General features: G+C 37.6%; 4 protein-coding genes across 5 annotated transcripts; 2 read left to right on the top strand and 2 right to left on the bottom strand.

Annotated features, from left to right (window-relative positions):
* Positions 1–9,051: 9,051 nt before the first annotated feature.
* Positions 9,052–10,540, top strand: LOC115949889 (inner centromere protein-like). Its single transcript, XM_031067154.1, has 2 exons — positions 9,052–9,591; positions 9,746–10,540. The coding sequence occupies exons 1-2, from the start codon at positions 9,052–9,054 to the stop codon at positions 10,538–10,540; spliced, it is 1,335 nt and encodes a 444-aa protein (XP_030923014.1).
* A 14,459-nt stretch (positions 10,541–24,999) lies between these two features.
* On the top strand, positions 25,000–26,088 carry LOC115949888. Its single transcript, XM_031067153.1, has one exon. It carries the CDS (start codon positions 25,000–25,002, stop codon positions 26,086–26,088), a length of 1,089 nt encoding a protein of 362 aa, XP_030923013.1.
* A 6,350-nt stretch (positions 26,089–32,438) lies between these two features.
* On the bottom strand, positions 32,439–38,419 carry LOC115993666 (protein SIEVE ELEMENT OCCLUSION B-like). Of its 2 annotated transcripts, XM_031117610.1 has the most exons (8): positions 38,117–38,419; positions 36,982–37,023; positions 36,231–36,323; positions 35,629–36,074; positions 35,244–35,338; positions 34,986–35,116; positions 33,673–34,131; positions 32,439–33,293 (listed from the first exon to the last, which is right to left on the bottom strand). In XM_031117610.1, the coding sequence occupies exons 1-8, from the start codon at positions 38,318–38,320 to the stop codon at positions 32,697–32,699; spliced, it is 2,067 nt and encodes a 688-aa protein (XP_030973470.1). In that variant the 5' UTR covers positions 38,321–38,419; the 3' UTR covers positions 32,439–32,696. The 2 variants fall into 2 exon arrangements, with proteins under 2 accessions (XP_030973470.1, XP_030973471.1); XM_031117611.1 differs by lacking the exon at positions 36,982–37,023.
* A 1,623-nt stretch (positions 38,420–40,042) lies between these two features.
* LOC115993668 (protein SIEVE ELEMENT OCCLUSION B-like) lies at positions 40,043–47,056 on the bottom strand. Its single transcript, XM_031117613.1, has 7 exons — positions 46,634–47,056; positions 46,009–46,101; positions 45,427–45,872; positions 45,222–45,316; positions 44,980–45,110; positions 41,090–41,548; positions 40,043–40,930 (listed from the first exon to the last, which is right to left on the bottom strand). Exons 1-7 carry the CDS (start codon positions 46,835–46,837, stop codon positions 40,334–40,336), a joined length of 2,025 nt encoding a protein of 674 aa, XP_030973473.1. The 5' UTR covers positions 46,838–47,056; the 3' UTR covers positions 40,043–40,333.
* Positions 47,057–64,481: the final 17,425 nt, after the last annotated feature.

Below are 64,481 nucleotides of genomic sequence, written 5' to 3'. Positions count from 1 at the left end.
GCTAGAAGAAGCCCCTAAATCAAACTTCCTCATAAATGATTGTTAAACAAGTTACATACTCTGCTTCCATATTCGATAAGTTTATATAGAGTTGTTTCTTGCTATTTCATGTGATCTTGTTATTGTAAGGAAGAAATTAAGCTGAAATAATGTTGGATTTGTGATCATCTAGGTCACTACCCCAATCAACATCTCTATAGGCAATCATGCATAAATCTAAACCCTTATAAAAAAGTATAATGAAGTATATAGTTCATTGTTCCTTTAAAATTCCTCAATAATTTTTTAACTACATTCTAATGAGCAAGTCCGGAGTTGGACTATAATATTCTTACTAATCCAAAAACATAGAGAATGTCGAGGCAAAGTACATATCATAGCATACATCAAGCTGACAACTATATTAGCATAAGGAGTACATGCCATTATACTTTTCTATCTAGAGTCTTAGGACAGATGCTCGTGTTAAGCTCTCATTTTGGCTATAGGAATTTCTATGGACTTGCAATTACACATTTGAAAATTCTAAATAACTTTCTTCTTAAGTTTCTTTGAGCAATCCCATAAGATTTTAACCTCTAGGATATAATCTACCTTACCCATGTTCTCCATCTCAAAATTAAAGGACAACCACTCTTTGGTGGCAACAATTATTTTCTTGTCCTTAGTGCCAATAATATGTCATCAACATACAATGACATAACAATAAAACTTCCCTTAGACCATTTTATGTAGACACAATGATCTTCTTTGATCATAGTAAACTCGCACAATATAATGACTCATCAAAATCTCAATTAACACTTTCTAAATGATTAATTCAATCCACACACACACACACACATATATATATATATAGATCATTTGTGCTTGCACACTTTGCTATCTTTACCTTTGGCTTCAAACCTAGCAGGCGGATCCATATAGATCTTCTAATTTAGTTCTCCATTGGAAAATGTTGCCTTAACATCCATCTAGCACAATTCCAATTCAAGTTTGTGAGAAGGTTTCCTTGTGGTCAATACGCCTTCATTTAGGTGTAGCCATTTGCCACTAGTCAAGGCTTTGTAATTTTTTATTGAACCGTTCTCTTTGTGTTTAATTTTAAGAATCCATTTGTTCCCAATTGCCTTTCACCTGGCCATACGATATTGGTCTTTTGTGAATTCGGTTTAGGAAAAAATGACTTCTCTTTTATTATTCCTGACTACGACAGCTAAACATGTTTTTTTTCTTTATTACAACATACATGAAAGTTGATTTTTACAAAATTGGGTAACGGGGGTACCACGAGTTACTTTCAAATGCCTTCTCACCTTGAGATTCCCAAGATTTTAAACGATTTGTGTTTTACTTACTGGTTTTTCTTATGAAAAACAAGGGATTAGTTACTTCTCATTCTACTTTCTTGTCATCCATATTATGTTGCAATAGACTGCTACAAATAATATGGAGTTTCTTCTTTCTTCATTTGGGAGTCTTTCCTTGCGTTGTGACACTAATTTTAACCAACCAGCAATGGAATTACAATTCTTCTCAAAGAATATAATAGGCCAAGGAAAGTTTACACATTTCCCATGAACAATTTGTAATTTTAAAATTTATTGTGTAATGTGTTTACTCGGAACAATTTTTGTATTAATAAAGAAAAAAATGAGTAATGCTACAAATACAAACTAATTTACAATATTTTTACAAACTGCTAATGTGATTTTAGTAATTTTCAAATAACTATTAGTAAATATAAATGTGATATTAGTGGTTGATCCATATTAGAACTATTAAGAATTTGTCACATCAATAATTTGTAAAAATATTATAAAATAGTTTATAATGGTAACATTACTTTAAAAAAAAAAAAAAATTTAACTTGCATAGCTTTTACCTCATGGTTAGAGACACGCATATTCAAATTCCCCTACTCTTAATTATTGATTAAAACAAAAATAACACCAACGCATTTGGAGTCTCCTTCAAAGATAACAAGGGATAGCTAGTGAAGATCTCTCTGAACTTCAAGGGTACGCAAAGTAGATAGCTAGTGAAAATCTCTCTCTCAACTTCAAGCAAAGTATAGGACCACTTCTAATGTGGGCCTTGGTGTCACATGTTGCACGTTTTTCTTTTTTGGTCGACAGATATCTGGGCAAAATAAATATCACAGATTTTTGCGCACGTGGCATGTTCCATGCCTAGCAATATACTATTATTAATCCGACATATAATTAATCTTATGTCAATTCATCTTTTGTCTACAGCGTAAACAATTCAAAAGAGAATATAAAGATGTGTGTACTGTTTTAGAAAGAAACAAGAAAAAGGTGGATAAGAAAAGATTGGAGGTAAATCATAAATGTCCACGTGACCTTAGCAGTTGGCAATAATTAGAGGGATATTAATCACCTTGGAGGCCAAACTTTGAAGGACATGCACAATGAAAATAGGGGGAGCCAATTGGAGCACAAGCATATGATAAATTCGAGTCATAATCACCTTTGAGGCCAAAGTTTCCAGACCGGTCACGATGACAAAGTATAATGGTGAGGTCCTAGATCTAATTAAGGCTGTGTTTGGTTGCTGTAAAACGTTTTCCGAAAAATACATATTTTTTGGAAATGCTAATTTTCGAAAAAGAAAAATATTTCAATGTGTTTGGTTGCATTTCAAAAAATTTTCCGAAAAATATTTTCTGGTGTTTGGAAAAGAAGAAGGAAAACACAAATTCAGAAAAACACAAGTCACAACCTATAAAAAAAATCATCAACGATCGCGATCCGAGATCGCAATCAACGTCGTGATCTCGCCGGCGCGATCTTGCGAAGGCGAGATCGTGATCAACGTCGCGATCTCGCCGGCGCAATCTCGAGAAGGCGAGATCTTGATCGACGACGCGATCTCGTGAACATCGTCGTTCGCGAGATCGCGCCGTCGATCGCGATCTCGATCCGGCGCGATCTCGATCCGGCGCGATCTCTCTCTCTCTCTCTCGTGCGCGCGCACTCTCTCTCTCTCTCTCTCTCTCTTTTTCCGGAAATCCTTTGAAGTGAAAATGAGTGGAGAAATTCATTTCCGAGTCAAAGGTGAAATTAGTGGTCAACCGGAAATCATTTTCCGGAAAATAATGTTTTCCGTGACAGCCAAACACATGGATTTTCTGGAAATTGATTTCTAAAATTGGTTTTCACCCAATTCAAACGCAGCCTAAAGCACAAACATGATAAGTCTACCTTTCATCATGTGGCATAATGCTTGCAATTTTCGGACTATAGAGGTGGAAACGTGAAAAACGTGAGTTCTTGGCAATTAGAAGCATTAAAAGTTCACAATATTTTTATAATAAATAATATGTCGATTTATTATTGGTCAAAATAAAATGAAATAAAAATATTATACCAAAATCCACCAAAATAAAAGTTTTTTGAAAAAGATAGAATGTAGAAAAACTAAAATAAGTTGTCAACACAATCTCATTCATAGTTTTCCTTTTTTTTTTTTTTTTTTTTGTATTTTAAGTAAAACAATCTCATCCATATTATACTACTTCAATCTTCATTGTCCATTCTTAAATAACTTGTCAACAATAATTTCTAAATAATTGTTGACAGAATTTTCTGTCATCCATCCTATGCCGACTCGTTTTGTCAGAATAGGATGGATGGATGATACCTTTCTTATTCAATGGGGCTAAGTTATGGAGCAAGATTTGAGCTACAACTGGCACTTTCCTTTTCATATCCGCTCCCTTGGAATTTTAAGAATTGTTCTAGATGAGAAAATTTTCCATGGTGATAGATAGTTTAAATCTTTTAGATATAATTTCCTTTAAAAAAATAAAGGGCCCTTTTAATATAAGCATGGGCTGAAGAAGGAGATCCAAGGTTGTTTATTTAATCAATATAATTACTCTTAAGTAATCTAACTATTTATTTATTTATATTTCTTATATTTAGATTGCTTTTTAAATTTTTTTTAATGAATATATTGACTGTTTTTATTAGTATCTTTTTAATTAATACTAATCAAGGAAAAAAATTATAAATTATAAATTATATTAATTTTATATTTTGTGTGAAAGTTTTTATAATATTATTTTGTTGTTTAAATTGATAAAATATTTTGAATTGATTTTATTCATTTTGAACTCTCATCCTAAAAAATAGGAGAGAATGAAAAATGGAAGTTTTTCTCTATTTGGCTTAGTGAAAATAACAGGAGATGTAAAAGAGAATGGATATAATTTTCTATATGAAACTACCAAAATTCATTATTCAAAATGGAGAGAAAAAGGTAAAGAGAAAATTATTTTTGGATATATATTATCATTTTGCTCATATTACATGAGTAAAAACTTTTTCTTTTTTTTTTTACATTTTTCTACAATTTTCTATCCTCTTTATCAGAAAGAAAAATTAAAACAATTTCTGTCCTTTCAATTTTTTATTTTATTTTTATGTTTCCTACATTCACTTTAATCTTTTTGAACTAAGGCTATGTTTGGTTGCATGGAAATGGAATGAAGGGAAAGGAAAGGATTTCTCTTGTTTGGTTAAAATGAAAAGGAAGAAAGAAAGGAGAATGAGATGGAAAGTTGTTTTGTGGAATCACCATTTTTCAATCCCAAAATTATTCTTACACCCATAAAAAGTTTTGATTTTTGTTGAGAAATTACTTTTATATTTTTATTAATTTATAATTTAAAAGAATAAAAGTGTAAATTACATTCGCTCTCTTTCCTTTCTCTTCTCCTTTGTATCCAAAGATTTCAAATACATTTTCTTTTTCCTTCATTTCTCTTCTCTTCAAATGCTATATTTGGATGAAATAAAGAGAAGAGAAAAGTATAAAGGAATAGAAAGAAAAAAAAATTTTTTTTCTCAAGTGTGTTTGGATGTAAAGAAAAGGTAAAAAGAAAGAAATTGAATATATTTTACACTTTTATCACTTTTATCATTTTTTTTAATGAACTTTTATGATTTTAAATTATAAATTAATAAGGATATAAAAGTACTTAAAAAAAAAAAACAAATAAAACTTTTTAAGAGTATAACTGTATAAGAGTAATTTTAAGAAAGGAAAAATGATGCATCCTACAAAAATCTTTTTCCGCCCATTCTTCTTTCCTTCCTCGTTTCTTTCTAATTAAATGAAAGAAATCATTCCCTACTCTTCCTTCCTTCCCCATCAATCAAACCGCGTGAACAGTTCTTTTTTTTTTTTTTTTTCTCCTTCTGATATTAATAAGCCAAAAATGACAATAATTGAACCGCGTGAGTGACCATTTTGCGTTGTAAAAATTGTTCTCTATAACTGTAACAATAATGGAAGAAACCAGTTCCCCAAAGCATTAACAATTTCAAGCGGGCATGTGAGACAGTGACCACAAAAGAATCTAAAAGTTCCTAAAAAAAAAAAAAAAATCTAAAAGTTATTGTTGAACAGCTTTTGCATGGTCCATTCTAGCCTCAAAAATAAATCCTTCAAGATAAGGAACAAGTGGCCGAGCTCCAACTATGCTCTGCTTCCTTCAATGAAGGGTCAGGAGGAGGTTGGTAATAAAAGTCAGATCTTTATTTGCTAGTCCTAGACGATGTGACAAAAGAGTGTGAAAAACTGAAAAAGTCGATCAAAGAAAAAGAAAAAGAGTGAGCAAAAAAGGAAAAAAAAAAAAAATCGTGCTCAAAAGCTTTGCATGGTCTATTAATTCTGCAGAATTAATGAGTGGCCCAGCTTCAATCACGTATTTCTAGAAATCAAGAATCAAGGTAAGGTTTACAGCAGTCTGTCATGACTCATGAGTGTTGTTGTTTATGCCAAGTGTCCATGATGAAAGCAGTAGGAGAAAACGGTTAAGAACTTTATTATTTTTAAGTACAGCATGCGAACGAGGGTGGGGTACTTTTCTGATGAGTTGGGATCCAAATCCCATTTCCTATGTACGTAGTAGTGTAGTACGAGTATTGTATATTTTTGCTTTCGTAATTATTTCACATCAAAACAGACAGACGAATCTACCCTGATTTGGAAAAAAAAAATATTTACATATATATATAATATTTTTTATTAATATAATTATTCTTAAAATATTTTTCACAACTTCACTTAAATGTTGTACACTATGATCACAATTCAATGCCCAAAATCAAACAACATAGATCAACTCATCTCAAAACTAACTAATAACACGAATCACTCTATTTTTCTTTTATGAATCCCATCTCATTTCTGTTCTCTATCTGACTTTCTATGTATCTCTTACTCTAAGAGTAAAATGTGACTGTTTGTGAGTTCTAAATGTCTCTTTTTATTATAAATTTATATTATATATCTGTGTGTGTGAGTGAGAGAGAGAGAGAGAGAGTGTGTGTGTGTGTGTGTGTTCGATACTAATTGTGTGCATTATTATTATTATTTTGATATAATATTATTTGTGTGAATTGTGAAGTGTGTGAATGTGTGCATGGTATACATATAATATAAATTTATATAATTTAATAACCAAGAAATAAAGATTTGTTACATGTATATATTGTTATCATGTTATAATTACTTTTTGTTATAAAACTAGTGATTCAAAGAAAAAAATAATAAATTTAGTAATTGTTAAATATATTATTTATGCATGGATGAATGTGATTATGTGGGTCAATAATTAATATAAGGTCAATAATTTATAATAAAAAATAACAAATAAATAAAAACTGTAAGGACGCGATTTGCAACGAACCGTAACAGTATTGGGTTCGCACGTAAAAAGGCCCAGACAATATGATTTGTAGAGCATGGGTGTAAAGAACTAGGTTAACTGTGGTCTCTTCAAAAGATTCACTCTCACGTATATTAAAGGTCTAAAGTTGGTACAACGATCGTTTTCTTTGATGATCAATACAATTCTCTTTCTCTCCTTTTGCTCTCCTCCTTTTTGTCTGTGCTTTTCTCTCTTTTCTTTTTCTATTCCGATCCCCCTCTTGCATGTTCTTCTTTCAGTTTATATACCACCCTTTGCCTTCCATCCTCACCGCACACGTGTAGGTTGGGTTCGGAGGATTTCTTTCTGTCCCATCCAGCACCTCCCAGAACTTCCTATGGGCAGCTGTAAGGCTGCCTCTTTACTGTTCAGGTATCACCTCCACATTAATGCGGTCAGAGAGTTGGTTAAGAAGTCATTAATGCGGAGGCAGCTGTAGTTATAGATATTTTGTTTATCTTTTCCCTTTTACCCTTGGTTTGTGATCCTATCTGTATTGGTGACATGATTCTGAGGCCCGGCTGCCACAAGGCCACGCCCTGTTCGTCCTCGGACGCACAATGCCGAGGAGTATGGCGTCCTCGGTCGAATACAGCACCTCACTCTCGTGATATTGATTACCCCCCTTCAGTAATTACCTTATGACTGGATTTGGCCTCCTCGGACGGATACGCATCCTCGGATGGGCCACAAGCCCAACAATCCTGACCTTAATGGGCCTATTGATCGAATTGCCCCCCATAATAGCCCCTCAAAATCCTACTTTTTGACTCCTCGGGAGAGAAGGTGGATTTTGACGTCACAAGCCCGTACCGATGCGTGTTTTGGAGCATGCCCCTGACGCTTCAGCATCCCGATTTTGGCAGCATTAAATTTTGACAACGCCCCTATCTCCCACGTTCGACGGTGAGATCTAAATCAAACGACAGAAGGCTTCCCTTATTTTGTGAGCGGGAACTTCACCGCTCACAAACCTCACATGACTATAAATGCGTTCCCTAATTAAACCTGTACTTTACTTTCGATGATGGTTCCAGAGCTCATACATTGAACCTGCCCTTCTCTAGCTTTCGTTATTCTCCTGGTGACTACAAATAATCGTACGTTGTCCGAGGTCCTTCATTTGAACCTGTAAGTCCTTTTGAAGTTTTTACCACTTTCGTTTCAAACCCAATAGTCCTTTCTACTAAGTTTTTTAGAAAAATGGGGAAACAAAAGAATCCATTTCGATGTCTCATTGAGTCCGAGGAAGGTATTATAAACTTTCGCTCTAAGTATAAAATCCCCCCAACGGTAGGGATGAGGTATGCCACCCAAGGGGAGTGGGTTGATGCCAGACAAACTGGGGAAGTAGTTATCCCCATGATCGCCTTTATAGAGGGTGGGATGACTATCCCCATGGGTAGTATTACTAGGAGTTACCTCAACTTCTTTAGGCTATCCCCCACCCAGTGTGCTCCAAATATGTTTAGGGTCTTGGGAAGTATAGACGCTCTGAATAAGAGAATGGACCTAAAGCTAACCCATCATGACGTGAATTGGATGTACAACCTCCATCGCTTAGCTAACCAGGGATACTATCTCAAATCGAGATACCCTGAAGTAAGGCTAATTCAGTGCCTCCCTACCTCAAATAAGAACCTAAAGGAGGATTTCCTTATTCTCTCCGAGGAATGGCATGATGGTTTGCCCTGCCCGACAGTGGAGGGAACACCAGGTGGGCGCGTAGTCATAGATCTATACTATTTAGTTCGTGAACACATTTCATTCGCTTTTTCCTTTTTTATTATTTTTGACTCCTACAATTTTAACTCTAGAATCAACGGTTTTGCAGATAGACGCTACACGAAGCCCAATCTCAGGTTGGTCAATAAGGCGAGCCTAGATAGGTTATTGAAGGCTGAAATATACGTGAATGAGGCTGACGGTCAGCTCCGGGCAGCACACTTAATTCTCGGCCATACCCCTATTTCTTTTGCTTTTCAGGCACCGAAGTGCGTGATTAGGGAACGCGATCCTCGGCTCCACCGTATCAGTGTTGCCTACGAAGGGTTCATTGTTCCAGAGGGTATTCCGCTTCCCCAGTACACACCTCGCACAGAGCCTCTTTTCGTAGCCAGCGTCTCGGCAGGAACTTCTTCACCCTCACCTTCCCTCAGGAAAAAGGGAATAAAAAGGGGAAGGAAAAAGGAAAAAGGCGAAGGAAAAAGGAAAAAGGCGAGGAAACCGTTGTAATAGTATCTGAGTCCTCGGACGATTTCGGGGTTTTTGATCGACCCACAAGCCCCGAGGAAGACCCCGACGAGATGGAGATACAAAGAAAACCCCAGAAAAGCTTGCTGGAGCTGATGGAAGGTCAGCCGGGAAAGAATGTACCTACAAAAACAATACCATCTCAGGCTTCATCTCTTCCAGCTAGGTCTCCTCCTCCTACTCCTCGCCACCCTCCTCAGTCATCCCCACAACCAGTGCTTCCCAACGCTGTTGAGCAGAAAAAACGCAAAGAACAGAAGGGCAAAGAGGTGGCGGATACGAGTAAGTCTCGTCCCACTCGAGAGGAAAATGTCCAACGAGCTGCAAAACAGCAGAAAACTAAGCACCAAGCCCCGCGGAGCCATGAGAAATTTGATTCCCCACATCCTGAGCCACAAGCATGGTTGCCAGTACCTATGCACGATGGGGAGCCCCTACGAGATGATGCGTCTATAAGGGACTTTAACGGCGGCATTGGGTGTCACGTTGCCTCGGCCATAGAGGAAGCCTTATTGCTCCCGAAAGACATGGCTGAGATAAAGAATATGAGGAAGAATGAACTCATCCTCGACAACAAACGATATTTGGGAATGGTAAGAAGCTATCTTTTATCCTTTTCATTCTATGACCGTTACTCACTAATAGGCACTTTTCATTGATTATAGTGTTAACCCCCCCCCCTTTTTTTTACAAATCATCCAAAATACTTTCAAGCTAGATGAGATGCTCAATGCTTGCTCCGATTAGCTAGATGGCGAAAGGAAAAGACGGGCAATGGCTGTACAGACTTTGGCCAAATCTGAACAGGACTTGGCCGACGCAAGGAAAAAACTACAAGTCGAAGAAGAAGCTCGCAAGAGCGCTGAGTCAGCATCAGAAGGCTACCAGAAGCAGGCCAAGGAACAAGCAAGGCTTCTGCGCGAGGCGAATGCCGAGCTGAAGAAGACTCAAGAGCAAGCTCTTACTCTTAAGAAGCACCTAGAGGAAACTCACAAGCAAGCCGAGAAAGCGAGAATCAACGCCGAACAGGTAATGAACGAAGCCGAGCAGAGAGGCTACGAAATTGGTATAGCTGAAACTGAGAAGGCTTTGAGAGCCGAGGTTCCGGAGGTATGCCGCATCTATTGTGCAAGAACTTGGAGCGAGGCTCTTAACCGTGCTGGGGTTAAAGCCTCATCTGAGCTACGTAGGCCAGAGAACGTATTCTATCCCGAGGCGATACGCCCCTTAGTTCTTCAACCCCGTCAGGCTGATGCTCCTTCTCCAATTATTAACCTCAACGAGGAAGTTTTGCCTCGCAATTCTCCTCCTCGTAGCCAACCGGGGCCAACTAAAGAGGGACTGGCCCCTCCAGGAGCTTCCCCAGACAAGATCACCACCGCTTCAGAGGCAGAGACGGCTTCCTTGGGTTTTCAACAGGAATTGGACTCCACAGTTCTACCAATTGGGGGCATTACCAAAGCCAAAGATGGAATCGCAACTTCGGAGGTAGACCTACCCGCCAGCCAGATTCCACAGATCCAGTTGAAATTAAAAAAGTAGAACCTGTTTTGTAACTTCAAATGGATACTTAGTAGAGGACTTCCTTACTCATTTTCTTATCGCTCTTGCAGCTCCATGTTATCTTTGCACTCAATCACTTTGTCGTTGTAATTTTTGTATGGGTTCATTTCAACCTCCTTCTTCATTGTACGCCAACTTGCGTCCAAAGCTCTTTCTCTGACTCCTCAATGAATGTTGTAGGGCATTATTTCCCGTCAAGTTTATGATTAGAAGATTTATCACAACTCTGTTACCATTCAATAATTCAATACACAACATAGAAGGTTAATTTTTACCAAGTTTGCGGTTCGAGGACCTGGCATAACTTAGTTTCTGTTTAACAATTCAATATAAATCATAGGATATTAATTTCCACTAAGTTTGCGATCCGAGGACCTGGCATAACTTAGTTTCTGTTTAACATTTCGATATAAATTATAGGATGTTAATTTCCACTAAGTTTGCGATCCGAGGACCTGGCATAACTTAGTTTCTGTTTAACAATTCAATATAAATCATAGGATGTTAATTTCCACTAAGTTTGCGATCCGAGGACCTAGCATAACTTAGTTTTTGTTTAACATTTCAATATAAATTATAGGATGTTAATTTCCACTAAGTTTGCGATCCGAAGACCTGGCATAATTTAGTTTCTATTCAACAATTCAATATAAATCATAGGACGTTAATTTCCACTAAGTTTGCGATCCGAGGACCTGGCATAGCTTAGTTTCTGTTTAACATTTCAATATAAATTATAGGATGTTTAATTTCCACTAAGTTTGCGATCCGAGGACCTGGCATAGCTTAGTTTCTGTTTAACATTTCAATATAAATTATAGGATGTTAATTTCCACTAAGTTTACGATCCGAGGACCTGGCATAACTTAGTTTCTGTTCAACAATTCAATATAAATCATAGGACGTTAATTTCCACTAAGTTTGCGATCCGAGGACCTGGCATAGCCTAGTTTCTGTTTAACATTTCAATATAAATTATAGGATGTTTAATTTCCACTAAATTTGCGATCCGAGGACCTGGCATAGCTTAGTTTCTGTTTAACATTTCAATATAAATTATAGGATGTTAATTTCCACTAAGTTTGCGATCCGAGGACCTGGCATAGCTTAGCTTCTGTTTAACAATTCAATATAAATCATAGGATGCAGGAGTACAGGATGTATGATTTGACGTAAGTTAAAAGAAAATATTTGAATTGAAACACTTTTATTAATAATAATACCTCTTGAGATTATTTACATTCCAAGGATGGAGTACAGGTTTTTCATCTAGGTCCTCTAGATAGTAGGCTCCTATTCCTGCTATAGAAGTGATCCGATATGGCCCCTCCCAATTAGGTCCCAGTTTTCCCCAATTTGGATTCTTAGTGGCCCCTAGGACTTTACTCAACACCAGATCTCCTATGGCTAACGGCCTCATCCTCACATTGCTATCATAGCCCTGCTTGAGTTTATGCTGGTAGTAAGCTAGTCGAACCATCGCACTCTCCCTTCGTTCTTCAATCAGGTCTAAACTTTTCTCCAACATCGCATCATTATTACCCGAAGAGAATGTACTGGTTCCTAACGTTGGGAACCCAGTTTCCAAGGGGATGACGGCCTCGGCCCCATAGGTCATGGAGAAGGGAGTTTCCCCCGTCGAACGTCGGGGTGTTATCCGGTACGTCCAAAGCACATGTGGCAATTCTTCCACCCATTTTCCTTTCGCGTCATCCAGTCTCTTCTTAAGCCCATTGACTATCACTTTGTTAACAGTTTCAGCCTGCCCATTGCCTTGCGGATAAGTTGGAGTGGAATATCTGTTTCTTATTCCCAGCTCTGAACAATATTCCCTAAAGGCATTGCTATCGAATTGGAGTCCGTTATCTGAGACAAGAGTTCGGGGAATTCCAAATCGTGTAACAATGTTCCTCCAGACAAACTTCTTCACATCTACGTCCCTGATATTCGCCAAGAGTTCAGCTTCAACCCATTTAGTAAAGTAGTCTGTGCCGACTAGTAGGTACTTCTTGTTTCCTATGACTTTAGGAAAAGGGCCGACAATGTCCAGCCCCCATTGCGCAAAAAGCCAAGGGCTAGAGAGAGGGTTAAGAACTCCCCCCGGTTGGTGAATATTCGGAGCATATCTCTGACACTGATCGCATTTCTTAACGTACTCCTGCGCTTCCCTCCGCATGTTTGGCCACCAATAACCTTGTGTGAGGGCTCGGCATGATAGAGACCTTCCTCTTGTATGGCTTCCACAAATGCCCTCATGCAATTCTTCCAGGATTGACTCCGCTGTCTCAGGAGGCACACAGAGCAAATATGGCCCAGAGAAGGACCGTCTGTACAACTTTTTATCCTCAGATAACCAGTACCGAGGAGCTCTCCTTCGCATTTTCTCAGCTTCCACCTTATCTTCGAGCAATATGTCACTTTCAAGAAATTTTAATATGGGTTCCATCCAGCTTGGCGACAGACTAGCTTGATGGATTTGGCAAACCTCCTTTTCTGGTGAGGTGGGAGTACACAAGTCTTCGACGATAATCACTCGAGGGAAATTTCGTACTGAGGAGGTGGCAAAGGTTGCCAAGGAATTAGCGTGGGTATTTTCACCTCGAGGAATATGTAATACGACGAAAGACTCAAACTCCGTTCGCATACGCCTAACGCGGTCCAGATACCCTTGCATCCTCGGGTCTCGGGCCTCCAACTCTCTGGTCACCTGGCCGACTACCAACCTCGAGTCCGAGAATAATTTCACTGCCTCTCCACCCATTTTATGGACCATGCTCATCCCCATTATCAAAGCCTCGTATTCCGATTCATTGTTAGTAGCTGAGAACCCTAGTCTTAACGACTTCTCGATGATGATCCCTTCGGGGGATATCAACAAGAATCCCAATCCTGCTCCCCGTTGGTTTGCGGTCCCATCCACGTACACTTTCCATAAAGACTCTCCTTGTGCGGATATTAGGCCAACCGATTTTTCATCCATGTGATCTTGATTCCTACTAACTTCCTCGGGGCACTTAGCGAATTTAGCCACCAGCTCGGCAAGGACTTGGCCTTTTACAGAGGTGCGGGGCATGTATTTGATGTCAAAAGCACCCAGAATCGTGCCCTACTTGGCAATTCTTCCGGTGTAGTCAGCACTTCTGAGTATGGACTTAAGAGGCAGTTAGGTCAAAATAACCATAGTATGAGCTTGAAAATAGTGCGGAAGTTTACGTGTTGCATGGACCACCGCCAGTATGGCCTTTTCTAATGACAGATATCTCACCTCGGCTTCATGGAGGGATTTACTTACATAATAAACTGGCATTTGGACGCCATTGTCTTCTCGTATCAAAACGAAACTAACTGCATAAGGGGCTATCGCCAAATAGGCATACAACACCTCATCCACCTCAGGGCTAGACATGATAGGCGGTCTGGACAAGTAATCTTTCAACTGCTGGAACGCTTCAACACACTCCACGGTCCATTCGAATCCTTGCCACTTTTGTAACAGGCGGAAAAAAGGACGACACCTCTCAACCGACCTGGAGATGAACCGGTTCAACGTAGCAGTCATCCCAGTCAGTTTCTGCACTTCTTTTAGATTCCGAGATGCTTGCAAATTGTTAATGGCCCTAATCTGGTTTGGATTAACCTCAATTCCTCTATGGGTCATCATGTACCCCAAGAACTTCCCGGAACCTACACCAAAGGAGCACTTCGAAGCATTCAAGCGCAAGTTATGTTTTCTTAGTATCCCGAAGATACTAGTGAGGTCCTCCACATGTTCAGACACTACTTTACTTTTTACAACCATATCATCGATATAAACTTCAATATTTCTGCCCAGTTGTGGCTCAAACATTTTCGTCATCATGCGTTGGTAGGTAGATCCAGCATTTTTCAAACCGAAGGGCATCACCTTGTAATGGTAGTTCCTAATCGGGGTCACGAAAGCAGTCTTTTCCTGATCGTCGGCGGCCAGCGGTATTTGGTGATACCCTTGGAAGGCATCCAAGAAACTCATCCTAGGGTGACCCACGGTCGCATCCACCAACTGGTCGATCTTCGGCATAGGAAATGGATCCTTGGGGCAGGCCTTATTAAGATCCATGAAGTCCACGCACACCCGCCATTTTCCAGTCTTCTTTTTTACTACCACCATATTGGCCAACCATTGAGGGTAAAAAATTTCCTTGATAGCCCCAGCCTGTTTGAGCTTGGCAACTTCGCTTCTAACTGCCTCGGCATGCTCCTTCGATGGTCGCCGAGGAGGTTGCCTCCTAGGGACAACTGCAGGGTTCACATTGAGTTGGTGACAAATGAAATTCGGGTCCACCCCTGGGGCTTCGTACGGGTCCCATGCAAAAACGTCCACATTGGCTCGGAGGAATTCCAGCAAATTCGCTTTCTCTTGCAAAGGCAACTTGGCCCCAACCCGGAAGAATTTTTCTTGATCATCAGAAACAACTACCTTTTCCAGATCTTCACACTTTACCCCATTGGCTGGCACGTCTAAGCCTGATACTGGGGACTTTAATTGCTATAACCCATTGTCGGCCGTAACCGAGGTTTCTGCTTCTGGCCGATGCTGTATAGCCGCTACTAGGCACTGCCGAGCAGCCGCTTGACTCCCTACTATCTCCAGCACTTGGTCTCCGGATGGGTACTTCACCTTCTGATGTAGAGTGGACGAAACTGCTTTAAGGGTGTGAAGCCAAGGTCTGTCCACAATAGCCGTGTACAGAGAAAAAACATCTACGACAATAAAGTCCACCTCCACCACATCCGTGCCTGACTGTATGGGCAGCCTGATTAGCCCCATGGGAGTGACCAACCTTCCCTCAAAGCTTACTAGAGGGGAATTATAGGTTGTTAAGTCCTCTGGTTTCAAACCCAGCCCTTTGTACAAATCTGGATACATCACATCCACAGCGCTTCCCTGATCAACCATCACTCTTCGGACATCGTACCTGCTAATCCTCAATGTCATCACCAAAGCATCCTCATGGGGTTGTATGGTCCCAACCAGATCCTCATCTGAAAAACCCAAAATCAAGGGGACACGCCTCTTGGCTCTCTTCACTGCTTGAGAATGGTCATCGACCGAGGATCGGGACACCGACAACACTCTGGAGGGGCAAGATCCAGTCCTTCCCGGGGCCGCAAAGATAACGTTAATCATACCCAGGGGGAGCCTTGATGAAGCGCCCCTACGCACCTCGGAACCTGCTTGGCTCGCCCTTCCGCTGGAGTGATGCAAGAGATGCTTTAACCTCCCTTCACGGACCAACTATTCCAAGTGGTCCCATAAATTCCTGCAGTTGTCTGTCGTGTGCTCATGATCCTGATGGTAATGGCAATACAAACTCGGGTTGCGTTTTCTAGGCTCTCCCGCCATCTTGTTCGACCATTTGAAGAATGGCTCGTTCTTTATCTTCTCCAAAATCTGCTGAACAGGCTCCCAAAATACTGCATTAACAACCTGGGCGTCCGCCGAGCCCGACTGCCTAACAAAGTCCCTCCTTTGTCGGCTGTTATTATAACGATCCGACCTGAAATCCCTCCTCTCCTAAGGGATCATCTTGGCCTTTCCTTTCCCCTGAAGTTGATCTTCCTCTACCCTTCTGAACTTATCTATTCTGTCCATCAGCTGGCGCACACTAGTGACAGGTTTACCCGTCAAGGATTTCCTCAAATCGTGATCAGCTGGGAGACCAGCTTTGAAAGTGGTTATAGCCACGGGATCATTCTTTCCCTCTATTTCATTATACATTTCCCAGTACCTATCCGAGTAACTCTTGAGAGTCTCGCCCTCTCGCATAGACAAAGTCAACAAGGATCCCAAAGGCCGAGGAGTCCGGCTGCATGTAATAAAGCGAGCACCAAAAGCCCGAGTCAGTGTTTTGAAAGATCCAACAGAATTGGCCCTTAAGCCATTGAACCACCTCATCGCCGTTGGACCCAAACTCGATGGAAAAATCTTGCACATCAAAGCATCATCCCTGGAGTGAATAGCCATCTTCTGGCTGTAATAGCTTACATATTCCACCGGATCTGAATGGCCATCATACAGAGAGAAAGTAGGTTGATGGAATCGCCGAGGATGGGTAGCATCGTCTATGCTTCTCGTAAAGGGTGACTTGGAAATTTGACTCAAGGCTTTGTTCATGGCTTCGTTTCCCAAGCCCCTGCTAGTTGGACTTCTATGCCTACATCGATGGCGATGCTCCTCTTCATAGGAGAAAGTCTCGCTTTGCGGAGTTCTCGACCTCCGCCTGTAACTAGTTCCATCTGACTCCCCAGACGATGGTTCGAAGCAAGGTGGGGAACGTTCCCGCCGTGCATGGCGCAACTCTCTCTTCAAGTCTACAATCTCGTGTTACAGATTCCCATCATGCTTCGCGTGGGAGACGTGACTCTTCCCCCGTGAGTGGCTCCTGGTGGTATGAGTTGTATGTACACTCCCCTCCCGGACTTCTCTCCGTTCGGGACTCCTTCGAGGACCACCATGCTGAGAGCTCCTTGACTCCGCCTGATGCAGGTTAACATCATCCTGATGCGGTCCCGCTGCGGGGTGAGGTGGTTCCACTCCTTCCATCGGAAACGTTGTACCGGAAGTTCTATAAGCTAACACAAGTTCTTCCCACAGACGGCGCCAATTGTAAGGACGCGATTTGCAACGAACCGTAACAGTATTGGCTTCGTACGTAAAAAGGCCCAGACAATATGATTTGTAGAGCGTGGGTGTAAAGAGCTAAGTTAACTGTGGTCTCTTCAAAAGATTCACTCTCACGTATATTAAAGGTCTAAAGTTGGTACAACGATCGTTTTCTTTGATGATCAATACAATTCTCTTTCTCTCATTTTTCTCTCCTCCTTTTTGTCTGTGCTTTTCTCTCTTTTCTTTTTCTGTTCCGATCCCCCTCTTGCATGTTCTTCTTTCAGTTTATATACCACTCTTTGCCTTCCATCCTCACCGCACACGTGTAAGTTGGGTTCGGAGGATTTCTTTCTGTCCCATCCAGCACCTCCTAGAACTTCCTTATAGCTGCCTCTTTACTGTTCAGGTATCACTTTCACATTAATGCGGTCAGAGAGTTGGTTGAGAAGTCATTAATGCGGAGGCAGCTGTGGTTACAGATATTTTGTTTATCTTTTCCCTTTTACCCTTGGTCTGTGATCCTATCTATATTGGTGACATGATTCTGAGGCCCGGCTACCACAAGGCCGCGCCCTGTTCGTCCTCGGACGCACAATGCCGAGGAGTATGGCATCCTCAGTCGAATACAGCACCTCACTCTCGTGATATTGATTACCCCCCTTCAGTAATTACCTTATGACTGGATTTGGCCTCCTCGGACAGATACGCATCCTCGGATGGGCCACAGGCCCAACAATCCTGACCTTAATGGGCCTATTGATTGAATTGCCCCCCACAAAGACAATTACATAAAAATAAAAATGTTATACAAACTTAACAAAATAAAATGATCACAATCACATTGACATTATATAATCACGGTTGATTATAAACTATCATATGGCGATTTCAAAATATAAAAACTCGTACAAAGAAATTGTAAAATTTCATGTATTTGTATTTTTTTTTTTTGTCAATAACACAATATATTCAAATTCTCTTTTTATTAAAATTTGTTTCTTTTCAGTTTCTTAACGACCTCCCTTAAGAAATTTTCTGGGGCGGCCGCTGTTTTGAAAACACTTTTTGATTAATTAGCTCTACCAATTATCAGTACAAATTAATAGGAAGTGGAAGATTTGTCATAAAATAAATTAAAGAGAAGGTAGAAATATCTTAATGATTGAATTACAAATTATATCTTTTATTTTTGACAAATTTTTAATTCCATACTTTAAGTGTTTTTCTAAGACTTTATCTATTTTTAATTTAGTCCTTTTTAGTTCTGTCGAATGTCATCATTAGTTTTACTATTTTCATTATCAAATTTTTTTTATGAAAAAAAAAAAAAAAACAAAATTTTTGTAAAGTTAAGGGGTAAAAACAATATTTTAACATAATACTCTGTATTTATATATTATTCCTAAAAATAATTAAGGGAAAAAATTTTATCAATCAAATAACAAGTCACAAATTAAGCTTAAATAAGAAAATTAAAATAAAAAATCCAAAGCATAGAAAATTAATATCAAGAAAAAAACAGTGTTGGTTGCTATATTCTCTTACCCTTTCACCACTTTCATATATACCAACTAAACAAATCACAAAACATTTAATCCATAAAACCGAGATCCAAAAATTGCCAAATCAATCTCAAAAACCACCAATACTATCATAAACATATAAACCAAAGACAAGAAAAGAATTTTTTATAAAAAAATAAAGTGTCCAATTTTACAAAAAATAAATAGGAAAATGGAGGGATGATTGGAATTGGTGACAGCTTAGGGTGGATAAAGTTAAATAATTTTTATGTATTTTCAAAACACTTATAACACTAATTGAAAATAATAAAATACAAGTATACATTGTGTTTCCACATGTGTAGTCTTTCTGTCCTACACATATTAGGTAATTTTAAGGAGGAATTTCATAAGATCAGTTTGTCTAAAATACAATATTGGCTAGAGGTTTCAAATCCAAAAAGCTCATGGATCTTATGCAAATTAGGAACCAAGTATCCCATCCAACACACATGGGGTAAATACTGGGATGAATCCCTTAGAAGTGACTTTAAAATACCAGCTAAATATTTCGAATGCAATATAATCTCGTAAGGTCTTAAGAACCATTAAATCAACTTCTTGTGGTTATAAGGAAATATTATATTATTCACTTACAAAGGCACCATTCTTAAATTACAAATAAATTTAGTAAAAAACACAAAATCAATTATATATATATATATATAGAGAGAGAGAGAGAGAGAGAGAGAAAGAGAGAGAGAGAGAGAGAGAGAGAGAGAGAGAATCCCTTCAGTAACAGTTATGCTTTTATATTCTGTTGAGGGCCATTTGTGGAAGCCCAGAAAGACAGAAAAGCCCAATAATGAGGGCCACAAAGAATTGACAAAATAAATAGCAAAAAACCCATTAAGCCCAAGCAGCAGGAATAATGGATCACAGGTCCAACAAATAAATAAACGGGTCTTGAAGAGGCAAGCGGGCTCAAGGAAGCCAGGAAAGAAATAAATAGCATCCTATGGGCAGAGTATGAGGTAGAAAAGTGAGAAAGGGCCGCCGTAAGCCCAAGGCAATTGTAAACTAAGAGAGTAAGGGGTTTATGGCAGGCCCATGAACTCCAAAGATAAGGATAAGGTTACTGGGCCGGGGAAACCTAATGAAATTAGTAAAAAAGCCCATGAGAGTGTGAAATTAGCAAACGGGCCAAGGAAGCCCAAAGAAAGCAATCGGGCCATGGATGCCCAAAAGAAAAGCCCAAAGGGACCCAGGAGCCCATGAGTAAAAGCAAAACAGTGCCCATAACAGACCACTGAGAAAAGGGATAAACGGCTGACCCAAAAGGAGGTCCAGTAGGATTAAGTTATTACGGCAGGAATAACAATTCAACGTTGCATGCAATAAAGAAAATCAAAAGTGGGCCAAAGAAATGTAAAGCCCATTATCATACGAGGCCCAGCTCCTGAATGGAGTGAAAAATCAAAGGAAAACCCACATGAAAGGCTAGGAAACGCAAACGGAGAGTCTCCAGGTCGCGGCAGACTCTTGGAAAAATTTGAAAGGGAAGCACGCGCAAGGCCCAGGCACTACCAGCCTGTACCCAGCCAATATAGGACATGGTGGGGCCATGGGCCAGAGGTAAGAGGTAAAGGGGGTATGGTTTGGTGGTGGGGAAAGGGGAAAAGATCTATTTGCGGCTCCTGCCCAAGCCTCTTTTGGGAGGTACGTCCTGCTAGGATGATAGACCACCCAAAAGAGGCAAGTTTGGTGGGGAACCGTTGGGTGCATGCTTTGAGAGTAGAGAGAGAAAGCATTAATATCGTGACAAGAAGAAATGTTACGGTATACAGAGGAACAAAACAAACCCGCCTCTGTCTGGCGAGGGTGGATGTCGCACAATCCTGGTGGTCAGCAAGTACATCCAGACCAGACAAAGGTGGTTAAGGGGCAAAATGGTAAAACACTAGCCACGGCAGACGCTATAAAAAGGCTTTTGCCGTGCCCTGTAGAAGGGATCGAAAAACAGGGTATATTTTCGGAGTGAAAGGAAAAAACAGAGCAAGAAGAAAAGAAAAAAGATAAGAAAGAAAACAGAAAAGAAAAGAAAGGAAAACTAAGAAAAAGGAGAGTTGGTTCAATAGGGCATGCACCCATAGATCATTTTCTCTCTCTCCCCCTTCAAATCTTACCTTCTCCCAAAACGCAAACAAGGACCCTTTTTTCTTTCTGGGTAACAACCATTCAAGTCCGACTCCCTCAAAGCCATTAATCCCCACGGTAGGATTCTTTTCCTGGGGGGTTATTTGCATTGAGAAGAGGCGTTCTCTCCTCTTTGGCTTTGCTGCGGCAGGCTAAGCTTAAAACTTAATTTATGCCCATTTAAATTAGCCAGTATTATTTTCTTCATTTTTCTTTGTGATTGATATCATTATGGCTGTAATTATGCTTTATTAGCAGGGAATACATAGCCATTTATTTAAATAAGTCAAAGTACTCTGTTTTAGTTATTATTATATCTGTCTGCCGTAACTCATCTGCAACAGTTTTGCTTGTCGTAAATTTGCTCCTGGCAGACAAGGCATAAGTTTGTGCACAAACCGGCCCAAATTGAGTTACAATTAGACCGGCCCCAGCTCCCTTACTCAGAAACACTAGGGCCCATCACCGTAGGAGGCAGCCCAGCCCATTACCGCAAGAGGCAGCCCAATATACCATATCATACAAAAAAGGCCCCTACATTAAAATTGGCGACTCCACTGGGGAGTTGGGAAGCAGACAGGGGCAAAGGAAAAGAAAACAGAGCCCCTCGCAAATAATGCCACCCAAGTCCAGGACGACACGGAATATGAGTGCCGTACCCTCACAAGCAGAATCCAGGCCGACGACGTTTCACCAAAAGCAACTTAACCAAACGGAAGGTGCCAACAGAACGGGGGCTGATCCTCAGCCTCAGACAAGAGTCCCCGTGGACAATGTCAACACTTTTGTCGAAGTATTGCAATCATTGCAGCACTTGCAACAACAAATGATGGAAGAGATCCGTCAACTGAAGGCAGACAAAATAAAAGAGAAAGGCAGCCAGCATGACCCAGATCATGTGGCAGACAGAGAAGAGACACTGGCAGGAGGTGTCCCTCAGAACCTAGGACAACGTTTCATCACCATGGCTGAGGTAGCGGCTCTCTTGGAGTAAGAGAGAGCCAGAACACCAAAGGAGAGGTTTTACGCAAGGAGACCTCCCTATCCTTTAAAAGTACTCAGCAAGCCATACCTCAAGAGGTATGAACCAAGGGCCTTTGCCCAGTACGATGGTAGGAAGGGAAGTACAGTAGAGCACGTGAGCAAATTTATTGACACTCTTGGCCCTTACGCAGCAGACGAAGACTTATGTCTGCGGGAGTTTTCAAAGTCACTGTGCGACCGGGCATACACCTGGTACATTGGCTTAAAATCAGGATCAATCCCAACCTGGGATGACATGGTGGACGTATTTTGCATTAAATACTTTCACGGGGAAGAAACGGTGACGCTTGTAACTCTGCAAGCAACCAAGCAAAGGAATGGAGAGGATCTGATGGAGTACATCAAACGGTTCAAGGACATAGCACTTGATTGCTATGACCACTGTGAAGAATGGACGTTGGTGGAAATGTGCATGACCAACATGATTCGGGAGTTCAAAGCTGTCCTGGAGAATCTGGAGATTTTCCAATTTGCACAGCTATTGCAGAAAGCTAGAAAGACGGCTCAGTCCGTGAAACCCAGTTTAGACAAGAGGAACGCACCGCAGGCTATAGCGGTGTCTACTAGAAACCAGAGAAGGAAAACAGAGGGGAGGGAGTATGATAAACCCCCACCCCTACCATGCACTCCTAAGGAGCTGGATGTGCTACTTGACAAATGGATAGCGGACGGGATCTTTAAACCCAACCAGGTTTCTAGAGAGCCTACGGAAGAAGAAAGGAGGGATCCTCGCTTCTGTTGCTTGCATAACTATGTACAACATCCCACCGCAGAATGATGGGCGCTCCGCAGGCTGGTGCACCGCAGGATCAAAGAAGGCACATTAGAGCTGACCCAGCAGGAAGTCCAAAGAAACCCACTCCCAAACCACAAGGGAAAGGGTGTAGCAGTAGTAGTGATATGTGCAGACCCGGGAGAAGACGAGGAACAAAACTTGGCCCTGCCTGCCACTGTGATTACCACTCTTTAGCAAAGTGCCAAATTCAAAAATCTATTCAACCAGTTGGGACTTACAGCAAAAGAAAAAAAAATAGCCACGGAGGCTTTGGTAAGCATCGCCTCCGGAGCAGGGGTGGAATGCCTGTCAGTAGAGATGTCAAAAGACAGGGCCCTCCTGCAGAAATCAACAGAAATCACATTTAGTAGTGAAGATATGGAAGTGAGGCACCCAGATCATAGGAGGCCCCTCTATTTAGCAGCATCTATAAATCAAATACCCATTAAGAGGGCCCTGGTGGATACATGTGCTTCCATAAACCTCATTCCATTGAGCACCCTGTAAGCCGCAGGAATTTCAGAGAAAAAGATCCAAGGATGCCCGATGGAAGTAATGGGATTCGGTGGAAGAGGCGAGTACACCGCAGGCCACATTCAGTTATGGTTGAAAGTAGGCCCTATAGCCTTTCTAGCTCACTTCCACGTGGTCAGAACGGAAGTATCTTACCATATGCTTTTGGGAAGACCTTGGTTACACAAACACCGACTAGTCCCGTCCACCTACCACCAATGTGTGAAGGGAATGTTGAATGGCAGGATGATATGCATAGCGGCGAACCCCTCGCCGTTCGAGCAGGCAGAAACCCACTTAGTGGAAACCATGTTTTATGATCAATGGGCTCCATCTAGAGAAAATGTGGTTGCAAAGCCATGAGGCACCTTTGTGCCCAGGTGAGAAGATGTGCAAGATGACCCAAAACCTGATTTAAGAGAGCTACTGGCGCGAAAGAAGAAAATGAAAGAAGCGCCTGCCGCAGAGCCAGACGAAGTACCTCAGTACATCAGGGTCTGAGGCCTTGATGGCAAGATTGTCTATAAACTATGAAGGTGCATGGGGCCCACGAGTGAGATGCAAGTGGGTCCCATCCAAAAAGGGCAACACAAGAGTTTGGCGTGTTGCGTTGCTGAAGAAAGTTTGGGTAAAGAAGAAGAAAAGGATAAGGCAGTTACGGCAGAAAGGGACATCCAGGTTATGGCAGAAGAAGAATTGGAAGAGGTTGACTTAGGGTCTGACTTGCAAGAACCAAGGCCTATCTCAATTAGTGCAAGCTTGACAGAAAAGGAGAAGTCAGAACTCATTCTACTGTTGAAAGAATTCAAAGACGTCTTTGCTTGGGATTACAATGAAATGCCAGGACTCGATCCCGGGCTTGTTGCACATACGTTGAATGTGGACCTAGAGGCCAAGCCTGTGGCCCAGCCTGCCAGGATATTTCACATAGAAATAGAAGGGCAAATAGTCAAAGAAGTACAGAAGTTGCTAGCCGTAGGATTCATCAAGTCTATCCAGCATCTCCACTAGCTATCCAACATAGTACCAGTAAAGAAGAAGAACGGGCAGATAAGATGCTGTGTAGATTTTAGGAATCTCAACAAAGCTTGTCCAAAAGACGAATTCCCACTGCCAAACATTGATTTACTGATAGATTCTGCGGTAGTAAATGCCATGTTCTCATTCATGGACGGTTTCAGTGGGTATAATCAGATCAAGATGGCAACAAAGGATGCAGAGAAAACTGCCTTCAGAACACCCATGGGCAATTTCTACTATACTGTGATGCCCTTCAGGTTAAAAAATGCAGGTGCAACTTATCAACGAGCAATGACGGCCATATTTCACTACATGATGCACCAGGAGCTAGAAGACTATGTGGATGACATAATGGTTAAGTCAAGGAGAAGGGAAGAACACTTTCGGGTGTTAAAAAGAGTGTTTGAAAGATGCAAAGCTTTTAAGTTAAGAATGAATCCCCTCAAGTGCGCATTCGGAGTATCCTCTGGGAAATTTTTGGGTTTCCTGGTTCACAGCAGAGGTATAGACGTGGATCCGGCCAAAACCACGGTCATAGCAACTATGAGACCTCCTGCCACAGTAAAAGAACTGAAGAGCTTCTTAGGAAAAGTCTCATATATCCGAAGATTCATCCCTGGGTTGGCATCAATCACCTCTGCTTTCACCAAGTTGCTTAAGAAGGGACAAAGTTTTGAATGAGGGGGAAGCGCAGCAGACAACCTTCAAGAGGCTGCAGCAGATAATGATGAACCTCCCCACGATGCAGGCTCCTATTCATAAAAAACCACTACTACTCTATCTGGCCACCAACTCATATGCCATTGGCGCACTGATCGCTCAGGAAGACGGAGGTGGTACCGAGCAGCCAATATACTATATCAGTCATACCTTAAAAGATGCAGAAACTCGTTACCTAAGGGCAGAGAGAGCGTGCCTAGCCATTGTATACGCTTCGCAGAGGTTGCGTCACTATTTCTTGGCATACGAAGTATGGCTGATGACTAAGTCACATGCCATTAAAGCTCTGTTACAACAGCCAATTCTCTCCGGCAAGATATCCCAGTGGTTGCTACAATTATCACAATACGACTTGAGAATAGGGACATCTAGGGCAGTGAAAAATCAGGCTATAACGGATTTATTGGCACAGTTTCCAGGAGAGGAAGAATTCCCGCTGGATGATGAAATTCCAGGGGAAGTAGCTATGGCAGAGGAAGTCAGGGAACAGTGGGTAATGAAATTTGATAGGTCTTCTATTACCCATTCCGGAGGGGTAGGAGTAGTTCTGTATCATAAAGAAGACAAAACAGTGGCATTGTCATTTAAGTTGGAATTCCCCTGTTCAAACAACACAACGAAGTACGAGGCCTATCTAACTGGGCTTGCCACAGTGCTCGAAATGGGAGTTAAACATTTGAAAGTACTGGGAGATTCGAACTTGGTCGTCTGCCAGGCCAAAGGAAGTTTCTCCTTAAAAGAGCCCAGCCTAGCCCCGTACAGAGCAATGGCCCAGAGAATGGAAGAGAAATTCGCAACTTTTGAGATAGAACATGCTCCGAGAAACGAAAATCGGTTTGCGGACGCGTTAGCCGCATTGAGTTCGCAAATAATTTGTAAATGGAGTAGCACTAATATAGAAGTCAGCAAGAGGGAAGAATCCATCATTGAGGTGTTGAAGGAAAAGTTCCGGGAGGAACAGGGCGAAGGGGATTGGCGAATCCCCATAAAGGAAACCTTGGTGAAGGGAGACGACACAGCAGAATTGAAGATATTGAAAGACTATGCTTTGGTAAAAGAAGAGTTGTACCGCAGGATGCCAGGTGGGATTTTATCCAGATGCGTGGGCTAGGAGGAAGCCCAGAGAAAATTGAAGGAAATACACAACAAGACTTATGGGTCCTGCGGGGAAATCAGTCTTTACCGCAAACTCCAGAGAGCAGGCTTCTATTGGCCAAGCATGGGTAAAGACGCAGATCAATTCCAAACCCAGTGTGGGACCTGCCAGCTTGCGGCAGACAGGGAGGAGAGTTATACTATGTTCATCGGCGAGGATTGGAGAAGTCCTTTCGTGCAGTACCTAGCAGAAGGCGTCCTGCCACAAAGGCACAGTGAAAGGTACAAGCTTAAGAGGTTGGCAACACGTTACTTCTTGCATAATACGGTCCTTTTCAAAAAAGGATATGATGGAGACCCATTGAGGTGTTTGGGTCCTGAAGAGGCTAAAGAAATGGTGAAAGAAGTACATTCAGAGGAATGCGGTGAACATCAAGGGATTACAGGTGCCTGCTGCAGATGGGCTACTACTGGCCAACCATGAAGAAAGATGCGGCAGAATTTGTAAAGAAGTGTCACAGTTGTCAGGTACAAGCCAACTTGATTCATACCCATCCACAAGGCTTGCACAGCATGGTCACCCCGTGACCCTTCCACACTTGGGGGCTAGATTTGGTAGGGCCAGTCAACCTGGCATCACGTGGGTACATATGGATATTGGTAGCTACATAATATTTTACCAAGTGGGCGGAAGCAGTACCACTCCGCAAGGTCACAGGAGGAGCAGTGGCAAACTTCATCAAAGAAAATATAATTGTGAGGTTTGGGGTATCCCACAAGATCATCAGTGACAATGGCACACCATTTGTCAACAGCGATTTAAGGAGAATGTTGGAATTCTACCAAGTCAAGCACCACAGGTTATCACCCTACTACCCTCAAGGGAACGGGCAGGCAGAGGCAACAAACAAAATTCTCATAAAGATCATCAGTAAGATGAGCCAAGAGTATGTGGGAGGATGGGCAATGCACCTGCCAGATGTTCTCTAGGCATACAGAAAATCACCAAAGTCAGCCACAGGCTTTTCACCCTTTTCCTTAGTCTACGGAACTGAAGTAGTGAGTCGCAGAAATTTTCGCGGTAGAAAGGTTTGAGGACCTGAAAGAACTTGATGAAAAGAGGGAAGAAGCCAAGGAACGCAGCCAGAGATACAGGCAGAAGATGACTGAAGCCTACGGCAGGATGACCAAGGAAAGAGTGTTTGCGGAAGGACAACTAGTGTTAAAAGTGGCAGACTACGTCAGGCGAGGTCTGGCAGGAACATCAAGTTTGCACCAAAATGGGAGGGACCCCTTGTGATAAGAGAAGCGCATCAAAGTGGGTATTATCGCCTAACTCAAATGGATGGCAGGGACTTGATGGACCCCATTAATGGAAAATGGCTGAAGCGTTATTTTGCTTAGAGAAGAAAGTTATGTGGTTGACCCCCTTTCCTTAGTTGTTTGTTTATGTTTCCTTTACTGAACCTTTTCTTTTATTCCTCCAAGTGATTATGTCACAAGAAAAATTGTAACGTGCTTTCATGAGTATGCAATGAAAAAGTACGAAGTATTAGCATCATATCATAGCAGTAGTAAAGAAAAAGTAGCAAAGTGTAGTATTATTAATTACAAACCCAAACTGTGGCAAACACAAGCCAAGTAACTACGGCAGGAAACATAAAAGTGTTCTGTATGACATAACAAAAACAGAGAAACAAAGAAAAGGAAAGGAAACGGTGCTATCATCAGTGAAGTCCAGAAATGAGACTCTGATTCCCAAAGCGACTGGGTCCACCAACGCCGGAAAGAAGACGCTCACGGTGACCTTCCAAATCAGCCACCTCTTTCTTCAAAAGCTCAATACGAACGTCTATGGCCTCAACGGCTGGCTGGACTCTCCTCATAAAAAAGGCCCAAGCAATCTCACGTAGATGCTCAAGAATAAACTCCATAGCGAAACCCACACTGATGAGCTCCTGTATCACGGCCCTCCACTGCAGGATCCTCCCGGCAGAAACAGAGTCGATGAAGTTATGCTCGATGTCATTCAGCACACATCCCATCATCTGCAAGAAATGCTCACTAGAAGAGCGACCAAGGCGAAACTCCCGCATAAAATTGCCGTGACAACTGTAGAGTATCACCAAGTGTGAGACGCAGACCTCAGGGACTCGGAAGCCACAAAAGTCCACGTAGGGAGGACCAGAAGCCCAGAAGTCTGCCGAACCAAGGTCGTTAACCTCCGGCTGGTCAAAACGGACAAAGAAAGATGCAGCATTATTCGGGACGGTGGCAAAACTACTACCCGCCTCAAACTGAGAAGGGATAGTAGGGAGTGGGCCTACCAAAAAAAAATGGGGAGGGAACGCAAGACAAAATGAAAAAAAAAATGGCACAGGAAGAAAAGACTTGCAAAAAAAAAAAAGAGGATGAAATAGGAAGAGAAAGAAAGAGTGCCAAAATTACCAGGAATGGGGGCTACAGGTGTAGCAGAAACAGGTACTGCAGGCACAGAAGAAACAGGGGTAAAAAAAAGAGGATGAAATAGGAAGAGAAAGAAAGAGTGCCAAAATTACCAGGAATGGGGGCTACAGGTGTAGCAGAAACAGGTACTGCAGGCACAGAAGAAACAGGGGTAGTAGGTACGGCTGAAACAAGTACTGAAGGTGCAGCAGGAATAGGCGCTACGGGTACGGCAGGAGCAGTCATTCCCACGCCTGCTGCAATTTCTGGCCCCTCAGAAGTTTCTGCAAGTGGGGAGATAAGTATGCAAATGAAACGCAAATGCAGAAAGAAGATAAGGGGAAAGGAAGATACATACCCATGAAGTCAGGATCGGGCGAAGCACTCCCCTCTTCATCAGAGTCGGAAATTCTCTTTTTCAGCACGGGTGCATCATCAGGATCCTCAAAAATGTCATCAGATCCCTCTGAAGATAAGTCCGGATCAGGACCACGGGTAGCGGAGCCGGGAATGGAGGAAGGAGTAATAACAAGTGAAGCACTGCCCTTTGCAGCCTGGGAAATAGCTGCAAAAGGGTCACTAGTCGAAATCACTAGCGGCAGAACGGGAGAAGTAGTTTTGTCTTGAACAACAGCAGGAGGAATGGCTCCCTCTGAAGGAATGGGTCTCTCAGCAGGCAAGGGTGTAGTCTCACCAACCCCTTTGACATGAGTACCCTCTCTAGGTACCGACTCAACAGAAGGGGTGGGAGTTTTGACAGGAGTCTTGTGCGCAGCAAGAGGAGCAGGCGTTGCTAATACCGCCTCGGCCCCATCAAAAAAGCCTTCCATAGGCACACCCATGGAGGCAGAAATCTCCTCGGCGGTGGGGCAATATATGGACAGAGGCTCAGGCTCCTCCTAAAAAGAAAATTTTTGTTAAGTAAAAACAAAAAAAGGGGCAAAAGACCCGTGGAGGATGCGTGCGAAAAAGAAAGAAGAAAGAAATGGAGAAAAGGGACTCACCTCAGATTCAGGCTCATCGAGCAAAATGGGGCGGATAGCTGATGAGTCTTCCTTATGCTTGGACTAAAAGGAAAGAGGCAGAAGAAATTGGCGAGTTAGCCGCGAGAAAATTAAGAAATTTTATCGAAAAAGGAAAAAGGGGAGAAATAACTTACCCTCCGTTCAGTGGCAGATACGGGGTGAGGAGTAGTTTTCCTTTTACTACCACGAGTCCTGTTAGCCAGCGGAGCACCTGCAGGAGGCAGTGGTGTGGCAGGCTTGGTTTTGCCAACAAACTTGGGTTTGGCAAGCACTTTCTTGCTTGGTACAGAAAGATTGATTACCTTAACTTTTTTCTTCCAACCAGGGGGATAGTCGCTAGCATGCCAAAACCATCCTTTCTTCTCTGCGTCCCATTTGAAAATGGCTGACCGGCTCTATTTTCTAGCATACGCCAAAACGGATTTAGAGGGAAGCAGCAGGCGAGGGTTAACCGAGACAACCATGCCTAACCCTTCAGGAGGAATAAGGGAGAAGCCACGACTCCCCGCTAACTCAGCCACAAATGAATCCATCACTGCATGCCAGTAACCGTGCATGGGAAAAGTGCAGACACCCTCCCTTAGTGAACCGAGAACTGTAACGGTACCGAAACGCTTCTTCCAAAAGTCAAAGGCAGTGTGCCGCAGGAAAGGATGGACTGAAGTAGGAGCTCCCATGAGGGAAGAAATGTCATCAGGGATGTCTTGATCCAGTCCAAACTGCCTTTTCACCGGGTTGGCAGGGTAGTGAACAAATCTAATACCTTCATTGGCTAGATAAGGTAGCCATCCAGCATTGGTAGCGGCAAGATAGGTGATTCTGGTTTCATCAAAGCTGACCAATGGGGTAGTACTCCCAACGGTGTCAACAAACAAACCCATAACAGAATCCGCACAAGTATAATCAGCACCCAAATTTCTATAGGCTCTCCAAGAGAAACCCACACCTTCATCAAAAGATTCAACCACAGAATAGCCAATCGGCTTCAAACCAGACCAACGAAAAGCAAGCGGGAAATCAAATTCAAACCTGCCACAAAAATTGGTGATCACTCTCGGACAACTCTGGTACTTCTCTCAGGCAAACCGAGCGGGTCTACATTTTGTCAAGTATTGAGCACAACGCTCAAACAACCACTGTTGGAGTATAGTGCAATGAACGGAAAAAGTGACAATGTGGCAGGACCCAGCCTGATTCTCATAATTGTTTTCTTGATATCTTATAATCCAGTTGTCTGATTGAGACCCATGAGCTATTGTTTTGATCATTATGACCTCAAGATTTATTTCATGAAATGTATTTGAAGATCAAATTACCAAAATTATATTTACCCTTGTGACATGATATGGTGATGATGTGTAATGTAATGTAAGAGTATTTCCAGCAGATTAAGAAAATTTTTGTACTGTTTGTAGAATGAATAGTGACTTTTATCTTTTAGCCACCCACTTTTTCAAATACACTTTCCAACAGATTTTTTATCTCATACTCTATCTCATTTAAATATTATTTCTTCATTCATTATTTATTATTTTTTTAACAACTACACATTTTCCAATATTTTTATTCAATACCTTATCATTATAATAGAAAAAAAAAATATTTGAAAAATGAACAGTAGCCCATTAGACTTGTTGAGCTACTGTTCATGAACCAAAAAAATTTTCGAGTATAGAGTCCATTGGAGAATGAACAGTAGCCTATTTTGTGGGTTTACTCTTTAAAATAGAGAGCATTTCGAGTTTAGCTCTCCTATTAGAGATGCTCTAAGTGAGGTTAAATTGGAGGCACAAAATGGGGTGTCTATAAAAATGTGCACCAATTGGAAGTTGGTAGACCTTTACACACTTACAATTCAAAATACTCACACACCACTCTAAGGAAGAGACTCACACTCATAAAGCACACAAAGGAAGAGAAGTGGAGAGGGAAGAGGAATAGAACTCTTTATATTGTTATTTCTTCTTCTTTTACTCTTGGTTTAGAATAGAAGGATGAATGGCTATATATTGCCTCCAGGCACTCTCAAATCGTTTATTCTATTTGTTACATAATATATATTTTTAAAAATAAAATAAAATTCCTTATGCATTCAATTCATAAACTCTCCACATAGCTTCGAGAAACTCCTCAAATGCTACATAATATAAAAAATGATGCTTTTAGTGGAAGTTATTAAACAAGTTTATCTTATAACACACCCTTTCCAAATCTCAAGAGGAATCTACATTTCACCTATTTACTCAATTTCCTACTGCAAAATTTAATGACTTTCTTCTACTTGGCCAGTCCTGCTAAACTGATTGCTTCTGACAATAATAGTAGAATGTGTAACCTTGCCTCTCAACCTTCATAAAAATTAGCCCTTCCCTCTCTAGAGACCCCAAGTTTACTTTCTTAGTAGATTTCATGACCGATTATATGGTTCTCACCACACACCCATCCCTTCTCCCCCTATGCTTAAGTGGGAGATAGATAAAAAAAATTTCAATTACACCAACAAGATTGGTATTACTTTATCCAATATAAATTGGTCCCCATTCTCTGGCTAGCACAAAATAAATTTTAATATTTCCATGAAACCATCCAATGGTAACTGTTGTATGATCATTTATGCAAAATCACACATGCATGGTTATTGGTTAGGCAAAGACGTTTCGAGAGAACCATTTTGGCCCTAGACCACCTCTTCGAGAAGCAAAGGTATGACTGATCTCACTCTCTACTATAATGTAGTGTTCAATGTTTTTTCTTTTTTCTTTTGTTCCCCACAGCCCACACACCCCCCCCCCCCTCCCCCCCCCCCCCCCACCCCCCACCCCCCCTCTATTGAAGAGTGAAGCATGATCTTCAAGTGCACAAAAAGAGGCAAAAGAAATTATCAAGTGAACTAGAATTTATGTGGAATTAAAAGATGTGATAATAAAATTTAAAAACCACAGAATGCCACATAGCTGCAACATCTATACCGATTACACACACATTTCCTCTTATAAACCAAAACAAAGGAACAACAAAACCAACAAAACATAGAACAAAAAGGTGGCATCAACGTCATGTCACAAACTTATTTTGCTACTAGCATCTGGTTACCAACGCAACCATGTTATTAAATTTAGTAGCAATACTAGCTAATCCAAAGTAGGGTGGCCACTCAATGAAGACCATTAGCGGCACCATCAATGTGGCAACACTTGAAGCTGATATAAGTCTCCATGACTCTGGGACAGTCGGGGCATTTCATGTTCTCTGGTATTTTACCACTGGCCTTTGGAATGTCAATGCGGCAACAAATGTGAGCAGTGTGAAGAACCTTGTTATGGTACTCTTTGAAAGTGGATTCAAAGCCCTTTTCTCGCACAACCTCCTTCCATTTGTCAAAGTCCTCCAAAACCTTCAACATAGTTGTCCCATGCCCACTGAGTGCCACAGTTGACCCTTTGCTGAGCACAACCCATCCACTCTCATTCTTGTATGATAGCAATTTTTGGATCTCTAGTGCCACAGCGTCTGTATCAGTCTTCCTTTGAGTCTTGGAAATGAACAAGCTCTCAATGCCAGTCCAGAAGCGCCCAAGGATGCCAAGATCGTCCTCTCCTTTGCTACCCTTTCCAATGCAGTGCAACTCTATGGAAATCTTTGCTTCTTTTATCATCGGATCATTGGCAATAGCAGTTGCTCTTTTAGTGAATTGTTGGATCCATTCTTTGTCCTTGCCTCCATAGAAAAAGATGTACTTTTGGTCCTTGATCTGATTGAACAACATATATCAAACCCCAATATTATTTGAATGCACATTACCATTATTATTATTTTTTTCAAAAAATGTGCATGCAACTATATGACTTCTTTTGGATACATATGCAACTTTTGTGGATACAATATTTGTGGCACAATTTTTACTACTAACATGTGCAACTGTGAGTTGTAAAGAAAAAGTTATGAGCTTATATGAAAGTAATAATTCACTAATTATAATCATATATATCATCAAATTGTGACAAAAATTGTGATAAATTAATGGTGTGATACAAGAAAAACAACAGAATAATTGATATTGACAATACATGTGTGTACATGCATAAGCACGATACATATATGAATTTATAGATTGGGGAAATGATCTTTACCCAGTTCTCAATATTTGGATGAATTCCAGCTCCTATGGATCCAATCCATTCCCCTGAAGTGGTCAGAATTTCCTCCCTTGTGGAAGTGAAAGGGAAGGCCTTTATTCCCCATACCCTGATCATGTGCAATGCATTCTCACATTCCACCTTTCCTTGAGGGTTCAGCACCACAACAGAGGGCTTACCCGTGAAGTTCCACTTCTCCTTCACGAATCTAATACCTGCAATTGGTGAATAGTACTGCACCACGTACCATGGCATCTTAGAACGAAGGATCTCAAACTTCTTTTTTGAGACCTCAGTCCATTCGTCCACAATTGGGATCCATATAATCTTATATTGATCTTCCTTCTTAATTGTATCATGAATTGGTCTAAGAATTGAAATGTCATCATCAGAAATGTCTAGGCTTGAAATGAATAATAAGACATTCTTCCGCTTCAGCACTTCAATGCTAACCTGTCACAATTATGGGCGTCAAGAAACTTGTGTTAGCACCCATTTCAAGCATGAAAAATACTAGTCGATTTATATATTATTTATCCAAATTACCTGTTGGAGCAATGACACGTAAGTGGAGGAACCAACCCAAGGTCATAGAATTGTTTGTAATACAATTTTTACAACATAACGTTACATAACATTTATTACGGAATGCAATTTACCAAATTGGACGTCCCATATTATGGTGTAACAACAAAAGTATTGGTATGTAACCAAATCGGTCCCAGATTATGGTTTAACATTTGTGAATGATTTAGCTGATGTCCATTATATTTGTGCAATTTACTCTCAAAATGAGAAACTATTTGAGGGAATCGAAAATCCATGTAAACCACACCAAATCAAACAAATACCACTAATCTCACATCTATTTAAAAATTGAAAGGAATAAGAGAATTTAAATGAAATGAGATCTTATCCCATTATTGAAACTTAGGTTTCTTGGGTGCAAGAGAATGGATGAAGTGCATTATGATTAGATTAGACATTATGAGTTAATTTCAGAGACCTAAATTCAAACTTTTATTTAGTTTATCAAGAAAAATCCTTTAATATTCACATTTCACATGAATGATAAATTCTACTATAAATAATTAGTGAGGTTCCTATTAGGTAAGAGGAAAGACTATTTATTTTTTTTAAAAGTATTGTATAATTTTTCATTTAGTACTTACTTTCTATCAACTTGGGGATCAAGTAGGGGATTTTTTTTTCTGCAAGAAGCAATCAAACAATTGATTCATCTATCGGGAAATTAATTTTTTAAAATAAAACAAACAAACAACTTATATTCTCGAAGGGGCATATACCGGTTTCTTAGTAGAACCATCAATAAGGGGCTGCACATTGTCCTTGGTATAAATTAGTAGCTTAAATATTTCCATAATCTCTATAGGGGTTCGGAAAACCTTCACCAGCTTCCAGTAAGCCTCTGTCACCTCTACAATCAACCAAAACCTTTCTTCATTACATCTAGTAGTCCATATTTTGAGGCAATGAACTTTTTCAATGTACAATGCATGAACTGAAGCTTGCATCCGAACAAAAGGAACCACCAAGACACTAACCTATTTGTTGTTTGATAGTTGTTATCTGCCTCTTAAGCTTGGTGACGATGTAATTGAGTTTCTGAGAAAAGGGGGATAGTTCCGGTTTCTTGTACCTGGAAATTGACACTAGTAATAAAATGGTGTATACCAAAAAACTGTTTTTTTTTTTTTTTTTTTTTTTGAATTATACTAGGTAACTCTATTAGCCTATTAGCAATGAGGCTAGACATTATTATATAGATTTCACGCCAGTATAAAATATATTAGTGACATTTAATTATTTAAACTGCTATTTAACATAAACAAGATGTAATGCAAAATTCATTTCTAAGTTATATAATCATAAGCATTTTAGCAAGCCTTAAGATTGGGGCATATCATATTGGCTTGGATAAGAACTTACTCATCGTTAATGAGGCAACAAAACTGAGTTGTGCTTGCTACAATAGTTACTATTGCCCAATAAACATCCACTGGGATGTGCTCCACGCCTGTTGATAATGCTGGTACATCCTTTGTGTCATAATTTGATATCTTCTCCAACTCAAAGATGTATTCAATCACTTCCAGTGTGGCTTTGATCACATTGTTAAGCTCAATAAGTGATTGCCTATGTTTCTGCAGGGTTGGACGCTTCAAGAGCATAGGTACCCGCCTCAAGGTTCCCACTGATTTGGCTAGTTGGTCCGACGCCGGAGCTTGGGCTATTTGCCAGAATTCCCCATAATCCAAAGCAAAAGCTGCAAGAGTTAACACTGCCTTTGTATCCCAGGAATAGTTTGATAGCTTGTTAAGTATTGTGAGAGCTGTTTTGTGAGCAATTTCTTCACCAGGGGCCTTGCATTGCATCTGACATTTTATATTCATCAATAATAAAAAAATATTTATGTGATTGACCAAAATAAAATAAGAACCATGAGTATCCTTAATTATTAGAGTCTTATAGGGTTGTACCACACTTTGGGTAAGGGGGAAAAAACATTCTGTGTAATTACTGGTAATTACCTCACAGGAAATATTCTTGAGTGCACATATGGGTGGACTAAAACTTGCTTTGGGTGTCTTCTCCTCCAAGTCTTCAACAGTTGCATGAGTACCCTGCAGTGAATTGCGAGTAATTAGGAAAAAAAAGAAAAAAAAAAAGAAAAGAAGAAGAAGAAGATAAACATGAGGGGGGGGGGAAAACAAAGAAGGTAAGAATTAGAGATTCTAACCTGAAAATCACTCTACTTAAAAATACTATTAGGTATTTAGTATTTACAATGAAAATAAATCATTTAATACAAATAATAATGACCTTTTTGTCTGATTTTTAAAACTTACCTAATATTTTTTAATTAATTTTTTTTGAGAAACAATATTTAACCTTTTTTTTTTTTTTTTGAGAAAGAATATTTTAAATTAGTTGAATTGCTATTATTGACTAAGAGTAACATGTCACGTGTATTCTAGGAAGCCCATAATTTTTTTTTTTTTTTTGAAAGCCATAAATTACTCTTCTTTACTCTCACATAAATGGTAGAATCTACCATAAATTTAAATAGTGATTCCCATTATTATGTTAGAAAAGAGAGTATATGATCATGCCACACTGTACTTTACTAAATAAATACTCCATTTCCATCTTCTCCATTCATCCAAAACAAAAAAATAAAATATAAATAAAATAGTCCACGTTTTCTAATAAGAAAAGGCATTTCAACCAGACATTGACAATGGGCAACCAATGGCTAAACAAGAGGTGAGGAAAAGAGACCTGCTTCTTGTCCGGTTGTTCTTGGAGCATATATTTAAGGGTCTGTTTAATTGGAGTGAAAAAGTGAGAGGATAGAAAGTTGTGGGATGATAAAAAAGTGAGAAGATATGAAAGATTTTAATTTTTCTTCTTTTCATTTGGTTGGGAGCGGAAAAGTAGAGGGATGGAAAAATTAAGTTTGAATAAATTTACTCATATACCCTTGTTAAAAAATGATGCCCAATTCAAACAAAAAAGTGACAAATAACCACCAAAAAAAAAAAAACAATTATCACACCTAGGCCCTAGAAAGTCAAAAAAAAAAAAAAAAAAAAAAAACTGGACGAAGTTCATGTGCACATGCACATTCATGTGCACATGCACATGGGCATTTTTGTCAATCAAGAAAAATTGCATCTCCACTCATTTTTCTCTCCATTTTGGCGGGTCTAGGGAGAAAACATCTAGACCCTGCTATTTATTTTTCTTACTCCCCACCCAACCAAATACATTCTAAAAAAGTTTTCTTTTTCATTTTCTCTTCAAAGTTTTCCATCTACTTTGTTTCACCTCCAAACAAACACACCATAAGACTTGAGTCCCAGGAAAAACCCACATGGTCTCCCCTTTTCTTGTTTAAAATAATAAAAAGAAAAAAGGAAAAAATTATTCTTTTACATTCTTGAAATAAACTTTATACACATAAAGTTTGCACTTCTATGTATACCAAAAAAAAATCCTTATATTTTAAAAATATTTGTATTTATTATATTATGACACATGATGAATATGAAAAGTCAATAAAAAAAAGAATGAGACAAGTATTTCAAGAATGTGGAAGAATAATTTTCAAAAACTATAAATTAACTAAATTAACCATAAAGGTAAGACCAGCTAGCTAGCTAAATTGCTGAAATTCTCTAATTAACCAATTTGGTATATTGGTGGCGGACTAATAAGGGTGTGAAAACTGTAAGTGTAACCTGAACATAAATATTAAATTATGTGTAATACTTGTTATATGCTTAAAATGTGACTTAAAGTCATGATTTTTATTTAAAAATCGTGACTTGAAGTTATGTTTTCAATGCATTTTTACGTGTGAATAAAAATGTGTGCAATAAATATTGGTCAAAAGAATAAGTTGGTACTGTACCAGCACTACATTATCAACGACGACAGTAGCACGCTTAAGGATGTTCTCAACGATGATGAAAAGAGATTCAACATCAAACTTTTCATCATCATGGACATGGTGGGTTGAATAAATTTGGTTCAGGATCTCTTGCTCAGACAAGGTAAACAAGCTCGGGCCACCCTTATTGGATTGCTGTGAAGAGCCAAGGGCGTTGCTGGCCATATTGTTGTGTTACACAAACGAAGATGGGTTAGAATCAGAGCCCTTTGGCTAGGTTATTAGGACCATAAAGGAAAGAGGCAAAGATGGTTTGTGTCATTGCACTCAAGCTACCCATGTCCATTTATAGAGCCATAAGAGTGAGCGCAAACGGTAATTACGGTGCGATGCAGGGCCTCGGTGAAGTATACTCATTTGTCTGTACTCTATATTCAATTATCCCTCAATTTATGTGGTAACTAATAAAAGGAAATTTTGGACACTCAAAACAAAACTATTGGTGGTTTAGATTACATTATTACAAGATTACAAAACTATATGATGTGAATGTGTGATAGTTATTTTAATCACGTGCAGGAATATTTCTTCTTCTTCTTCTACGATTTTTTTTTTTTTTTTTTTTTGGTCTCATCTTATTATGTACAGCATTTTTAGCACTTTTCAAACATTTTTCTATTTTCACTTATGCTGGATTTTTTTGGGACCTAACGGTTGCATTAGATTTTTAGCAAGATGTCACAACAGTTGACGGTAGACTGAAAGCTTTACTGCTAAAATGTCACTAGATAAATGCAGTGTGTGAGCCCTACCTTTTCGGGATCTAATCCATGGGTGAGGATAAGATCTCTTCTAGATAAGAAAACAGAGGTCGAGCTTCAAAGGTGAGATGGGTCCAAGGAGGCGAGGGAGGCGATGAAACCGTGAAGACAAAAGAATTTAATGATGATATTTTATGTATTTTTAATTTAGGAATAAACTGCAATATCATAAATATTTAAACAAATGTATTAACAAACATCAGTGCCAAGATTATCCAATTTTAACGAAGTTGTTAATTATTCCAATTATGCAATAATTCTCAATTGATTAAGTCACATAGAATAGATCATACTAGGACAGATGATGGTGATCCAAAAAAATAAAAAATAAAAACCAATGGAACAAATTTTCCGAAGGTAAAAAAACTCTAGAGGAATTTCACCTATCAATCCTAAGATAAACAAAATCCTTATAATAAAATGGAAGTTTATTCAAGAGACATAACTCTAAATCTATTACTATCTTCTATAGTACTTACTAATGTGACATATGCAACTCTAAATCCATAGAGTCTTTTATTATGGAGCTTGTTGCAATTGAACTTCCGCTCACAATTATGTCATGTAAGCCAAATATGTCCCTAGTGGATGGCATAAGTAGAAACAAACCATAGTTTTAAAACCAGAATAGTCAAAGAACCAAAAATATGTTCAGTTTTTGGTTGAACCAATGGTTTTTATGGTTGAAATGCCAGTTTTTATCGGACCGATTCCATGACTAATTCCCAATTCAATTGGTATAGCCGTTCATTAGTCCAATTTTTAAAACCATGAAATAAACAATTATTTTTAAAAAAAAAATTAATGATGTGAAGGCAAGACAATCCTTGGATTGGCGTGTCATCAAGAATATTTATTTATTTATTATTATTATTATTGTGTGAAAAGTGGTAGAACCCACAATAAGGCTTGATCTTCAAGTACATAATGATTTGTGTTGATCGAGGAAAAGTAAGGGAGAACAAATGAGAGCAAAGTAGAATTAGTCAAAAATTAGTCTAATTTTTTGTCAACTCTACTCTACTCTACTTTCTTTTGCTCTCCCTCCCTCTCCTTAATCCAAACAGCCCCTAAAAAAAGCAATTAATATGAGGAATTAGACTTTAGAAGAAAGCAAAAGATATGGTAGAAAAATGTAAAAACCAGAAGAATTCCACTTTTGTTAATGCAACATCCATACCGCAGGATTACACACATTCCTTCTCATAAGTCACAAAACCAAAAGAGGGTAACAACACAAGTCATAACGTACAATACAAAAGTGGCATCAGATCACATCACACCAAAACATAAATATTTAAACCCCATGCATGTCACATCTCATTTTTGCTACTAGCATAAGGTTACCAACATAACCACGTTATTTAATTTAGAACTAGTAGTGCAACCCTAGGTGATCCGAAGAAAAGGTAGGCACTTAATGCAACCCATTGGCAGTACCATCAATGTGGCAACACTTGAAGCTGATATATGTTTCCATGATGCGTGGACAGTCAGGGCATTTCATGTTCTCTGGTATTTTCCCACTGGTGTTTGGAATGTCAATTCGGCAACAAATGTGAGCAGTGTGAAGAACCTTGTTATGGTACTCTCTGAATATGACTTCGAAGCCCTTTTCACGCACAAGCTCCTTCCATTTGTCCAAGTCCTCCAAGACCTTCAAAATTGTTGTCCCATGCCCACTGAGTACAACGGTTGAACCTTTGCTGAGCACAGCCCACCCACTCTCATTCTTGTAAGAAAGCAATTTCTGGATTTCTAATGACACAGCGTCTGTCTCGGTCTTCCTTTGAGTCTTGGAAATGAACAAGCTCTCAATACCAGTCCAAAATCGCCCAAGGACTCCCACATTGTCTTCTCCTTTGGTGCCCTTTCCGACGCAGAGCAACTCAATGGAAATTCTTGCTTCCTTTATCACTGGATCATTGGCAAGGGCAGTTGCTCTTTTAGTAAATTGTTGGATCCACTCGTTGTCTTTGCCTCCATAGAAAAAGATGTACTTTTGGTCCTTAATCTGATTTAACAACATATTTCAAATGTAAATATTATTCGAATGCACATTAAAAACTTTTCTCAAAATGTGCATGCATGTATGATTGTATGTATGCGTGTGCGTGTGCGTGTGCGCGCACGAGCACACATGTGCATTAAGAGATTGGTTAAATGATCTTACCCAGTTCTCAACACTTGGATGAACTCCAGTTCCAATGGATCCAATCCATTCCTTTGAAGCAGATAGAGTTTCTTCTACTGTGCTAGTGAAAGGGTAGGCCTTAATTCCCCATACCCTAATCATGTGCATTGCATTCTCGCATTCCACCTTCCCTTGATGGTTCAACACCACAACGGTGGGCTTGCCCTTGAAATGCCACTTCTCCTTGATGAATCTAATGCCTGCTATTGGTGAATAGTACTGCACCACATACCATGGCATCTTAAACCGCAAGATCTCAAACTTCTTTTGCAACTCCTCGGTCCATTGCTCCACAATTGGGATCCACACAATCTTATACTGGTCTTCCTTCTTAATAGTATCATGAATTGGTCTAAGAATTGAAATGTCTTCTTCGGTAATGTCTAGACTCGAAATGAACAGTAAGACATTCTTCTTCTTCAACACGTCAATGTTAACCTGTTTGTGCCACACAATTATAGGTGTTAAAAAACTTGTGTTATCATTCCATTTCAAACATGAAATGTAAGATATGACTCTTGACTTGTCGATTTTCACATTGTGTTCAGCCAAACTACAATTTATGGTATGGTATGGTAAGTGTAAGTATTATAAATTAGTTATATTTGTTTGTAGTAGATAAAATTTTAAGAGTACTCCATAAATTTACAAAATAATTAAATATTTAAAAACATACACTATTTTAAGAAGGTGGGGGAAAATTAGAGCATTGCCCAAACGAAGTACCATGCCAGTGTAGAAAGGAAATTATGGTTCACACAATATTCATACTTTAATATGGAATATCCATTTTATGCATGATGTAAAAGAGCATGGACACCGACATCAAACAATCATATCTAGGAAAATATTTTCTTACACTAATTTTCCGTCCGTGCACTATTTTACATAATTGATGCATCGATGCACATAATTTAAAAGGCAGAAAAGAAAATATATGTGAAAGTACTGTTAGTATCACACACTTTCATACATATTCATTTATTTTTTTTCGACTGAACTTTTTAAGGTTTTTAAAAAATATATATAAAAAATACTATTAATATCACACATTTTCATACACATTTTATCATAATTATTTTACATAATAAACAATAAAGTAGTGACAAAAAAATTACAGGTCTACATGATAGTGTCATATATAACCGATTATAATCTATTATATAAGGCAATGGTGACAAAATATTAAAAAAAAAAAAAAATAGATTATACTAGTATTAAAAGAATTAATTAATTTTTAAAAAAAAAAAAAAGTGTGTGCAAGAAGTGAAAGGGGGTAATTGCACAGGATACTCGATATCAAGCATGTTGAAAAAGTGCATCTAGGCTTCTATAGCTTGTAGACTTTTTTTGAAGAACCCAAGCATACATTTGTATCTTTCTATCCAACTTTATTAAAAAAATAAGAGATTCTCACATGTGCGTCTCCTTTTTCATTGCCGAAAATTCCTCTTTCTAGTAATTGAAAATTTGAAAGGACAGGACAGGACAGGTTGCTGAAATGTATTGATTCTTCATAGACTTTTATATGATTTATTGAGGATAGTGCTCATTGATTTACGCGGAGCCAAAATATATAAATTTCATACCCCCAAAAAGTTGAAATAAAAAAAGGGGTATTACTATTAGGCCAAATTTCACGGACAGGAAATCAAAGCAATCCGGTTTAGGTGATATACTGTAGTAAAATGTGTCCTTATATATACATTAGTAAATTATTTTAAAAAAAATTAAAAAAAATAATTAATTATTTTGAATTTTTTTTAATTTTTTATAAAATTTTCTTAAAATATATAGTTAATATATATTCTAAAGGTATATATTAGACATTTTACTTCGAGTGGAGTGGGTACAGGTCTGTTTGGATAGAACTTATTTTGCTAAAATTAAAAACTGAAAATATTTTAGTAAAATAATTTTTAAATATGTGAACAGTACCTTAAGATCCATTTTTAATGAAAAAATTGATAAAAAATATAATGTGAGACCTATAAACAATACATAAATATACTGTTTACAAAAAATCGGATCAACAGTTGTGACTGAAGAAAAAAAAGCGTTAAAATGCAGACACTGCACGTTTAATTTCTATCCAAACCAACACTGGGTATCACTCACATGCAATGGTTAGATAAAATAATGGGTTAGGTAAAATAATGAATATTCTTCGTAACATTTATTATGGCATTCCAAACTCCAAAGTCCAAACCTAAAACAACATTTATTATGGCATTACAAACTCCAAAGTCCAAAGGGACCAAATCGGTCCACGTAAAGTTTTGGCAGTCCGTACTATTGTTCTAGACTGAACCCGCTTAATTATTCACGTATGAGTTGTGACCCGACACGGTCCATGAGCATTATTATTAGCCAACAATAAACAGTCAATGGATGTTGTCTTTTTTTTTCTTTTTTTTCTCTCATTAAAAAAAGATATGGTCTTTTCACATTTAGAAGTATATGGGTATTGATAGTTGTAATATATACAAATATATAAATATATATTTATATTAATGACCTAAAATTAAATTAAAAAATACTAATCCTTAAAATAACATCAACCAAAAAAAAAAAAAAAATTCCTCAATGAGACTGTAAAACCTATCAAATGTTATGCAAACATTATTTTCCATTTGAGTTTTGCTCTCGGAAAAAAATTTATATCATATCATTTTGTATTGTAATTTTACCACAATTTTAATGTTACAGTCTATGAAAAAAAAAAAAATGAATCTATGTGAAGGTGAGAGTTATAATATGCCAAATAAAATAATATTTATAAAAAATAAATAAATAAACGTGTAACAAAAGATGTAGAGTTTGTTATCACTCTCACCCCCACCACCTATGAGTTGGTAACCTCTCAGAAAAATATCGGGCCCATGCCTATGATGAGCCCCCACAGCCACAGCCTATAATAATATAATAATTTTCGCTCACACCCAATCCTGCCCTTTTCTGTTTCTTGTTCTGTGCCCTTGAGTTGTCACATATTGGCCATTAGCTTCTTTTTCTTTTTCATTTTTACTCTCCTAGAGAGTTTTCATTCGGGATAAAAAAAAAAAAAAAAAAAAAAAAAAAAAAAAGAAAAGAAGAAGAAGAAGAAAGAGTTTTATGTTATAATTTCAAAACCTACTTTATTTATTTTACCATCTCATTTTATAATTTATTTAACATCTTAATTTTTATTTTTATATACAACTTATTAAAATAATATAAACTACAACATAAAATAATATTAAAAAAATTATGTTTCTCTCTCTTCTCCTTCATTTCTTTTTCCTCTCTTCACCTTTTGAAATAAGATAATAGTATTTTTTTTTTTTTTACATCCAAGTGAACAGTTGGTTCTATGTATAAGAACCAACTGTTCACATGTTCTAAAAATTTTTAAGAACTCATACCCAAATGAAGCAACATTTTTGAAGTTTTGGATGAAAAAAAACAATTGGGGTGTTTACATCCCTAATACCATTGCTCTTAAGCTGAAGTCTTGTCTTTTAGGGGAATTAACTCCGGAAACTGTAAAATTATTTGAACCTTGATTTCGTTTGGTCATGGGTGCAAGGGTTTCGAATAAAATACATTATGAAAAGAAGACTGGACATATACGTGGTGATTTCAAAGCCTGATTTATTAACCAAAAAACAAAGCCTGAATTCAAAATTTTAGAGTAGTTTTAAATGTTTAACAAACATCTTCGCTCACTTTTTAACAACGTGCATAGGGAATGAAAAAGTTCTTTTTTTATTTATTTAGTAAAAACAAAAAGTTCTTTGGTTTTTTTTTTTCTTACTTTTTCCTGCCAAGTAAATGAAAAAAAAATGAGTGTAAAAAACCTTTAAATCAGTCTGTGATTTAGTGCATACCGGTTTTTTAGTAGAACCATCAATGAGAGGCTGCACACTGTCCTTGGTATAGATCAGTCCCTTAAATACCTCCATGATCTCCGTAGGGGTTCGAAAAACCTTTACCAACTTCCAGTAAGCCTCTGTCTCCTCTGCATTTAACCAAAATCTTTCCTCATTATACTCATTACATGCAAGGAAGCTTGCATATATATATATATATATATATATATATATAAGTAAAACAACCAAAAAAATCTAACCTATTTGTTGTCTGATAATTGTTATCTGCCTCTTAAGCTTGGTGACAATGATATTGAGTTTCTGAGAAAATGGGGATAGTTCTGGTTTCTTTTCCCTGAAAATAATGAGATTTAATCATTTATACCACTATTTAACTAAAACATGTAAGACAAAGTTCCATTCTTTAAAAAAAAAAAAAAAAAAAAAGGCTGGATTAGAACGTACTCATCGTTAATGAGGCAACAAAGCTGAGTGGTGCTAGCTACAACAGTCACAATAGCCCAATAAACATCAACTGGGATATGTTCCATGCCTGTTGATAGTGCTGGTACATCTTTTATGTCATGGTTTGATAGCTTCTCTAACTCAAAGATGCACTCAATCACTTCCAGTGTGGCTTTGATCACATTGTTAAGCTCAATAAGTGCTTGCTTATGTTTCTGCAGTGTTGGGCGCTTTAGGAGGATAGGTACTCTCTTCAAGGTTCCTACTGATTTGGCAAGTTGGTCCGATGACTGAATCTGGGCAAGCAGCCAGAATTCCCCATAGTCCAAAGCAAAAGCGGCAAGTGTCAACACTGCCTTTGCATCCCAGGAATAGTTTGACAATTTGCTGAGTATTGAGAGTGCCGTTTTGTGAGCAATTTCTTCCCCAGGTGCCTTGCATTGCATCTGAAATTTTATATTCATCATTATAAAAATATTCATGTGGGTGACTCAAAAAAATAATAACCCATCAGAGACTTTGAGTAGGGAAAATGAAAAAAAAAAAAAAAAAAAAAATTGTTGTGTAACTACTAGTAATTACCTCACAGGAAATATTCTTGAGTGTACATATTGGTGGACTAAAACTTGCTTTTGGGATCTTCTCCTCCAAGTGCTCAACTGTTGCTTGGGTACCCTGTAGTTAATACCCAGTAATTAGGAAGTGGAATTTTTTTTTTTTTTTTTTAAGGAGAAAGAGATATGTAATATTTATAATTACAAAAAAAAAAACAAAAAAACAAAATGGTAAAACACAAAAACTTCAAACTGAAAATGACTTCCTCTCATCTCTATGTCCTGTACGTTCTCTAATAATTGAAGCCATTTCAACGACAATGGGAAAATTTGAGTCCAATGGAAAATGTCCTCTTCAACGTGTCTTAAGATTTGAGTCCCACATAAAATCCAAGAGAGATATCATGGTCTTACTATTGTTTGTCATAAAAAATAAACGAACTGGAAAAAAAAAAATAAAAAATTTAACTGAACTAAACTGAAATGGTAGGACCAACTAGCTAACTAAGCAGCTGAAAATCTGTATTAAAAACTGTAAAAATAAAAAATAAAAAAATTAAGATGGAATTATGTTTCCATTAGTGCATTTCAAGTTTCCACATTCAGACCCAAAATTTAAACATTTTCTTAAAAAGAAAAAGTTGGTACTATACCAGCACTATATTGTCAACGACGACAGTGGCACGCTTAAGGATGTTCTCGACGATGATGAAAAGAGATTCAACATCAAACTTTTCATCATCATGGACATGGGTTGTATAAATTTGGTTCAAGATCTCATGGTCGGACAAGGTAAACAAGCTCAGGCCACTCTTATTGGTTTGCTGTGAAGAACCTAGCCGGACCAAGCTGGCCATGTTTTTGTGTCACACAAAAGAAGATGGGTTAGAACCAGAGCTCTTTTGGCTTAGGATAGTAAAGGCAAGAAGGAAAATGGCTTATGTGATTGCACTACGAGGCGTACGTCCATTTTTATAGAGCCATGAGAGGGGTAAATGGTAATTATCTGAGATGCCATGACTCGATGAAGTGTGTACTCATTTGTCTATATCAAAATCACTTTACGTATGGTAAACAATAAGTGCGTTTTTGGACCCAAAAATAAAAAACAAAACTTTTCTTGAGGTCCATTTTGATAAACTTACAAGATTTATCCATGCCTCATCCAAACAAAAAAAAAAAAAAAAAAACAAAGTTTTATCCATGATTATGGTTGAATGTAGATAGTGACTTTAAACATGTGCAATATTACTTTAATCATAAATTTCGAATTTCAATATCAAAATGCACATAAGAAGATGTCCTAAACGGCTAAACCACTTGAGTCAAATTATTAGAACTTGTTTGTCGGACTTTAATCAATTCAATAATCCAAACCACCGGGCATAATGGTCTTGGACGAATACATATTTGTTGTGCTATTTTTTGTGTTTAATTTTATATTGTACTGATTACAATTTGTCGTGTGTTTAATTTTTTTCCATTTTAAACTTTGACTATATTATAAGGAAAGTTAAACAAATGCATAGCCATATTGTAATTGATAAAATATAAAATGAAATATAAAAAGTGATATAGAGAATTTGTATTCACCTTGAACAATGGTTTTTTCTTAGAAATTGACAACTTAAATTCATATCACTAGTAACATTAAAAATGACAATGTTAACTTATAGTGCATTCTTAATATGGATTTTTGGGTATTTTTTTTTTTTTTGGTCTCATCTTATTATGGTTTACTTTTTTTTTTTTTAATATAGAGTTTGGACCTATTGCGTCCACATCTGATAATTGTACACTTTATCATCAGATCAAGATTTGTTTTTGGAGTAGGCGGAAATTGAACTCCGGCTAAATCTTTTATTCAACCATTAAAAATTTTACCAATTGAGCTAACTAAAACTCACTATCATATTATATTATGTAGAGCAATTTTGGTAATTCAAAGATTTAAGACCTTCACTAGTAACATTGTAAACGATGATTTATTCAATGCATTCGTTAATCTGGGTTTTTATATACTGTTTCTTCTTTTTTTATTTTATCATCTTATTATGTACAGCTATTTTTTAAAATTTAATTTAATGTAGAGCACTTATTTTATAGAGAATTTTTATTACTCTTCAATCTGTTGCTCCAATCCATCTAATGATACTCGGACTTTTCAAGAATTAACAGTAGAATTAAATTCTTAGCCAGGTGTCACCACAGTTGATCGACCAGTAGAAACAGAAAGCTTTTCTGTTAAATATCACAAGAAAAAGGCAGGAAGTGAACGCTACCTTGGTAGAAACTAAAATTATTGACAAGGATACGATCTTGAAGATAAAAAAAAATAGAGGTCCAGCTTCAAATGTGAGATGCGTACGTCCAAAAGGCCAAGGAGGTGATGAAACCAAGAAGACAACAGCAAATAATGAAGGCATTTGATGTATGTTAGAAATTATCATAGAACATAATGTCTCAACATTGCTAGCTACTCAAGCACCAAAATGATCGCTCTCGTAAGTGAGTCGATTCGATCTAACGCTGTCTACATATACCTTTCATACCACAAAACTTAATTCCATGGTATATGTATGTTCTAACATACTTATTATGAATTGAATAACATTATATATTGTTGTTACATGGTTTTTAATTTGGTCAAAGGAGTTAACCAAGTCCTAGAACTAATAGGACTATGTTTTGCCGACTTTGTGATATGCTCTCATTAATATACCCTAGCCGACTTATACTTTGTATAAGTATATTTGTTATGCGGCAATTGATGAAGTTAGTGGGAAAACGCAGCTGCATATTATTTAAGAGTTCTAAGCCGTGCTTTGTTTTGAGAGTCACATGCTTCTGGTGATTGAGAGCTCTTTTGGGTGTATTTAGGGTTTTGGGTTTTGTGAGAGTATTTTTGAGTACTGCTTTTGTAATCTCTTCCTTTTGTTAGTGAAACTTTCTCCTCGATACCGCACGTGGACGTAGACCAAAAGCCGAACCACGTAAATCTTTGTGTTCCCATGTGATTGTTTCTTTTGTCGTTTTATTTTTATTTTGCATAAACCCACTATTATTTGGATACACACATAACAAATTGTTATTCATGCTTTTGCTATTCTCAACAAATTGGTATTAAAGCTTTCGCTTAATCAACAAACTGGTATCAGAGCCTTGGGTTCTTTGTTTCACATTAAGATTGTTCATCAGATCTATTTTGTTGTGTTATTGGTTCATTTGGGTTTTTTGGTATGGCGACAAAGGTTTCCTCGGCAGCAAAATTTGAGATTGACAAATTTAATGGAAAGAATGATTTCAGTTTATGGTGTGTGAAGATGCATGCTTTGCTAGTGCAGCAAGGATTGTGGAAAGCACTGAAGGGCAAAGATGCTTTGCCAGCAACGTTACCAGATGAGGAAAAAGAAGATCTCTTGGAATAGGCACATAGTGCAATTCAATTGTCTCTTGCAGATGAGATTCTAAGAGAAATTGTAGATGAAGATACAGCTGTGGGATTGTGGCTCAAGTTGGAAAGTCGATACATGACCAAGTCTCTTACAAATCGCTTATATATGAAGCAGCGATTATACACAATTTGAATGAAAGAAGGTACACCTATTTCTGATCATCTTAATGAATTTAATAGAATTGTTATTGATTTGAAAAATATTGAGTGCAAAGTAGAAGATGAAGATCAAGCCTTAATTTTATTATCCTCATTACCTCCTTCTTTTGATCACTTTGTCGATACCATGTTATATGGTTCTGGGAGAGATTCTATCTCAATTGATGATGTCAAAGATGCATTGAACTCTAAGGAGTTAAAGAAGAAGGTTTCTGAAAATTGGAGTGATAATCATGCTGACGGTCTTGTTGCTAGAGGTAGACCCAATGACAAAGGGTCTAGTAGAATAGAGGAAAATCTAGGTCAAAGTCTAGATCTAGAAAGGGAAAGTGTCACTACTGTAAAAAGGATGGACACTGGAAAAATGAGTGCAAGTTACTCAAAGTGAAAAGGGAGAAGGCTTCTAATACTAATGATACAACTAGTGTTGTAGAAGTTAATTCTGAAGGTGAAGATTTAGTTTTAATAGTATCTCCTGGTTGCTCCAGTGACGCTTGGGTTCTTGATTCAGCTTGCTCCTATCATATGACTCCCAAAAGAGATTGGTTTACTACCTATCAGTCAATTAGTGGTGGTGAAGTACTGATGGGAAATAATATGACCTGTAAGGTTGTGGGGATAGGAACTGTGAGAATTAAGATGTATGATGGTGTTGTTAGGACTTTGTCTGATGTTCTTCACGTGCCAGATCTAAAGAAAAATCTTTTGTCTTTGGGTATATTCGATTCTCAAGGGTATAAATACACCAGTGAAGGTGGAGTTTTGACAATCAGTAAGGGTGCTTTGGTTTTCATTAAAGGAAAAATGGTGAATGGTTTCTATATGCTACAAGGAAACACAATTGTAGGTTTTGCAGCAATATCTTCATCCTCAGATTCAGACTCAGATAATACTTATTTATGGCATATGAGATTGGGGCATATGAGTGAGGCAGGCATGTCAATATTAAGCAAACGAGGTTTGTTGAATGGTCAGAAAATTGGAAAGCTGGACTTTTATGAACATTGTGTCTTTGGAAAGTAGTGCAGGGTCAAGTTCAGTATAGCTAATCATAGGACTAAGGGCAAAATAGATTATATCCATTCTGATCTTTGGGGTCCTTCTCCTGTCTGTTCCAAGGGTGGTTACCGATATTTGTTGACTTTCATTGATGACCATTCAAGGAAGGTTTGGGTGTATTTTATGAAAAATAAGAGTGCTGTTTTTGTCACCTTCAAGAAATGGAAGACGCTTATTGAGAAGCAGACCGGTAAAAAGATTAAGCATTTTAGGATAGATAATGGTTTGGAATATTGCTCTGGTGAATTTGATGAGTTCTGCAAAAATGAAGACATAGTGAGACACCGCACTGTTAGAGGAACACCACAGCAAAATGGAATTGCAGAACGTATGAACAGAACTCTATTAGAGAGAGCTCGTTGTCAAATTGTGGTTTTTCTAAGGACTTTTGGGCTGAGGCAATTAATATGGCTTACTATTTAATTAATAGGTCTCCATCAACTGCCATTGAATGTAAGACTCCTTTTGAGGTATGGTCTGGTGCTCCTGCTGATTACTCTAATTTGAGAGTATTTGGTTGCCCCGCTTATGCTCATGTGAATGATGGCAAACTTGAGCCAAGGGCAAAAAGTGCATATTCCTAGGCTATGCATTAAGGGCAAAAGGTTATAGATTGTGGTGTAGAGATTCAAAATCCCCTGGATTAATTGTCAGCAGAGATGTGAAATTTGATGAGTCTGCTATCCTTGACCAGAAAAAGAAGAGTAATGGGGCAGTAAAAGACCATGGTGTCAATAAGCAGATGGAGCTTGAGATTGAAGCTTTGGATAAAATGCATAATAACACTTCAGTTCAACCTATTCATAAGGTGCATGATTCTACTAATGAAGTGGATGCATCATAGTAGCAACAGCAGTATAATATAGCCACTGGTAGAGAGAGGAGACAGATTAGACCACCACAGAGGTTTGCTGAGGCAGATTTGTTTGCTTATGCATTGTTTGTGGCTAAGGTTATTGAGTATCACGAACCTTCCAATTATCATGAAGCTGTCTCTAGTGAGAATTGGGCTCAATGGAGTATTGCTATGAGCGAGGAGATTGAGTCTCTTCATAAGAATCAGACTTGGGAGCTAGTGAAACCACCTAAAGGCCAAAAGATTGTTGGTTGCAAGTGGGTCTTCAAGAAAAAGGAAGGAACTATAGGGGTTGAAGCACTGAGGTTCAAGGCACAATTGGTTGCAAAGGGCTACAGTCAAAGAGAAGGTATAGACTTCAATGAAGTGTTCACTCCTATTATGAGGCATAGCTCTATTTGTGTGATGCTTGCTATGGTTGCATTGTTTGACTTGGAATTAGAACAACTTGATGTCAAGAAAGCTTTTTTGCATGAGGAGGTTGAAGAACAAATATATATGCATCAACTAGAGGGTTTTGTGATCCAAGGAAAAGAAGACCATGTTTGCTTGTTGAAAAAATCATTATATGGTTTGAAGCAATCTCCAAGGCAGTGGTATAAACGGTTTGATACTTTCATGATTGGGCATGGTTACTCAAGAAGTGACTATGATAGTTGTGTGTATCATAGGAAGCTCTCAGATGGTTTTTTTGTCTACTTGTTGCTATATGTTGATGATATGCTCATTGCACCTAAGAATTTGGTAGAGGTAAACAAGCTAAAGACCTTGCTTAGTGGTGAATTTGAGATGAAAGATTTGGGTGCAGCTAAGAAGATTTTGGGAATGGAGATTCATAGAGACCGACAAGCTGGCAAGTTATTTCTGTCACAAAAGAATTATATTGAGAAAGTACTTGAATGTTTCGATATGCAGCAATCTAAGCCAGTGAGTACTCCATTAGTAGCACATTTTAAGCTTTCAAAGGCTTTGTCACCAAAGTCTAAGGAGGAAAAGGAGTACATGTCTCATGTCCCTTATTCTAGTGCAGTGGGTAGCATAATGTATGCTATGGTATGCACTCATCCAGATATTTCACATGCAGTTAGTGTGGTTAGTAGATATATGGCTAATCCTAGTAAAGAACATTGGCAAGCTGTGAAATGGATTCTTTGATATTTGAGAGGTACTGCAAACATTAGTTTGGTCTATGACAGGGCTTCTACTGATAGTGGCAGTGTTATTGGATATGATGATTCTGATTTTGCTAGTGATTTAATAAAAGGAAATCTTTGGCAGGTTATGTTTTCACATTATCTGGTAGTGTCATCAGTTGGAAAGCAACGTTACAATCACCAGTTGATTTGTCTACTACAGAGGCAGAGTATATGGCAGCAACAGAGGTAGTGAAGGAAGCTATTTGGTTGAAGGGTTTGGTTGGTGATCTGGGTTTACAACAAGATGATTCTGTTGTATTTTGTGATAATCAGAGTGCCGTACATTTGACTAAAAATTCGATGTATCATGAGAGATCTAAACACATTGCTGTCAAATATAACTTCATTCGTGAGACTGTATTTGAGGGCATAGTTGCAATTAGAAAGGTTGCTACAGCAGATAATCCAGCATATATGATGACCAAGTCGGTTCCTCTACACAAGTTCAAGCATTGTTTGGACTTGATTGGCATTTGCAGTTTGTGATAGCCCTTGGGGGCTTTGGTTTGGCGGTGGAGAAGTTTTGTTTGTGGGGCTTGACCAAACTCAAGCCAAGGTGGAGATTTGTTGTTACGTGGCTTTTAATTTGGTCAAAGGAGTTGACCAAGTCCTAGAACTAATAGGACTATGTTTTGCCGACTTTGTGATATGCTCTCATTAATATACCCTAGCTGACTTATACTTTGTATAAGTATATTTGTTATGCAGCAATTGATGAAGTTAGTGAGAAAACGCAGCTGCATATTATTTAAGAGTTCTAAGTCGTGCTTTGTTTTGAGAGTCACATGCTTTTGGTGATTAAGAGCTCTTTTGGGTGTATTTAGGGTTTTGGGTTTTGTGAGAGTATTTTTGGGTACTACTTTTGTAATCTCTTCCTTTTGTTAGTAAAACTTTCTCCTCGATACCACCCGTGGACATAGGCCAAAAGCCAAATCACGTAAATCTTTGTGTTCCCGTGTGATTGTTTCTTTTGTCGTTCTATTTCTATTTTGCATAAACCCACTATTATTTGGATACACACACAACAAATTGATATTCATGCTTTTGCTATTCTCAACAAATTGGTATTAAAGTTTCCGCTTAATCAACATATATATTAAAACAAATATCCCAAAAAAGAGTAAAATATATGGTTTGTTAAAAAACAACATAACATTACAATTTACATAACTCTAGACTTGTAACATAAACTTGATTGCTCTCTCTTCCTATAGACTTTGTCAAGGGATCAACAATCATATGACTCATAAAAATGTGTTTCAAGACCAAGTCTTTGTTTGCAACTATGTCTTAAATGTAGTGATATCATATAATAGAACGTTAGGTATTTCCATGATACTTGGGATCCTTAACATAGGCAATTGTTGTTGTGTTATCACAATGAATCATCACAAGATCTAAAGTATCCTTATGGACTCAAGAGGCTAGAAGATGCCCCTAAATCAAACTTCCTCATAAATGGTTGTTAAACAAGTTACATACTCTGCTTCCATATTCGATAAGTTTATATAGAGTTGTTTCTTGCTATTTCATGTGATCTTGTTATTGTAAGGAAGAAATTAAGCTAAAATACAGTTGGATTTGTGATCATCTAGGTCACCACCCCAATCAACATCTCTATAGGCAATCATGCATAAATCTAAACCCTTATAAAAAAAATGTATAATGAAGTATATAGTTCATTGTTCCTTTAAAATTCCTCAATAATTTTTTAACTGCATTCTAATGAGCAAGTCCGGAGTTGGAGTTGGACTATAATATTCTTACTAATCCAAAAACATAGAAAATGTCGAGGCAAAGTACATATCATAGCATACATCAAGCTGACAACTACATTAGCATAAGGAGTACATGCCATTATACTTTTCTATCTAGAGTCTTAGGACAGATGCTCTGCGTTAAGCTCTCATTCTGGCTATAGGAATTTTTATGGACTTGCAATTACACATTTGAAAATTCTAAATAACTTTCTTCTTAAGTTTCTTTGAGCAATCCCATAAGATTTTAACCCCTAGGATATAATCTACCTTACCCATGTTCTCCATCTCAAAATTAAAGGACAACCACTCTTTGGTGACAACAATTATTTTCTTGTCATTAGTGCCAATAATATATCATCAACATACAATGACATAACAATAAAACTTCCCTTAGACCATTTTATGTAGACACAATGATCTTCTTTGATCATAGTAAACTCGCACAATATAATGACTCATCAGAATCTCAATTAACACTTTCTAAATGATTAATTCAATCCATATATATATATATATATATATATAGAGAGAGAGAGAGAGAGAGAGAGAGAGAGAGAGAGAGATCATTTGTGCTTGCACACTTTGCTATCTTTACCTTTGGCTTCAAACCTAGCAGGCCGATCCATATAGATCTTCTAATTTAGTTCTCCATTGAAAAATGTTGTCTTAACATCCATCTAGCACAATTCCAATTCAAGTTTGTGAGAAGGTTTCCTCGTGGTCAATACACCTTCATTTAGGTGTACCCATTTGCCACTAGTCAAGGCCTTGTAATTTTTTCAAGGCCTTGTAATTTTTTATTGAACCATTCTCTTTGTGTTTAATTCTCTTTTATTATTCCTGACTACAACAGCTAAACATGTTTTTTTTCTTTATTAGAACATCAAAGTTGATTTTTACAAAATTGGGTAACGGGGGTACCACGAGTTACTTTCAGATCCCTTCTCACCTTGAGATTCCCAAGATTTTAAATGATTTGTGTTTTACTTACTGATTTTTCTTATGAAAAACAAGGGATTAGTTACTTCCCATTCTAGTTTCTTGTCATCCATATTATATTGCAATAGACTGCTACAAATAATATGGAGTTTCTTCTTTCTTCATTTGGGAGTCTTTCCTTGCGTTGTGACACTAATTTTAACCAACCAGCAATGGAATTACAATTCATCTCAAAGAATATAATAGGCCAAGGAAAGTTTACACATTTCCCATGAACAATTTGTAAATTTAAAATTCATTGTGTAATGTGTTTACTCAGAACAATTGTTGTATTAATAAAGAAAAAAATGAGTAATGCTACATATATAAACTAATTTACAATATTTTTACAAACTGCTGATGTGATTTTAGTAATTTTCAAATAACTATTGGTAAACATAAATGTGATATTAACAAGGATGTTAATACTGTATCGGAGGCCGTACTGGTTTGGCCACTGGTACGATATATTTCGGATACCAGTGTACCGTTTCGGATTTACCACTATTTTTTATATTTATAAATAAATAAATATATATATATATATATATATGTATGTATGTATGTGTCTGTGTATATATATATTTTATAATAAATATAAAAGTTTACCATAAAACATTTCCTCAATTCAGAACTAATTATTCATGTTTTAGACTTTAGTATCAATTAAAAGGGAAAAAAAAAATAGAAAGCTTAAAAGTTACCATTGCATACTAAGAAAACAAATAATACTAATAAGTTAATGCAAATAAGTTATCATTCTATCCTAACAAAAATTCAAAAATTACAAAACTTAAAAAAAAAAAAAAAAAAAAAAAAAAAAAAAAAACTTTTTTCTGTACCGGCCGGTATTTCTCGAAATTGGCCGGTACGAGGCCAATACGGTATATTCCGGCCGTACTGGCCGGTACGGTACGGAATCGATAACCTTAGATATTAGTGGTTGACCCATATTAGAACTATTAAGAATTTCCTACATCAATAATTTGTAAAAATATTATAAAATAGTTTGTAACGGTAGCATTACTTAAAAAAAATTAACTTGCATAGCTTTTACCTCATGGTTAGAGACACGCATATTCAAATTGTCCTACTCTTAATTATTGATTAAAACAAAAATAACACCAACGCATTTGGAGTCTCCTTCAAAGATAACAAGGGATAGCTAGTGAAGATCTCTCTCAACTTCAAGGGTACGCAAAGTAGATTGCTAGTGAAAATCTCCCTCTCAACTTCAAGGGCACGCAAAGCATAGGACCACTTCTAATGTGTGCCTTGGTGTCACATGTTGCACGTTTTTATTTTTTGGTCGACAGATATCTGGGAAAAATAAATATCACAGATTTTTGCGCTCGTGGTATGTTCCATGCCTAGCAATATACTATTATTAATCCGACATATAATTAATCTTATGTCAATTCATCTTTTGTCTACAGCGTAAACAATTCAAAAGAGAATATAAAGATGTGTGTACTGTTTTAGAAAGAAACAAAAAAAGGTGGATAAGAAAAGATTGGAGGTAAATCATAAATGTCCACGTGACCTTAGCAGTTGGCAATAATTAGAGGGATATTAATCACCTTGGAGGCCAAACTTTGAAGGACATGCACAATGAAAATAGGGAGAGCCAATTGGAGCACAAGCATATGATAAATTCGAGTCATAATCACCTTTGAGGCTAAAGTTTCCAGACCGGTCACGATGACAAAGTATAATGGTGAGGTCCTAGATCTAATTAAAGCACAAACATGATAAGTCTACCTTTCATCATGTGGCATAATGCTTGCAATTTTCGGACTATAGAGGTGGAAACGTGAAAATCGTGAGTTCTTGGCAATTAGAAGCATCAAAAGTTCACAATATTTTTATAATAAATAATGTGTCGATTTATTATTGGTCAAAATAAAATGAAACAAAAATATTATACCAAAATCCACCAAAATAAAAGTTTTTTTGAAAAAGATAGAATGTAGAAAAACTAAAATTAGAAGTTGTCAACACAATCTCATTCATAGTTTTCCTTTTTTTTTTTTTTTTTTTTAAATTTTAAGTAAAACAATCTCATCCATATTATACTACTTCAATCTTCATTGTCCATTCTTAAATAACTTGTCAACAATAATTTCTAAATAATTGTTGACAGAATTTTCTATCATCCATCCTGATAAGCCCGACAAAAGTTTAACCGTCCATGCAATGAAGGATAAAGACGATCTCACCAACATCGTCCAGCCAGAAAACGTCGTCTCTCAAAAGATCCGAACACCCGTTCCCATCCTTCGCGGAACGGTTACAGGACATTAATCAACCTTCAGACCGTTGGGAATAGCCGCTCATCATTAACACCCAACAAGGACGTTACCAGGCTAAATTAAAGCCTCCATCAAAGCTCAAACCAACGGCTAGAAGAAAGGAACTGCAAGCACGCATATATAAGGACTGAACCCCGAAAGGGGTGGGGTAAGAAAAACACTCTAACATAATACTCTCATCACTCTCCATTGTCAATCTTTCTGACTTTGGCATCGGAGACCTTTTTGCAGGCACAACGCCGGCGAATCACTCACGTTCGTCCACGGGTTGCAGAGGATAGCTTGGGTGAGGAACGGCTCCCATCTGGACGATCATAATCTACTGACGATCTAATCATCATCACATCCTATGCCGACTCGTTCTGTCAGAATAGGATGGATGGATGGATGATTCCTTTCTTATTCGATGGGGCTAAGTTATGGAGCAAGATTTGAGCTACAACTGGCACTTTCCTTTTCATATCCGCTCCCTTGGAATTTTAAGAGTTGTTCTAGATGAGAAAATTTTCCATGGTGATAGATAGTTTAAATATTTTAGATATAATTTCCTTTAAAAAAATAAAGGGCCCTTTTGATATAAGTATGGGCGCAAGAAGGAGATCCAAGGTTGTTTATTTAATCAATATATTTACTCATAAGTAATCTAATTATTTATTTATTTATATTTCTTATATTTAGATTGCTTTTTAAAGTTTTTTTTAATGAATATATTGACTGTTTTTATTAGTATCTTTTTAATTAATACTAATCATGGAAAAAAATTATAAATTATATTAATTTTATATTTTGTGTGAAAGTTTGAAATTTTAATTTTATAATATTTATTTTGTTGTTTAAATTAATAAAATATTTTGAATTGATTTTATTCATTTTGAACTCTCATCCTAAAAAATAGGAGAGAATGAAAAATGGAAGTTTTTCTCTATTTGGCAGAGATGTAAAAGAGAATGGGTATAATTTTCTATTTGAACCTACCAAAATTCATTCTTCAAATGGAGAGAAAAAGGTAAAGAGAAAATTATTTTTGAATATATATTATCATTTTGCTCATATTATATGAATAAAAACTTTTTTTTATACATTTTCCTACAATTTTCTATCATCTTTATCAAATATGGCAGAAAGAAAAATTAAAACAATTTCTATCCCTTCAATTTTTTATTTTATTTCTATGTTTCCTACATTTACTTTAATCTTTTTGAACTAAGGCTATGTTTGGTTGCATGGAAATGGAATGTAGGGAAGAGAAAGGAAAGGATTTCTCTTGTTTGGTTAAAATGAAAAGGAAGAAAGAAAAGAGAATGAGATGGAAAGTTGTTTACCATTTTTCAATCCCAAAAGTATTCTTACACCCATAAAAAGTTCTGATTTTTGTTGAGAAATTACTTTTATATTCTTATTAATTTATAATTTAACAGAATAAAAGTGTAAATTACATTTGCTCTCTTTCTTTTCTCTTCTCCTTTGTATCCAAAGATTTCAAAGATTTCAAATACATTTTCTTTTTCCTTCATTTCTCTTCTCTTCAAATGCTATATTTGGATGAAATAAAGAGAAGAGAAAAGTATATAGGAATAGAAAGGAAAAAAAAAAAATTTCTTTTCTCAGGTGTGTTTGGATGTAAAAAAGAGGTAAAAAGAAAGAAATTGAATATATTTTACATTTTTATCATTTTTTTTAATGAACTTTTATGATTTTAAATTATAAATTAATAAGGATATAAAAGTACTTAAAAAAAATAAAACTTTTTAAGAGTAATTTTAAGAAAGGAAAAATGATGCATCCTACAAAAATCTTTTTCCGCTCATTCTTCTTTCCTTCCTCGTTTCTTTCTAATTAAATGAAAGAAATCATTCCCTTCTCTTCCTTCCTCCCTCATCAATCAAACCGCGTGAACAGTTCTTTTTTTTTTTTTTTTTTCTCCTTCTGATATTAATAAGCCAAAAAGGACAATAATTGAACCGCGTGACCATTTTGCGTTGTAAAAATTGTTCTCTATAACTGTAACAATAATGGAAGAAACCTGTTCCCCAAAGCTTTAACAATTTCAAGCGGCATGTGAGACAGTGACCACAAAAGAATCTAAAAGTTCCTAAAAAAAAAATCCAAAAATCTAAAAGTTATTGTTGAACAGCTTTTGCATGGTCCATTCTAGCCTCAAAAATAAATCCTTCAAGATAAGGAACAAGTGGCCGAGCTCCAACTATGCTCTGCTTCCTTCTTTTTTGATTCAGAAATATCAGATGCGAGAATGAAGGGGCAGGTGGGGGTTGGTAATAAAAGTCAGACATTTATTTGCTAGACCTAGACGATGTGACAAAAGAGTGTGGAAAAACTGAAAAAGTCGATCAAAGAAAAAGAAAAAGAGTGAGCAAAAAAGGAAAAAAAAATAAAAAATTGTGGTCAAAAGCTTTGTGTGGTCTATTAATTCTCCAGAATTAATATGTGGCTCAGCTTCAATCACGAATTTCTAGAAATCAAGAATCAAGGTTTATAGCAGTCTATCATGACTCATGAGTGTTTTTGTTTATGCAAGTGTCCATAATGAAAGCAGTAGGAGAAAACGGTTAAGAAGTTTACTATTTTTAAGTACAGCATGCGAACGAGGGTGGGGTACTCTTCTGAGTTGGGGTTCAAATCCCATTTCCTATGTACGTAGTGTAGTACGAGTATTGTATATTTTTGCTTTCGTAATTATTTCACATCTAAAGAGACGGACGAATCGACAAATTTTTAATCATTTGTACGCCAAGATATATAAGAGCATCCGGATCTAAATTTTTAGTTTTTTAACTAAAAAAAAAATTTCACTTTATCTATTTTATTTTTTTACACCTTTCTTACACCTGGTAGTGTTGGAGCTATTTTACCTTTTAACACAATAAAATAATATAAATACTATAATAAAATAATATTTTATTCAACCACCCACACACCACCACAATCACTATCAAACCCATAAAAATCACTGCACAACCACAATCCCATTGTGCCCATCAAAACCAGTGAAGAAGAACAAAACAAAAACCCAGAAAAATCAACACAGCCAAACCGAAACCCATGCCTGATACTCTGTTTGATTCGGTACCGGCCGACAAGACCTACGTCTATCATTGATCAGTGATCATAAACAGTGATGATGAGTGCAAAGCGGAATGCCCCGATTTGAGGTGAGTCGGGTAATGTAGGACCTAATCGGAGCCAAAGAGAGAGAGAGAGAGAGAGAGAGAGAGAGAGAGAGAGAGAGAGAGAGAGAGAGAGAGAGAGAGAGGGGTCTGAGGTGATCGGCGGCGTGGGTTTGAGGCAGATGGCGGTGTGGGTCTGAGGCTAATTGGCGGCTTGGGATGGATGATGGGTCGATGACGTCGAGCTTCGGTGGTGGCGACGTAGAGGTTGAGTCGGGCCGGCGACGATGAATAAGGGAGCTTGAGAGAGTGACGTTGAGAGAGTTTGCCTGAGAGAGTTTTGAGAGATGATGAGAGCTTCAGCACTGAGAGAGAGAGAGAGAGAGAGAAAGAGAGAGAGAGAGAGAGAGAGAGAGAACCATTTTTATTATTTTAATCGGGCCGGGAGTAAATTGTTTTTTTTTTAGCTCTCAGCTACAGTGCACATCTATCTATAGATGTGCACTATAACAATGGAGCTAAAAAAAATAAGTATAGCTCCACTGATGCATGCTTCATTTTGGTGTTTTGGTGGAGCTAAAATAGCTATATAACTATTTAGCTTCACTGCTGCAAGTGCTCTAAGGTTGGTTTGGATTGCACGTTCACGTCCACGTTTGTTTCCTTGCGCGTTTTCAACTTTTTTTTTTTTTTTTTTAAGATCAGCGTCTGGTGCACTGTTCATGAGACGTGAACAATTCACCAAGGCATATGAACAGTAAAAAAAGAGTGAATAGTAATTTTTCACATATTTAAAAATTATTTTGTTACAGTGTTTTCAGTTTTCAGTTTTCAGCAAAATAAGTTATATCCAAACGCACACATAGAGAGATTTTAACTGCAGAATTTATTGATTTTCATTTTGAAGGAAGCTGCACTTGTAATTCAGGGTTTAAATCAACCCTAACTTGGAAAAAAATAAATATTTACACACATATATAAATAAAATATTTTTTTATTAATATAATTATTCTTAAAAGTATTTTTGCACAACATCACTTAAATGTTACACACTATAATCACAATTCAATGCCCAAAATCAAACAACATAGATAAACTCATCTCAAAACTAACAACATGAATCTCTCTCTTTTTCTTTCATGAATCCTATCTCATTTCTGTTCTCTATCTGACTTTCTATGTATCTCTTACTCTAAGAGTAAAATGTGAGTGTTTGTGAGTTCTAAATGTCTCTCTTTATTATAAATTTATATTATATGTGTGTGTGTGTGTGTGTGTGTGTGAGAGTGAGAGAGAGAGAGTGTGCGCGTGTTTGATACTAATTATATGTGTAAGGACTCAATTTGTAACGATCCCAAATTCGTATTGGATTCGCACGTTAAAGGCTCAAACAATAAATTTGTAAAGAGTGGGCTAGAAGGCTAGGCCTTAGTGAACGGACGGTCGTTATTCATGGTGTTCAAGATGATTGTAGAGAGGTGAACTGAACTTATCCAAGAAGACTTTATCCTTGGCACGGCCTGCGTGGCTCCAGCCTCTAGACCTGGTCCCTCCCTCTTCCTTTTATACTAGCTTTTTCCCCTCCCATGAACGTCCATGTGTAGGTTCATCTTTTTAGGGCTGATACTTGTCCCATCAGCCCATACCCAAAGTGGTTGGGGGTGGTTGTAAAAGCTAAATAGCATGGCTCTATCAGGTACATAATACTTAATTGCAGTAATGCCTTTCCCTTGTTCTTTGTCGTTTTAGTACTTTTCCTATTTGGCTAGATGACCTGGAATGTCGTCACCTGGATTGAGTTGCTCCCTTTTGCCCTCGGCTACATTTATGGCCAAGGAGGGTCCTTTTCATGGCGGAGGAGGGTCCTTCTCATGGCCAAGGGGTGGGCCTTCCTCGGATTGGGCCCTGAGCCCAGCGCAGACATTGACATGGGCTTCCCGGTTTTATACCCCCCACAGTGTGCATTATTTATTTATTTATTTATATATATATATATATATAAATATATTTATATATAATGTTATTTGTGTGAATTGTGAAGTGTGTGAATGTGTATATGGTATACATATAATATAACTTTATATAATTTAATAACCAAGAAATAAAAATTTGTTACATGTATATATTGTTATCATGTTATAATATCTTTTTGTTATAAAACTAGTGATTCAAAGAAAAAAACTAGTAAAGTTATTGATTGTTAAATGTATTATTTATGCATGGATGAATATGGTTATGTGGGACAATAATTAATATAAGGTTAATAATCACCCTCAAGAAATTTCCTAGAATGGCCACTGTTTTGAAAACACTTTTTGATTAATTAGCTCTACCAATTATTAGTACAAATTAATAGGAAGTATTTTTCATAAAATAAATTAAAGAGAAGGTAGAAATATCTTAATGATTGAATTACAAATTATATCTTTTATTTTTGACAAATTTTTAATTCCAAAGTGTTTTTCTAAGACTTTATCTATTTTTAATTTAGTCCTTTTTAGTTCTGTCGAATGTCATCATTAGTTTTACTATTTTCATTATCAAATTTTTTTATGAAAAAAAAAAAAAACGAAACTTGTGTAAAGTTAAGGGGTAAAAACAATATTTTAACATAATACTCCGTATTTATATATTATTCCTAAAAAAAAATTAAGGGAAAAAAGTTTATCAATCAAATAACACGTCCCAAATTAAGCTCAAATAAGAAAAATAAAAATAAAAAATCCAAAGCATAGAAAATTAATATCAAGAAAAAAACAGTGTTGGTTGCTATATTCTTACCCTTTCACCACTTTCATAGTTAATTTCATATATACCAACTAAACAAATCACAAAACATCTAATCCATAAAACCGAGATCCAAAAATTGCCAAATCAATCTCAAAAACCACCAATACTATCATAAAAGAATTAAAAAAAAAAAAAAAGTTTCCAATTTTACAAAAAATAAATAGAAAAATGGAGGGACGATTGGAATTGGTGACAGCTTAGGGTGGATAAAGTCAAATAATTTTTATGTATTTTTAAAACAGTTATAACACTAATTGAAAATAATAAAATACAAGTATACATTGTGTTCCCATGTGTGTAGTCTTCCTGTCCTACACACATTAGGTAATTTTAAGGAGGAATTTCATAAGATCATTTTGTCTAAAATACAATATTGGCTAGAGGTTTCAAATCCAAAAAGCTCATGGATCGATCTTATGCGAATTAGGAACCAAGTATCCCATCCAACACACATGGGGTAGATACAGGGATGAATCCCTTAGAAGTGACTTTAAAATACCAACTAAATATTTTTAACGCAATATAATCTCATAAGGTCTTAAGAACCATTAAATCAACTTCTTGTGGTTATAAGTAAATATTATATTATTCACTTGCAAAGGCGCCATTCTTAAATTACAAATAAATTTAGTAAAAAACACAAAATCAATTTTATATATATATATATATATATAGAGAGAGAGAGAGAGAGAGAGAGAGAGAGAGAGAGAGAGAGAATCCCTTTAGTAACAATTATGCTTTTATATTTTTTTTTTTTTTTTTTTTGAGAGAAAGTTGAAACTTATGGTGTCGACTCTTGATGATAGCTCTTT

The sequence above is a fragment of the Quercus lobata genome, chromosome 6 (genome assembly GCF_001633185.2).
Source record: "Quercus lobata isolate SW786 chromosome 6, ValleyOak3.0 Primary Assembly, whole genome shotgun sequence".
In the NCBI taxonomy this organism is placed as follows: Eukaryota; Viridiplantae; Streptophyta; class Magnoliopsida; order Fagales; family Fagaceae; genus Quercus; species Quercus lobata.
This window is presented reverse-complemented; position numbering and strand designations above follow the sequence as displayed.

Bases quoted from the DNA above. Each gene is read 5' to 3' on its own strand.
- LOC115993668 (XM_031117613.1), bottom strand. From the start codon at position 46,837: ATGGCCAGCTTGGTCCGGCTAGGTTCTTCACAGCAAACCAATAAGAGT. The intron at 45,317-45,426 runs GTACGTTCTAAT...CATTATTTTCAG, and splicing joins TGTTGCCTCATTAACGATGA to GGAAAAGAAACCAGAACTAT. The intron at 41,549-44,979 runs GTATGCACTAAA...TGGCACAAACAG, and splicing joins ATGGTTCTACTAAAAAACCG to GTTAACATTGACGTGTTGAA.
- LOC115949888 (XM_031067153.1), top strand. From the start codon at position 25,000: ATGCAGGCTCCTATTCATAAAAAACCACTACTACTCTATCTGGCCACC.
- LOC115949889 (XM_031067154.1), top strand. From the start codon at position 9,052: ATGGAGATACAAAGAAAACCCCAGAAAAGCTTGCTGGAGCTGATGGAA. The intron at 9,592-9,745 runs GTAAGAAGCTAT...TGCTCCGATTAG, and splicing joins ACAAACGATATTTGGGAATG to CTAGATGGCGAAAGGAAAAG.
- LOC115993666 (XM_031117610.1), bottom strand. From the start codon at position 38,320: ATGGCCAGCAACGCCCTTGGCTCTTCACAGCAATCCAATAAGGGTGGC. The intron at 36,324-36,981 runs GTCTCTTTTCCT...AATTCACTGCAG, and splicing joins AACAACCGGACAAGAAGCAG to GGTACTCATGCAACTGTTGA. The intron at 35,117-35,243 runs GTTAGTGTCTTG...GGTTGATTGTAG, and splicing joins AACTATCAAACAACAAATAG to AGGTGACAGAGGCTTACTGG.